Raw genomic sequence first — 72,089 nt, 5'->3', positions numbered from 1 at the left:
TCCCCTTCCCAGAACAAGTCATGTTGAATATAATCAACATAACCAAGAGAAATCCAACATTTAGTGGGAAAAAGAGAGTGATCAATGGATATTGAAGCACTCAGTGTTTGTGAAAATACCCCTCACACACCAAAAGGCCCCTTGGTGTCATGCTTCATCATCGGGGTCTTCGCATCCCTCTATCGGGATGCGGCGTGCTGCGACCGACGACTACGAGGGAGCACTTACAAAGTTGGCTATGTGTGGTGTACAGTGTGTGGGTTGTGTTACAAGTGAGTAGGGAGTGTTGTGAAAAGTTTTAAAAAGTACCTGGCACTAGAGCGGGAAAGAAAAAAGTTTTATTCTGTGCTCTGGCTGGTACCGTTAAAAAGAAAGTGCAGGGCGAGGTCAACCTGTTGTATTAATGAACAGGACCTCCGATGTGCTTATGTGTCGACATGTTTCGGAGACAAGCTCCTTCTTCAGGACAGGGGCACAAACTCCCTTCCCTACTCACGTCTTTTGCTACGTAAAACTGTGTATTTACAGAAAAGTGAATTTTACTTTGAATAGGCTAAGTGTGCCTACAGCGGTCTGCTACAAGCACAATGACCTGTAGAAAGACAAAAAAAGATTTACCTAATGGTTACCCATGTAACGGGTAGTTCATGCAGGTGCAGTCACCTGGAACCTCACCATTTGCTTAGCGATAAGCTTTCATAAAAAAGAAGACTCACTACACATACAACATAAAACATATAGAGCACTAGGATTGTTTCTGTAAACCTGAAATTCATACTTGTGAAGCTTGGTTGTGGGCTTCATGAGCAAAATAGGAACGTCGGGGTGCTGCTCCAATGGCAATCTGCAGTAGAGAATGGTGTGGCCATTACTAATCATTCTTTAACACTTACTTCTGTGGATGGTTAGAGATGATCGTGGCAGAATGGTACTCCTTTGGTGTCATACTCACATAGTAAGGACGCTCTGATCACCGCCTTACCCCGTCCGCTGCTCCGCTGGTTGTGGAGTAGGTAGCGGATTAGGCTATTTATAGGCCTTTTCGTTAATTGGGCGGAAGGGAAACTCATCCCATGTTTGGGTATTCCGCTGTGTGGCCATACAGGGTGTCTGTATGTTCCAGATGCGCTGACATAGGATAAACGTCTGCAGGCGCTGGAGGTTTGGTGCTGCGCATGCGCGTGGGCCTGGCACTGTTCAGCGGCGCATGCGCAGTTGGAAGTGTCTCGTTTGGTGCGCACGCGCACCTGACACACGCATCTCTTGTGCGCTGTCTCCAGTGCGCTTGTGTCCATGAGCCCGGTATCTAGTGTCTGTCAGATGTTCACTACGTTAAAGTTACAGACGTTCTCGTTGTCTGGGTATCGCAAAAAGGCAGAGATGGCAGATTTAAATAAATAAATAAATTAGGAGTCAGTCAGAGTGGAACAATGTCCATTCCTTCATTTTTAGTTCGGCGGACATAGTTGTGTAGACTGGGCACCAGTTGCAGTTCAGTTTTTGCGCTCGGTTCGCTCATTGGGTGGTCTTTTACGTTGATAATTGACTCCACGGGACATCGTCGTTGAGCCCGTTCAGATGGGTCCCCAGACGGAACACCCACCGCTGTTCTTTCTGAAAAAGGCCCACCTCAGAGGGTAATTGTTCGATGATAGTCCATTTTAAATCATTCACACAGTGTTGGGATGTCAAATAATGCGTGGCCATTTTCGTGGTACTTTTTTTACAGCGCACATTACTCTTGTGTTCGTTCATTCTTGTCTTCATGGCTCGTGTAGTCATGCCTACATACTCGAGGTTGCACGGGCACGTAATGAGGTAGATCACGTTTTTGGAGTTACAGTTTGTGAACCTTCTTTGTTCCCATGTCGTGCCGTTGCTGAAGCTGAGTCTAGTGCTTTTATCAGTCAAATGGCAGCTACTGCAGTTACCACACGGAAAGTGTCCCTTAACACTTATGGTTGGTTGTGTGGACGCAGTCACTGGTTTTGGTCGGGTGTGTACCAACATGTCTTTGAGGTTGCGCCCCCTTCGGTGTGCAAACATCGGTTTTTCTAAGTCCAGTCCTCCACATGTTAGTATTCGCCAGTGTTTATTAACCAGTTTCGACACCTCATTAGACACTGTGTTAAAAGTCGTAACACATATTGGTCGTTTATTTTCAGTGGGGTCCTTTGATCGGTCTTCCAACAGTGACTCTCTATTGTTGTTTCTTGCCCTTTTGAAAGCTTTGTTGATAATCCTATTTGGATATTCTCGTAGTTTGAGTTTCTCCTTGAGTTCACCCGCTTGTCTCTTGAATTCGGACAAGTCTGTACAGTTGCGCCTGAGGCGTAAAAACTGTCCATAAGGTAGGTTCTCGCGTAGGTGTCGAGGGTGGAAACTGTCATACCTTAGTAGACAGTTTCTCGAGGTGGGTTTAAAGTGAGTAGTAGTTTTTAACACCCCTGCTTCCGCGTAGATATTGAGATCCAAAAACACCAATGTTTGATTTGAAATGGTGATCGTGAATTTTAGGAAGGGGTTTTGATTGTTGAGCCATTCCAAAAAATTCTCAGCGGACAGGCAGTCGCCTTCCCAGACGACCAGGATGTCGTCGATGTACCTCTTCCAGCATTTTATTTTCGATCTGTATGGGTTTTGATCATGGAGAATCTTACTCGTCTCGAGGTGGTGCACATAGAGACCAGCCAGGCTTGGAGCAAATGTGCTTCCCATGCTGGTCCCATGGCACTGTTGGTAGATCGTATTTTTATACTGGAAAAAGTTTTTCTGCAGGGCCAGAGAAATGCACTCCAACACCAAACCACGTGGTGTTTGGTACCTCCATTGTGTTGAAAAAAGCACTTCTTCAATGATTATCAACGTTTCATCGTGGGGGAGGCTGGTGTAAAGGCTCTCCACATCCAATGATATCAGTAGTTGGGTTTTGGGGTCAAATGTAGTTTCTTGAAGTAGTTGCAACACGGCCTTGGTGTCCTTTAGGTAGGTGTTGGTAGATTGTACTAACGGTCTCAGGAAGGCGTCAGCGAATTTGGACAGTGGCTCTAGAATGGAACCAATACCCGAGACTATTGGGCGGCCTGGTGGTTGGTTAAGATTCTTGTGGATCTTGGGAATGCTGTAAAAGTACGGGATATGTGGTTTTTTCTGTTCCAGAAACTCTCCTTCCTTTTTGCTCAGCCAGTCATGCGCTAAACCTTCCTCGATCATTGCTCCAATTCTGATCCTGAGGTTCTCTGTTGGATCTTGGTGTAAGACCATATAGTTGCGTCTGTCTGACAAGAGTCGTAGACATTCGGTGTCATAGTATTCGGTGGATTGCAATACTATGGCACCTCCCTTGTCCGCTGGCTTGATGACGATACTGGTATCGTCCGATAGGGTTTTCAAGGCAAGTTGTTCTTCCTTGGTCGTATTGTGGAACGTGCGTGTGGCAGAAGCATCCAGTTGGTTGACCCCTGTCATAACTGCTTTTTCAAAAGCCAGCAGTTCAATAGGGAGTGCTGAGTCTGGAGGGGTAAAGGTAGACTTCGGTCTCAGACCTGTGTCCGTTGTTAATGCCTGAGTTGGTTTGTCTGCAAAAAATGCTTGTAGTTTTAATTTGCGGACAAACTCTTTCATCTCGAGGTTCATTTTAAACATATCCGGTCTCTGTGTTGGTACGAATCCCAAGCCTTTATTCAGTACCTGTCGCTGAATATCCGTTAGACGCTTAGATGATAGATTTACCACTAGGTCCCTCTCTGGTTGCTGGTTGATGCTTGGTTGGGCAGGGAGCCTGTCATGCTCCTGGTTTGCCGGGGGTTCCCCTGTTCTGCCGCTTCCCAGGTGACATTGTTGCCTTTCCGGTTCTTCCCCCGTGTCCCTGGGCGGGAGCCTAAAAAAGGTTGTGAACCAAAGAAGGCGCCGTTGAAGTCTTGGTTCCATTGTGGAAAACCTTGGGCATCAGTTGGATGGTTGAACTGGAAAGGTTGGAATGGCGGTGGTCCCATGTACTGTGGGTACTGGGGTGGGTAACCTCTCCACCCTCGTTGTCTCGGGAACTGCTGTCGCCTCTGCCTCCATCCTCCTCTGTTTTGCCGATTTCGTCTGCCTCCGCTGGAATTTGAACTGGCAGAACTGTTGTCTGACCCATCGCTGTCTGTATCGTTTCGTGTAGATACATAATCGGCTTTTGTGTACGGGTAGGTACCTTCAGGTGTAAATTTGTCTTTGTCCTTGCCCAATTTGTTTAGTTTGCTCTGTTTCAGGGTAAATTCAAAATCAGTCATTTGCTGGTTGAGTTCGTCTAGTCTGCTCTTTAGATCTTCGGTTGACATATACGAGTTAAGTTTCACCTCAATTTTGCCAATGTCAATTCTCAGCTCTTTGCTGATCCTGGTGGCTGTTTTAATAATAAGAACCAACCAGTCCCTGGTACAATGCCATGAAATTAATGACCACTCCTTTTTGAATTGCATGTCCGTCTGGAAAATGAAGGGTTCATTTTTCACGATTAAGCCTGGCGGGCCCATCTTGTTTCTTAAATATTCCGTCATTATTAGACCATGCATGGCTGCCTTTATCTGGTTGCGTCTCAATTTCACCAGTTCGTTCCAGTCATCAATATTTGGGCCAGTTTCCGGATTGCTAAGGCCTTCAAAGGGGTTTACTGCAGCCAGGATTCTGTCTATTTCGTCTTCGCCGAAGGTCAGGCCATGTTCATCCTCCATATTTAGTGACCGCTGTGGTTTACAGATACCTAGTGTATGTATTTATGTGTTGTGAAGAGAGTATGGGGTTAACTCCCGCAGCTGTACGCTGCCTAGACTATGTCAAAAACATGAAGGGGAGGTAGAGCCAATCGTTGGATTTATGCTCCACTGGGTATTCAAATAAACAAGAGAAATCCAACATTTAGTGGGAAAAAGAGTGTTGGATTTCTCTTGTTTATTTGAATACCCAGTGGAGCATAAATCCAACGATTGGCTCTACCTCCCCTTCATGTTTTTGACATAGTCTAGGCAGACAGAATCCTGGCTGCAGTAAACCCCTTTGAAGGCCTTAGCAATCCGGAAACTGGCCCAAATATTGATGACTGGAACGAACTGGTGAAATTGAGACGCAACCAGATAAAGGCAGCCATGCATGGTCTAATAATGACGGAATATTTAAGAAACAAGATGGGCCCGCCAGGCTTAATCGTGAAAAATGAACCCTTCATTTTCCAGACGGACATGCAATTCAAAAAGGAGTGGTCATTAATTTCATGGCATTGTACCAGGGACTGGTTGGTTCTTATTATTAAAACAGCCACCAGGATCAGCAAAGAGCTGAGAATTGACATTGGCAAAATTGAGGTGAAACTTAACTCGTATATGTCAACCGAAGATCTAAAGAGCAGACTAGACGAACTCAACCAGCAAATGACTGATTTTGAATTTACCCTGAAACAGAGCAAACTAAACAAATTGGGCAAGGACAAAGACAAATTTACACCTGAAGGTACCTACCCGTACACAAAAGCCGATTATGTATCTACACGAAACGATACAGACAGCGATGGGTCAGACAACAGTTCTGCCAGTTCAAATTCCAGCGGAGGCAGACGAAATCGGCAAAACAGAGGAGGATGGAGGCAGAGGCGACAGCAGTTCCCGAGACAACGAGGGTGGAGAGGTTACCCACCCCAGTACCCACAGTACATGGGACCACCGCCATTCCAACCTTTCCAGTTCAACCATCCAACTGATGCCCAAGGTTTTCCACAATGGAACCAAGACTTCAACGGCGCCTTCTTTGGTTCACAACCTTTTTTAGGCTCCCGCCCAGGGACACGGGGGAAGAACCGGAAAGGCAACAATGTCACCTGGGAAGCGGCAGAACAGGGGAACCCCCGGCAAACCAGGAGCATGACAGGCTCCCTGCCCAACCAAGCATCAACCAGCAACCAGAGAGGGACCTAGTGGTAAATCTATCATCTAAGCGTCTAACGGATATTCAGCGACAGGTACTGAATAAAGGCTTGGGATTCGTACCAACACAGAGACCGGATATGTTTAAAATGAACCTCGAGATGAAAGAGTTTGTCCGCAAATTAAAACTACAAGCATTTTTTGCAGACAAACCAACTCAGGCATTAACAACGGACACAGGTCTGAGACCGAAGTCTACCTTTACCCCTCCAGACTCAGCACTCCCTATTGAACTGCTGGCTTTTGAAAAAGCAGTTATGACAGGGGTCAACCAACTGGATGCTTCTGCCACACGCACGTTCCACAATACGACCAAGGAAGAACAACTTGCCTTGAAAACCCTATCGGACGATACCAGTATCGTCATCAAGCCAGCGGACAAGGGAGGTGCCATAGTATTGCAATCCACCGAATACTATGACACCGAATGTCTACGACTCTTGTCAGACAGACGCAACTATATGGTCTTACACCAAGATCCAACAGAGAACCTCAGGATCAGAATTGGAGCAATGATCGAGGAAGGTTTAGCGCATGACTGGCTGAGCAAAAAGGAAGGAGAGTTTCTGGAACAGAAAAAACCACGTATCCCGTACTTTTACAGCATTCCCAAGATCCACAAGAATCTTAACCAACCACCAGGCCGCCCAATAGTCTCGGGTATTGGTTCCATTCTAGAGCCACTGTCCAAATTCGCTGACGCCTTCCTGAGACCGTTAGTACAATCTACCAACACCTACCTAAAGGACACCAAGGCCGTGTTGCAACTACTTCAAGAAACTACATTTGACCCCAAAACCCAACTACTGATATCATTGGATGTGGAGAGCCTTTACACCAGCCTCCCCCACGATGAAACGTTGATAATCATTGAAGAAGTGCTTTTTTCAACACAATGGAGGTACCAAACACCACGTGGTTTGGTGTTGGAGTGCATTTCTCTGGCCCTGCAGAAAAACTTTTTCCAGTATAAAAATACGATCTACCAACAGTGCCATGGGACCAGCATGGGAAGCACATTTGCTCCAAGCCTGGCTGGTCTCTATGTGCACCACCTCGAGACGAGTAAGATTCTCCATGATCAAAACCCATACAGATCGAAAATAAAATGCTGGAAGAGGTACATCGACGACATCCTGGTCGTCTGGGAAGGCGACTGCCTGTCCGCTGAGAATTTTTTGGAATGGCTCAACAATCAAAACCCCTTCCTAAAATTCACGATCACCATTTCAAATCAAACATTGGTGTTTTTGGATCTCAATATCTACGCGGAAGCAGGGGTGTTAAAAACTACTACTCACTTTAAACCCACCTCGAGAAACTGTCTACTAAGGTATGACAGTTTCCACCCTCGACACCTACGCGAGAACCTACCTTATGGACAGTTTTTACGCCTCAGGCGCAACTGTACAGACTTGTCCGAATTCAAGAGACAAGCGGGTGAACTCAAGGAGAAACTCAAACTACGAGAATATCCAAATAGGATTATCAACAAAGCTTTCAAAAGGGCAAGAAACAACAATAGAGAGTCACTGTTGGAAGACCGATCAAAGGACCCCACTGAAAATAAACGACCAATATGTGTTACGACTTTTAACACAGTGTCTAATGAGGTGTCGAAACTGGTTAATAAACACTGGCGAATACTAACATGTGGAGGACTGGACTTAGAAAAACCGATGTTTGCACACCGAAGGGGGCGCAACCTCAAAGACATGTTGGTACACACCCGACCAAAACCAGTGACTGCGTCCACACAACCAACCATAAGTGTTAAGGGACACTTTCCGTGTGGTAACTGCAGTAGCTGCCATTTGACTGATAAAAGCACTAGACTCAGCTTCAGCAACGGCACGACATGGGAACAAAGAAGGTTCACAAACTGTAACTCCAAAAACGTGATCTACCTCATTACGTGCCCGTGCAACCTCGAGTATGTAGGCATGACTACACGAGCCATGAAGACAAGAATGAACGAACACAAGAGTAATGTGCGCTGTAAAAAAAGTACCACGAAAATGGCCACGCATTATTTGACATCCCAACACTGTGTGAATGATTTAAAATGGACTATCATCGAACAATTACCCTCTGAGGTGGGCCTTTTTCAGAAAGAACAGCGGTGGGTGTTCCGTCTGGGGACCCATCTGAACGGGCTCAACGACGATGTCCCGTGGAGTCAATTATCAACGTAAAAGACCACCCAATGAGCGAACCGAGCGCAAAAACTGAACTGCAACTGGTGCCCAGTCTACACAACTATGTCCGCCGAACTAAAAATGAAGGAATGGACATTGTTCCACTCTGACTGACTCCTAATTTATTTATTTATTTAAATCTGCCATCTCTGCCTTTTTGCGATACCCAGACAACGAGAACGTCTGTAACTTTAACGTAGTGAACATCTGACAGACACTAGATACCGGGCTCATGGACACAAGCGCACTGGAGACAGCGCACAAGAGATGCGTGTGTCAGGTGCGCGTGCGCACCAAACGAGACACTTCCAACTGCGCATGCGCCGCTGAACAGTGCCAGGCCCACGCGCATGCGCAGCACCAAACCTCCAGCGCCTGCAGACGCTTATCCTATGTCAGCGCATCTGGAACATACAGACGCCCTGTATGGCCACACAGCGGAATACCCAAACATGGGATGAGTTTCCCTTCCGCCCAATTAACGAAAAGGCCTATAAATAGCCTAATCCGCTACCTACTCCACAACCAGCGGAGCAGCGGACGGGGTAAGGCGGTGATCAGAGCGTCCTTACTATGTGAGTATGACACCAAAGGAGTACCATTCTGCCACGATCATCTCTAACCATCCACAGAAGTAAGTGTTAAAGAATGATTAGTAATGGCCACACCATTCTCTACTGCAGATTGCCATTGGAGCAGCACCCCGACGTTCCTATTTTGCTCATGAAGCCCACAACCAAGCTTCACAAGTATGAATTTCAGGTTTACAGAAAAAATCCTAGTGCTCTATATGTTTTATGTTGTATGTGTAGTGAGTCTTCTTTTTTATGAAAGCTTATCGCTAAGCAAATGGTGAGGTTCCAGGTGACTGCACCTGCATGAACTACCCGTTACATGGGTAACCATTAGGTAAATCTTTTTTTGTCTTTCTACAGGTCATTGTGCTTGTAGCAGACCGCTGTAGGCACACTTAGCCTATTCAAAGTAAAATTCACTTTTCTGTAAATACACAGTTTTACGTAGCAAAAGACGTGAGTAGGGAAGGGAGTTTGTGCCCCTGTCCTGAAGAAGGAGCTTGTCTCCGAAACATGTCGACACATAAGCACATCGGAGGTCCTGTTCATTAATACAACAGGTTGACCTCGCCCTGCACTTTCTTTTTAACGGTACCAGCCAGAGCACAGAATAAAACTTTTTTCTTTCCCGCTCTAGTGCCAGGTACTTTTTAAAACTTTTCACAACACTCCCTACTCACTTGTAACACAACCCACACACTGTACACCACACATAGCCAACTTTGTAAGTGCTCCCTCGTAGTCGTCGGTCGCAGCACGCCGCATCCCGATAGAGGGATGCGAAGACCCCGATGATGAAGCATGACACCAAGGGGCCTTTTGGTGTGTGAGGGGTATTTTCACAAACACTGAGTGCTTCAATATCCATTGATCACTCTCTTTTTCCCACTAAATGTTGGATTTCTCTTGTTTATTTGAATACCCAGTGGAGCATAAATCCAACGATTGGCTCTACCTCCCCTTCATGTTTTTGACAGAATATAATCAACAGACAGCTGACCCACAACCTCAAAGACAAAAACATCATAGAACCAACACAGTCTGGATCCTACATCAACCAGAGCACGGACCCCGGCCTCATAGCCAACACCAACAACATCTGCATCCTCATGGACAAAGGAGAAACAGACGCCCACATCCATCAGGACCTATCATCAGACTTCCACACGGTCACCCATGGCACCCTAGCAGTACACATCCATGACGCAGGAAGCTAAGCGAGTGCCCTGGCTGGCCCACATCCTTTCCCACTGGCACAACCTCGAGCATCTGCCTCCCACAGTACTGTTCCAATACCACTGACACCATCCACAGCGTCACACAGGGATCATCCCACAGCCCAACTGACTTAATTATCCACATGGCACAACTCACCCATGTGGCACAACAACCGAGCCTCAATATCATCTACTATGCCAATTACACCCATTTGATCATATCCCTCACCAAGGACCCACACACAGGCAACATCTACCTCCACAGAGGAATCACGGCTGTAGCAAAATGGAGTAAGGACAGCAGGTTGATGCAGAATCCTGAAAAATCTGAGGAAGACATCCTCGGCCCAACCAGCTCAGCCTGTGATGACTCCTGGTGGCCAACATCACTAGGAACAGCATCATAAGCCGCCAAACACGCACACTACCTGTGGGCCATCCGGGACTACTCACTCCCCATGACCAAGCAGGACTACGCCATCTCTGCTTTCAGCTTCAACACCCTCTGAATGGTCCGCAGGATATTATAATGGATCAGCTCTAATATACAAAATACTGTCACCCTGCCCCTCTCCAACAGCTGACTTGAGTAAGTGAACGCCATCTACGCAGCTACAGCAACCACACTCCTGAGCCTGCTGCAACCCATCTGGAACACATCGGCACGTCTGATCCTCATTTACCACAACCCGGCCACATCACACAACACCCCAGAGGCCTGCACTGGCTCCCTGTCAACAACAGAATAAGCTTCAAAATCCACATCCACGCACACAAATCTCTACACCACGCAGGACCACCATACCACAACCACAGACTCATCTTCTACACACCCACCCGCAGCCTCTGCTCTACCAACCATGCTCTTGCCACTGTCCCTCACATCCGGAATAACACGGACAGTGACAGATCAGTCTCCTACCTCGACTCCAAGACCTGGTACACCCTCCCTACAAGTCAACTACAGAACCAGGACCTGCTGCCCTTCACAATAATTCTCAAGGCCAGTGTGTTTAGATCAGTACCAGCACCCCCCAGCGCATTGAGACCGTCACGGGTAGGTAGTGCGTCAAACTAATAAATCAACTGATTGTAGATGGCTTTGGCTAAATCTGTGTGTAGTGTAGGAGAGCTGTAGATGATAGTTACGATTATGCTGGTCAGGATGCTGGTGTGAAACAGGCTGTGCAGATGTTTGACAATGCAGAGTGTGTCCAGGGTGTTGGATGTGACTCAGAGGGTGTAGGCCGTTAAGTCTGACCAATCATAATCCTGGATTGAGTGTGTGATCCCTGTGGGATTTGGAAAATTCGTCTGTGAACTCTCGGCATGAGTGGTGTTATCAGGTTGCGTACTACCACATTACAGCATTTGAGACGATGTGTGGTGGTGTTGTGTCAATGAGGTAATACACCGCAATGTGGTGCTGATGGAAGTAGTGTGTGTGCAGTACGAGGCACATGACCTGGTTGTACGTACACGCACTGTTAAGTGTGTCTGCGTCGAGTTGTCAGTATGAGTTGCAAACACAGCCTGAGAGCCTGTCATGGGTGTGTTCGTGGTAGCGTGTTACCAGGTGGATGATTGTCAGCTGTTCACTGTGTGGAGGTTGTCTGGGGCATGAGTCTGTTGTGTCACATCTGTAATTAAATACAAAGGAGTCTAAGTGGATACCATTGGCAAATGCCGCACCCCATTCAGACACTGTTCAACAACAAAAAGGCCAACCCCAACTCTCAAAAAATTCCCTACAACCAATAGCAGAGTTACATGGCCAATCAAAAATACTGCCTCAGAGGTGTACCTTTACACTAATCCATAGGCTCATGTCGTGTTTTACGTTTACATCTAATTGACACCAAGGTCTGATCCCACTCACTATATTAAAAATGAAGAGAGCTAAGAGAGAGTGCCTCACGGTAGCAACACCCGAGGGGGTTCCTGACAGACAATTGCCAATTTCCCCCACTTCTCATCATTGGCCACTCTGTCTTCGTCTGAGTAAAGAACAAAGAACAAAGAACAAAGAGGTAAATACAAACAGTCATTCACTAACTAATAATAATATGGTGATAAAATAATCAACCACTATGTCCCCTCATGTTAATTATGGTGAAATTCATGTGTGTGTGCACCTGTTACCCCTATGAGAGCCAAGGACAATCAACCACCACTATTGAAAAGGGGAGGGACTTGCTAGCTAAACAACTTCCTACTGATGCGGTCACATGTGTCATCAAATGAGCTGAGTGTCTAGCAGTGTGCATGTTGCAGATGCTGACGGACCTGCCTTTGTCATGGCGGTTGTGCAACAGTGGCACAGACAAGCTGCGGCATGCTCCAATGATGGATGTATGGATGTATGGATGAGTATCTCATAGGTGTGTGTGGCTTGATTGGGGCATGCGGTGCAGCGTTGTGGCTGGGGATGCTGCAGCCGGGAGGAGTGAACACATGACGGCAGAAGGGGCGATAGAACATGCCAAACAGCCACACAACCCAAGCATTCTTGCTAGGCAAAAATTGACATGTGTATGTGAGCCTGGAGTGGCTGGTTATCCATGGGTCAGTCCCAGCAAATGTGTGAACATTGAATAAACATCACGGCCACAGGACCAGTCACCATAATGCCAAGCACGGCACATGACACACTGCGTCAGCAGCAGTAGCCTGCACGTTGTGTGTATCAAGCAACAGAACACATACACAGCCATGTACATCATGCACAATATGGTCCATTAGCCATTACGAACAGCATGCTTGTTGTCAGTGTACACATAACCACATATGATCAATCACTGTAAAGAATGACATATTGAATGCATGCAGTCTGGAAAGATACTGGCGGTGACAGCAATGAGGCACAATGTGCAGTGCAAAACTCAGTTCCTACACAATAGTATGAACTTAGTTGCAAGGCCATGCTGCATCAGCCAATTTACATGGCCAGTGGCATTGCTCAGACAACTATAACACCCATGCAAGGATGTTACCTGTAATGCTGGTGAAACACTCTCCACAAGACTGCCGGGGACTGTCCGTACCTGTGACCATCAGAGTAGTGTGATGCTGGAAGGTTTCCATCTCCCAATATCCCCTTGGTCTGACTACTAATGACAGACACATTAGGGCAATCAGGCGAGGGAAGGTGAGGATGGGAACTGCAGGGAGGGGGATCTGAAAAAAGCAAAACAAGCATGAGGATTCCATACTTTCAGTTACAGTTTCTCAGATTATCTTGGCACCTACACTGTACCACTCACACCTCTGTAGTGTAACCACTGCCACTGTGTCTTATTAGTGATCACAGATCTTGCAATGAGCCAAGATCAGATCCTTTAACAGGGACACATGAGAGTTGATAGGGGTTGTCACCAAAATGGAGCATGTATGACGCTCACTAGGCTGTTGCAATTAGATCCATGCAGTCATGAACGACGTCACAGTGTATGAATGATACTCGCAATCTCAGTAATTGTGACGTATAGCAGTGCAAATGACACAAAGCCAACTATACGTACTCAGCCCTGTGAATAAGTGAGGGTCATAAAGGGAAAGTTGACATCACCTGCAAGAGCTGTAAGCAGCTCCTCAAATGAGGAAGGAAATAACCTAAACAACATGAAGCCCCATTGGGGCCACTCATTACCTCTTGCAACTGTGCCTTACTATGCTAGACAGGACAAGCATGTGTAAACAAACTAAACTGTGAGTACATAGGCACAATGCTAAAAGATACAAACCTACTGTGACCAGGATATGCTGCAGGGCAGGAGAGATTTCAGACATTTACCTCAACGGACTGTTGCCACGTAAGTGTGAACATTAGCTCCAGGCCAACGTTGTGATGTAATCTGCGCAACATACCTGGCATCATGAGAAAGGGAAGTTAACATCAACTTACTGAGAAGGCTAGCAAAGCAGTGTTGTCCACCGGCACTGAGGTAACGATGTGACAGTGACATGACATACTGGCACAAGGGGCAATGCATCCATGCAAACAGACTCACAGGACAATTGACAGAACATGTGGGACATACACTGGCCCACACGGCACAAAATGGTTCACAGGAAATCAAACTGTACTGGCCCACAGTGTTGAGTGGATGATTTGGATACATCCTGCTGCACACAGTGAGGCAGCAATTCTCCACAGTGCCTGTGTTTGTGATGTCACACACAATGGCAACACGTGCCATCGGTAATGTGTCAGGGTCAATGTTAAAACACATTAATGCATTCACCAAATTCAAAACTCAACTACAGATGACTGTCAAGTAAGGTGACTGTCTTGTCATCGGAGTGGCGCTACATGCAATTTGATACATGGCAATGGGACATCTATGTATGGGCCTACAACATGCGCACGAACAGTTTCTACACAATAACAAACCATTACAACAATGAAATGCCTGTTTGGAATCCTTACCCAAAATGACATTTCGACATGTCTGTGCAGGGTACGCTGATTCACCCGACGTTGCTATCATCCAGAGGAATTGCAGGAGGACCAAGATGACACAAACGGACAACAGCCCAGGCAACCTGGAAAGGACAGGCACACAAGGGGTCACGTACTGTATAGATTCATTTAGACATGGTCACGTACAATACACTAACAATGTAGTACACTTGTACATTCGAGCTGCAATCATTGTGCTCATGTGTGTGGCATGACATCTTCACTTGTGTGACACAGCACCACAAACATCAAAGTGATATTGTGTACAGGCAGCTGGACGCACATTATGCTACACATGTCACTCTATGGTGGTAGATTGCACACTATTATACAGGTACTCACCGTTATGAGAAGAAGTTGCGTATGAGTTAACTCTGGATATCAGCGTCCTCCTCCTCATCGCTAGCATCCTAGCCAAGGCCTTCGTCCTCAACGGGCGGATGGTCCTCATCATCAGGATCCAGGATGAGTGGCACGTTTTTCTCCACTGCCATATTGTGCAGCATGCCGCACACGGTGAAGATGTCACACACCTTGAGCGGGGAATATGGTAGTGATCCGCCTGTCTTGTCGAGACACCTGAACCGGCTCTTCAGGAGTCCAAACGTACGCTCTATCACACGCCGTGTCTGGCCATGTGCATTATTGTAATGCTGGTCTGCGGCAGTTCTGGGGTTGCGTAGAGGAGTCATGAGCCACGGCATGTTCGGATATTCGGCGTCTCCTACAACAATACATCATGTCAATGAGTGTGCAATGAGTAGCCATGAGAGAGATAATTTACATTGAGACATACATGAGTAACAGTGTATACCCATCAACAAGACATGCCCGATGGTTGCGCAGCTGCAGCATCATCTGTGGTACCCTGCTCCGCCTCATGATAAATGCATCGTGGCATGATCCTGGAAAACGTGCACAAACATGGGAAATCATCATGTTAGCAAGATACACCACCAGGCCATTTATGGAGTGGTAATGTTTCCGGTTGCGGAAGGCCTGCTCCTGAGCCTGTGGTGGCACCAGTCCAACATGTGTCCCATCAATTGACCCAATTGCATGTGGCATGTGTCCCAGAGCATAGAATGCACCCTGGAGGACAGGCTGAACATGCCCTGGGACATCCCCCCCACATCACCTATGGGGAATTGGAACGTACCTGGGGCAAAGAAATATAGGGCTGCCATCACCTTTTCCTTGGGTGTCAGCGCAGTTGGATACCTGTGTCACGGTTGTAGGTGTGGTTCCAGCCTGTCAGTCAAATTCTGAATCAACTCCTGTGGAAATCTGTAGCGGCGGACGCAATCCCGTTCCCTCATGGCATCCAAGTTAGGCAACGGCCTTGGCAGAGGGGATGCCCTGCACGACATGTGTGGGTAAAAATGTGTACCACTATCAGCCAAAACATTTTACAATGTACATAGCACAATCAACACTGATTACACACATGAATTCACTTATGAACCTGCCGTGGGCTATACATCATGGACAGTTATGCAAGCTACTTGGCACTCTTACCACATAACTGATTCCCCTGTTGTCTGTGAAATGTACATGACATGCACACTAAAGAGAATCTGTCCACGTCAGAGTCGGCAGACCAATGTATAGCGTCAGTGTCACATGTCACGTGACCTGCATGAGAAGGTGGTCAACACATCCAGACAGCTGACTGCACGGAACACACCCACATCACATGTGCTCTATATTCCGCATTTCAGTGATATTGTGCATGAGTTTAGCATTTTACAATACTACACCAAAGACATCCCCTGAGTGCAGATCTGTATGTCTGTGGCCAAATGCTCTATGATGCCATCACACACATGAGCTGCTGAAATGCCCCTGTGGCATGGTGTGCGTACAATACATGTGAGACACTTGCTATCATTACACAGACCCATCATAGATGCACCTATAGAGGATGACGTTTACCCAATACAAACAGCATGTCCAATCTATTACATGGCACACACATTACATTGTCACACAGGGTCATGCATAGCCTAAATTGGTACAGTGAGACAGTGCCCCTGTCCCTGGCATCATGTGACAGATGTCCGTAATAAAGTGTGTGCCATCACAGTGTTCATGTGAATGACTACATGTCCATTATGTTACTCATGTGACAAGTGTGAAGGTAATGTAAACCACATAGTGGCCCGTCACAAATGTCATGTCTCCACAGCCCATCACACATCAACAGTGCCACTAGTTCACATGCCCTCTGCTATATGACTGTGTGCCACACCGGGGGCCTGCTAATGTAGGTCTGCCATGCAAATACATACATGGACATCCTCATGATAAACTCACACCCACATCCCTGCCAATTGTTTTCCTGTTGTCACTATAGTAATGGTGCCATGCGTGAGCTTGTGGAACGCACTGTACACATGCATTCACTGGAGCATGTGATACGCACAGTACCCCACTGGTGCGTGCGGGTGTACGGGTCGTAACACCAATGCATTGGGGCCATACGCGTGTGGAGTGTACCCCACTGGTGTGTGCGGGTGTACGGGTCGTATCACCAATGCATTGTGGCCATACGCGTGTTGAGCATACCCCACTGGTGCGTGCGGGTGTACGGGTCGTATCACCAATGCATTGTGCCCATACGCGATACAAGTCTGGAGCGTACCCCACTGGTGCGTGCAGGTGTACGGGTCGTATCACCAATGCATTGTGCCTATACGCGATACAAGTCTGGAGCGTACCCCACTGGTGCGTGTGGGTGTATGGGTTGTATCACTATCGAAACATGGCGTTTGCAACAATTCACGCACTGTACTTGTGTGTGGATGCCAGGAAATACATAGGAAAAACCTAGGGGACGAGTTGGATGCACTGAATGCAGGCTGGTTATCAAGGAAACAGAGATTTGAGTGTGCTACAGGTGTCCTGCAAAATTCAGTTGGCCAAAAGTATACAATGTTACAATGTTTGTTGTGTAGCTAGAGCTAAAATTTCAAACCACGCAAATGTGTGTCAGGGCATTATGTGGAATGGGATTGGATGAAACATAGGATGCAAAGTGATGTGCCCTATCACACTGTCTTCCTGAGAATAACAGCCCCTCAGCAGCACAGATTTAAGGCTACATGTGGCTGTGAGAGGGCACTTGCCTGCACAACATTGAAGTAGACAACACTGCTGCTGTCTCTGCATTCCCTGGACCATGATTTTGCTGAACATGGAGAGGGCACCTGCATTCAGTGAGGAGGAGAACCAGGCACTGCTGGATGCCCTCCTACCCAACTACAGCAAGCTGTATGGGAAACCAGGGGATCAGGTGAGTGCTTAATGTGTGAGTGTCACTACAGCCATTGGGTATTTATGGGACAGAGAGATGGAATGTACTTCGGAGTGAGTGCCTGATGTGTACATTAAGATGTGTACCATGCAGTGAAAGGTGTAGTCAAATTGTGTTTCATGCTTACCGGCATTGTGCTAAGTGCATTCACTTAAGCATGTGTGGTCTGCTTAGAGTTATTAGGTGTAGTGGGATATGTGCCAGCATATCACGTGCTGTACACCACCCTGCTAAAGCATACCTTGTTCAGTGTTAGCCATGCTCAGTCAGTGGCTTTAAAGCCCTAGGGCATCTGTTGCTTTGCACAGGCATGTAGTGCATTGTTGTTTGCTCACAGGCCACATTCACCTGAAAAATGATACTAGTCCTGTCTGCATCCTCTGCCCTGTTGTAATCATCAATGTGGGGCAAGTGTGTGTCTTTGGGACATGGAGCAGGTGTACTGATGTACTTTCGCTTTTTATTACTGACAGGTTTTTGCCCATGAGAAGGGGGACATCTTGCTGGACATTGCCAGGGCTGTGAGGGATGTCAGGTCTGAGGGGGGACCTTACCGCAGTGTCCGGAACATCCGCAAGAGGTGGCAGGACATCCGGTGCTGGACCTGCCGTATCGCCCGGGTGCAGCTGAAGCTTGAGGCTCCACGCCGGCATGGAGGCACACGTCACCTCACCCCCAACCTGCTCCGGGTCCTGGGCATCGTTTTCCCTGACCTCCATAGGCAGATGTAGGAGGGACAGCAGCAAGGAGAGGGTAGGTACATGTCTGTTTGCTGTCATGTGTGTCACATGCTACCTGCAGTGTTTGGAAGCCTGGTGACATTCCCACAGTTGGGGTGTTGTGGTCAGACAGGCACTTTATGCATTGTCATTTCAATGCCCCTTTTAAAGCTAGTGCTCTTTTGCATCCCTTTCCCTCCTACACATTTGGCCCATGCTTTGTCTATTTCATATTAGTGCATGTCCTCCTAGGGAAGAAAGGTATTGGTGTGCAGATTGATTAGCACATCATCATGTTGGAGGGGGGTCTGTGACACTTGTTGGTACCTTGACTGTTCAAGAACCTGTGCACTGTGGTTGCCCTTCATGATACATTGTCACTGATCATGAGTCTTAACAAGGAGTTCTGCACGGGTCTGCATCAGTGGCCTTTGTCCTTGGTATGCTTTGTATTTATCATGTGTTAGCTACATGTGCACACTGTCCATGTATCCTAATTTTGCATTGTGCATACTAACACTGGGAAGTGCGTCTGTGCATATTCACAAGAAATGTAGCAGGTACTTTGGGACTAATAATGATGTGCAGTGAAACAATGTGACAGTGGCTTAGTTTATATAGGTTTCAAGTTATTGAGAGCCAGATTCATATTTTCTACTACTTTGGCAGTATTACTCACATTGACGGAGTGCTTGGGATGTTGTGCATGGGAGGTGTGATGGGACCAACTGTTTAGCCGTGTCAGTGGTGTGCTGAGGATGTAATATCTGATGTGGACTTGTCACTATGCACTTAGGCTGTGCTGCTGGAGAATGTAGTCATTGTAGGATTTACAGGAAATGTTATTGGCTCCCAGAGATGATTGCTTAACACCTCTCCTGTTGACAGCAGTGGCTCATCATTGTGACTGTAATCCAAGTTGTGGCCTGGTTTGTGACTTTGCTCTGTGGTTAAAATGAGCTTCGTGTCTCTTACAATTGAGCATTACGAGACTTAGATATGTGTTGAGTTATGTGGCATGTGACTCATGATGCATGCCATGATTAGGAATAGCACCACAAATTTTCGTGCTGATATGTATGATGTGGAGAGGTGACTGATATATTGTTCTTTTTCTCGTTGCCAACAGCATCATCACCACAACCTGGAGGAGACACAGACACAGAGTGGACAGAGGGACCCAGCAACAGTGCCACCAGCTTCGAGGAGTCGGAGGGAGGCAGTGACACAGAGGGTGAGGGGAGTCAGGCGGCCGGACCTCATGAGCACGACACCGCCTATCATGCAGACGGCTCGGATTCTGACTCCCAGGAGGAGGGGGAATATGCAACAATGGCATTGACTGCAACTTTGTCTGTCCCCTCCTCCAAACCCATCTCCACCCTTCCAGTTGTTAGGGGCCCTAGAGTCCGTTCTACCCCCGTGTCTCCTTTGTCCTCGGCACCGCAGCCCCTGCCCCTGTCTCCCCTGCTGCCCTCAGTGCTGAGTCTGTTGACCTACTCCGGCTCATTCAAGTTGGTCAGGCATCAATGCTGACTGTCCTCCATGGCCAAACAAAAATAATGACACAGTTGTTGTCATTCATGGAGGGCATGTCAGCTGACATGTCTGATCAACGTCGGAGTTTGGCGTCCATGGACTCAACACTTACGGCAGCACTTGCCATCCTGCAGCGTCAATCCACCCCACTCCTTCTGACCCATCCACATCCCCCTCTCCCATCCCTGTCCACCATACACGCAGGCGCACAAGATCACACACCCCAACAGAGACACCCAGCACACCCTCACGTAAGTCTAAGCGCAGACCTCCATTTACCCAATCTCAGGGGGATGTACGCACACTCACCGGGACAGGGGACACACATCACCCTCCCACCCACAGGCACTATACACCTGACTCACAGCCCTCTACCTCCACTCCCATTGTGTCCCCGGGTTCAGGTGGTAGCCTGTCTGTACTGGCAGCAGTGTGCAGCACTGAATATGTTGCAACCTTTTGCACTGACCCTGCCACTGTGGATGAATTCTCCCCACCTGCACCCATTACACATACCCTTCCCTCTCCTGTCCCCGCGGTGCCAGACCCAGACTCGGATGATGCCCCCATGGGTCCACGGACCTCTAAGTCCAACATGTGCAGGCAAGTTTTGGGGTGACAGCCTCCACAAAGTCACCACTGTAATGGACTTGGTTTTGGACTGGCCATTGGCCTTCAGTGTTCCTGGACTCATTTAATTTTATTTTCTACAGATTGGCGCTGAATAAAGCATTTTATTTTTCTGTCTGAACTATTGCTTTTCAGGGAATTTCTTTAGGTGCTGTGTGCCTACAAGTTTGTGTGATGTTAATGTTTTGGTATTGTGATAGATGTCTATGTTTCAGATGGGAATGAGGTGGACCATGTATCTCTGTGCTATCCCAATGTTTCTGATAATTATCTAGATTTGTGTGTGTGCACTTTGCATACAGACATTATCCAAAACAGTGTCCCTTCCTCTGTGACACATGAGATATTAACTGCAGACAGTTGCCCAATTGTTGTGGTGACTTCAGTATAGTTTCCCATTAATTAGTGCATTCACTTGCGCAATGGCCATGTCTGCTCACAAATGCTATCTGACAATTGGTCATTGCCATCCATGCTACTCACTGTGCTGGGGTTTGTGGTGTGTATTAATGCCTTCAGGGAGTCCATCATACTTTACCACACTATGCATGACGATGTTATCCGCCTTGACATCATGATTGTGATAGTCACATTTAAGATATGTGTTAACAACTGCTCATTTGGGTGCTTTGTATCTAGGGCTTTCCTACCCTGTTCCTTCCATGAGGGAGTACATGTTTCACCACATGGACAGTCACATCATGTCCGGGATGTACATGGGTCTTCCTATTTCCATTTGTGCTTCATTTTTTGAGTGGTGTGTTGCATGACTACACACTATTGAGTCATGCTGGAGGGAGGGGGGATGTGCAAGCAAACTACATGGGTGGATCTGGCTGTGGGATGTTTCAAAACAACCACATGTGGTGTGTCACTCAGTGTGTGACAGGAGACCATTCTCCGTGGAGTATGTCACTGCTGTGAGTGATGTGTTGATATGCAACTATCATGAGTGTCACAAGTTAGGGATCTACACATACAGGCAGGTCGTTGTTGTATGATGTTGGAAATGCACACCCCTATGTCTGGTCACTGCTTGGGATCCTCTGCACCCACCCCTCTACTGTTGGGCACTGCTGGGCACTGCTGGGGGTCCTCTGCACCCACCCCCTGTACTGTTGGGCACTGTTGGGCACTGCTGGGGGTCCTCTGCACCCACCCCTATACTGTTGGGCACTGCTGGGGGTCCTCTGCACCCACCCCCTCTATTGTTGGGCACTGCTGGGCACTGCTGGGGGTCCTCTGCACCCACCCCCTATACTGTTGGGCACTGCTGGGCACTGCTGGGGGTCCTCTGCACCCACCCCCTATACAGTTGGGCACTGCTGGGCACTGCTGGGGGTCCTCTGCACCCACCCCCTCTATTGTTGGGCACTGCTGGGGGTCCTCTGCACCCACCCCCTCTACTGTTGGGCACTTCTGGGCACTGCTGGGATCCTCTGCACCCACCCCCTCTACTGTTGGGCACTGCTGGGGATCCTCTGCATCCACCCCCTCTACTGTTGGGCACTGCTGGGGGTCCTCTGCACCCACCCCCTCTACTGTTGGGGACTGCTGGGGGTCCTGTGCACCCACCCCCTAAACTGTTGGGCACTGCTGGGGGTCCTCTGCACCCACCCCCTCTACTGTTGGGCACTGCTGGGCACTGCTGGGCACTGCTGGGGGTCCTCTGCACCCACACCCTATACTGTTGGGCACTGCTGGGGGTCCTCTGCACCCATCCCCTCTACTGTTGGGCACTGCTGGGCACTGCTGGGGGTCCTCTAGACCCACCCCCTATACTGTTGGGCACTGCTGGGCACTGCTGGGGGTCTTTTCCAACCAACACTCAGATGTGACGCACCGTACCCCGAGCTTTCTGACGTGTGTGCGGCGCGTATCACTATTGAAATGGTGATATGCGCAAGCGTGTGACGCACCATACCCTGAGCTTTCTGACGTGTGTGCGGCGCGTATCACTATTGAAATGGTGATATGCGCTAGCGTGTGACGGACCGTACCCCGAGATTAATGACATGTGTGCGGCGCGTATCACTATTGCAATGGTGATATGCGCTAGCGTGTGACGCACCGTACCCCGAGATTAATTACGTGTGTGCGACGCGTATCACTATTGCAATGGTGATATGCGCTAGCGTGTGACGCACCGTACCCCGAGATTAATGTCGTGTGTGCGGCGCGTATCACTATTGCAATGTTGATATGCGCTAGCGTGTGACGCACCGTACCCCGAGATTAATGACGTGTCTGCGGCGCGTATCCCTATTGGAATGGTGATATGCGCTGGCATGTGGCGCACCGTACAGGTATACTTCCGTTGTTGCGGTGGGTTGTACTCACCGTCTGCGCCGTCGTCGGTTTCTATGTACGAGGTCGTAGGCGTACAGGGCTCGGATGACACGGTCGATGGGGTTCATGTCGTGTATGTCGCGTACCGGGGTGCAGTTCGTGGCGGACTCTGGAATTACGGCAGTTTACAGCTCTCGTAGGAAAGTGTCGTCAACACGGATCTTACTTCCTGGTTCGTAAATGGCTGCCAATTTACGTACGGACGTGGCGTACAGCGTCGGACGGGGTGAATCCGTATGTAGTTTGTAGTTGTACCGTGTTTGGTACGACTCGTACGGAGTGGCGCTTTGGGTTAGAATTGTACTTGCTAGTTCGTACTGGGACATTGTAGGTGTACGATTTGTACGGGAAAAAGGCTCCGTACAGCTAATCGGAGCGATTTTTACCGGATCGGAATCGACCCCCAGGTGTCTACCTTCATAGGACACAACGCATTACTCCCACTATTTTCCCTATTTATTCATGATCACATTCAGGTGCCTAATTAACAAAGCATTCTGGGACTGGAAGTTAAAAATCCTCAACAATTGTGGGTTGTTGTCATCGCACAGTCAAAAGGTTCTTCACATAAAAGTACTCACCAATGAAGTCTTTTCCCAGTGCTCACAATCACCTCCTGTTCCACTTTGGCTGTCCCAATAAATCAGCAGTGAATCCGCTCCATCTCGCGGTGGTGTCATCACCCGGCCAGGCCAACAATATTAATGAGAAGAAAGAGTTTCCCCCAACCGTGATGCACTCCCTGGTAGGTATGTAATGATCAGGGAAGGTCTTCGGCAAATATAATTCCAGTAGTTCCTTGCCGAAGTGTTTCGGGCCTTGTGCCCTTTCTCATAGGCAAACTGTGAAATAGACGACAACCATTACTCCCAGTATTTTCCCTATTAATACATGCTCACATTCAGATGAGTAATTAACAAAGCATTCTGGGACTGCTAGTTCAAACACTCAACCCATGTGGGTCGTTGTCATAACACAATCAAAATGTTCTTCACATAAATGAATGTGATCATGAATAAATAGGGAAAATACGCAAGGCCTGTAACGCATCGGTAAGGAACTGCTGGAATTGTATTTGCCGAAGATTAAACCTTAGGAAAGCTTTATTTATTCTTTCTATACAAACTAAACTTAAAATCCACAAGCATTACAAATTCTAAACTTATGGTTATATCTTTACTTCATAATTTATGCCCACCTTTAAAGTAATATAACTTTATTTATTCCTTGACTACAAACCGAACTTAAAGTACAAAAATATTTAAAATTGTAAACCTATATCTTTAATTTATAATTTACGCAACATCTTCCAATTATTTAACTTGTAAGCATATATACACAGTGTATTCAACAGGTAACTATATTAACTATAGCGCATGCTTTTTTCATGCACTGATTATACTCTTTTATATTATATCACTTATATAATTTAAAATAATAGTATATACAATAACAGTTATGACCATGGAAATCACATCTATTGTGAGAACAGAGTGCATGTTGTAATGGCAATTTATAGTTAATGTAGTTTGGCTACCGAGGTGAATGCACTGAGTATGGTGGTGCGTGAGTTATAGTAATTGAAAGGTGCTACATAAATTATAAATTAAAGGTATAAGTATAATTTTAGAACTTTAAATGTAAAATGTTTGAGTTCTTAACATTTTTATTTAATTTTTAATGTTTAAGTATTGAGCAACATGCAAGGAAATAGCGTGGTACTTCATACATGGTTTTTAAAATCTATAAATAATTTTCCCTACCTATTATCACTTAAATAAAGTGGAAACATGCTACATATAAGTGCATAACACAGCACGCAGGCAAAGTGTAGTGAAAGAAACATGACTGCCTTTAAATGTTTGCAAAGGCAGTCATAAAACAATCACATAATGCCTTGTAATCACTATGTACCATAGTAGTTTTGTGAACTACCATACAATAGAGCCAAAATGCATTATATCTTAAAACATACTGACCCTACTTACCAGTAGTACCCAAAAGGTATAAATCTACCACATTTTATGGAAATTCATTCAGACATTTTCATTCTACGTCCAATATAAAAGTCTATGGAAAACTCATTGGTGGGAAATTGTGTTTTGGGATCCCCCCTTTGTACCCCATTGACCATCACCATGACATCTGTTAATGTAGAAAAATGTAGAAAAAGGTACTGTTCTGGAAAGGTTTGTGGAGATTCATCACAATTCTGATTCTGAGGAATTCCTATATCTGGGTATCCTAACTACAGCTACAGCTACAGACAGCTAAAATATCCTAAACTGGTTATCAAAGCTGGTCTCGAAAATGTAAAGTTTAATAACAGATTTCAAACATTAGAAGGAGTCAAATCTGACTAATACCCACATTTTTGGTTAAAAAGATAATTCTTGAATATATCAGTAGAACTTCTAAGAAAGATAGGTGTAACACTTTGGCCAATTATATGGAAAGGGACATCAAAGTGATTGGGAAAAATATAGATTCTATACAGTTGATCATATGGTATAGTCAGAAAGAGGTGAAAACAGAGAAAAGATCCGGCAACACAGAGAATCACAATACATAATGTTATCACCGAAAGGATTACACCAGGACCAAGAATTACATGGGCACCTCTAATACTGCAAAAGATGAAGGCAAATCTTAAGAAAATCATGAGAATAAAAGAATAATAAAAGCGGAGGATCTAGTAAACAGGATATAAAATATGAAAGTGATGAGGAGGGAAGATGAAGAAAATTAAGCCCAATAGAGGGAGAAATGCAAAACTGAAGTAAGAAACAACCAGCCCTTGAACACAGGAAGACATACAATTTGTGGGCATCTATAACAATCAAACTGTTAGTGATAAAATGAAGTAAGTTATGAGCACAGAAGTCCGAAGAGGAAGTAGCTCAAAAATTAAAGAAATTAAATCAACAATATGAAAGGATCAATAAAAAGTCGGAGTCAGCCCACGGGAGGGCGAGAATATGAGAACTTAATAACTCCAACATTATATCCCATTGGAATAATGAATTGTCACAGTGCATGACATCATCTAACTCCATTTAATTGACCAACAACAATTTTTCTAATCAAATATAATGATAAAATGAGCTACAGTACCTAAAATATATTGCACTAGCTTGTGGATGGTCGTAAAGGAGGAACTCTAATTTATTTTCAGCATTAAAAACTTGAATATATGTACACAAAGAATCTTGAATGCGAACATTCAGGAACAAACACATACGGAAAGCATAGATATGAGTTTTATGGTCAGGAACATTGGAAAGGATTGAAATTAAAAGTTGGATATACATGGAGAAATAAAATTGTGACAATTCATCATGATGAAGTTCCTGACACATATACTACATGGGAGTCTGAAACTGTATATCATTTACAAATGCCATTGTGGAGGATTGCAATCAGCACATTCAAATGATGGATTACTAATAAATAATAGTAGCTTTAAGAAAAAAAGTTGCTCCTTCCTATATGTTTTAAAATTATTAATACTGCACTTTAATCAGTTAAAAGCATGCCTTCACGGTTTTGAACACTTTTGTGCTTTACTTTTTCAGATATGGATTACAACTTCCATGTAGTAGAAGGCTAAAACCGGAAAAGTAGTGAATAAAGTACATAAACAGCAAAGATGGATTAAGCTCATAACCTGTGTTCAAAGTTGTTGCAGACCGATGCAACATCTCAGCACTGTATGAGCACAGAAGTCAAAGGCAAATTGCAGGAAAGGGAGAAGGGGCAGCAAAATCAGAGCTGCAGGGGCCACTCCCCCAAAATGCAGAACACACACATTACTTGCAGAGCACATCAACACTGACAACAATGTGGCACAAACCGCAACACATTCACAACAGAACACAGGACACAACTGGTGCAAACTGTGAGTAGATACTGGCCAATCACAAGTGGCATTGCAGGGAAATGTGAGTTGGTATTGTACAAGTACAAACACACACACATCTGTTGTCGAAACGTCCACTGTCACCCATCAAATAGGCAGCTCCTCCCAAACAGCCATGATGTACACAGTCATGCTGTCTGTACATAAACATGTACAATGCGACAACATACATGTGAACACATTGTTAAACTGCATCTCCACTTCACATTGTAGAGAGACAATCCACAGCTCCTGCAGAGCAGCCCGAACCTCTCTTCTCTGATGACGAAGAGGACCACCACAGCTTCGACTCGGATGCACTCCAAGAGTTCAATGATAGCCTCTGCAGCCCACCTCCAGGAGCAGGGCAGCCCAGCTGCAATGAGGATACCCCACCCCTTGCACAGACCACACAGCAGGCAGCTCCCACCACCACCTCGGCTGCTTCCCAGGACCCCACCAACGAATACATGGCCTTCCAACGGTGTGTGTTGGGTTGTCAGAAGCAGCTGGATGAACAGGTGCGGGTGGGCTTCTACAGCATGGGAAACAAACTAGATGCCATACGTGGGTGTCTAAGTCCCATCAGGGACCACTCACAGTTCCCAACGGACACCCACAGTCTGCTCCATGCTCTCTAACTGACATCACCGGAGCCCTGACTAGAGACTAGAACAACTGTCCAGTCAGACTGGCTCTAGTGATGTCACACAGGGGTTGGGAAACAAGCAGAGGTTAATGGAGACCATGGAGCGGGCCAATGCGGAAAGAGCGGCTGCCATGGCTGCACACCAGGGAGTGGTAGCTGGGTTCTTCAATGACCTCAAGACCACCCTTATGGCATTGCTGCCACAAGGCCCGGCGCTGATGCATGCTGCTGTTACCACTCCATCCACATCTCTGCCCCTGAAGTGTCAGTGCCACAAAGTGCAGCAGACATTCCACCTCCAGCCCCTGAGGTTTCACTGCCATACAGTGATTGAGAAAGCCAGCACCACCCACATGTGAGGCACATGGGACAGCAGAGGATGAAACCGCCATCGTGGTAATAAGGACACAGTTGCATTAATTTCCGCCATATGGCCGATTTCAGCTTGGTTCTGCCCTCTGCATCATCACCTCCCACTGTCCTCGGATGCACTCTGCGAGAATCACCTTCGACCTCGCAATGGACTGCCATTTATTTTTTTGATCACCAATGAATGAGCAATCAGACTGCGGACTGAATTCTTCCTCGTCCTTTGGATTTGTCATTCCCTGAAGGACTCTGGCTGGCCCTCCACAGGCCAACATAGTCATGTGAGGTTTGCATGGCTCTGTACTGCTCCAGATACAACACTCCACTGATTGTGCATTAAACATTCCGAATCACACAGATTTGTCGTGTCTATGGTCTTTCAATTGGGTAATATGGATGAATGTAGGGACAGTGAATTCCTCTTACGTCCACGTGACTCATGTCGTCGGACTTGGGTCACAGGGTCACACATTGCTGAATGTTGTCCGGGTGGCGACGACCCAACAACAGCGACAGACGCATTTGTTACATCCTTGTCCAGCCCTGTATTTAACAAAGCCCAGAGCTCCGGGCTCATCGTTCAAACTCTTACGCTGGTCTGGCATACGCCAGGCCAGCCCACTCTGCTTACGCACACAGGGGGGATGACAACACTACATGTGCAGGACTTCCCTGCAGTGAACTGCTGACCACAGGTCTAGTTGACAGCATGCCACAGCCACTCCCTCACGGCTGGTTTACACCCACACCACACCCATCCAGCACATGGGTCACAGGACATGTGACCCTGCCAATAAAAAGGGCTGGCGCACATTCTCGATGCCATTTCCAACCTCTTGCGGGCTGCATCCGTGTGATGTGCATGTGGGCATGGGGGCCCAGGGGCCTGCAACATCACATTCCGCTGGCCCGGAGGTGACATGATGGCCTCCAGACCACTATACCCAATCATAGAGGGTCCATGACTTGCGAAGCACAGACTTGGTGGCACCGGATGCACTGCGGCTGGCACAGGCACACCGCCACTTGACAGTGACTTTCGGTGCACTGAGGTAGGGGTACCTTAAGTGCTGAGCGGGTGTGCAGCCTGCGATGATGCCCTGTCCCGGCGATCCGGACTGCTCAGGTTGTGTGTGCCCTGCTGGACCGCAGTGTAGGCATGAGCCAGCAGACAGCGGGGGCTCACTGCCACGTGGCATGGCCTCGCTGGTCACAGAGTTAGTGGCACCTCAAGGGATGAGCGGGTGTGCAGCCTGCAATGATGCCCTGTGCACTGGTATGTCCTCTTGAAGACTTAACCACTGCCACATTTCGGTTTTTATTGTAAATAAAGATTTATTATGATTTGAATAAATATTGTCTTTCTACCAAATCGATATTTTTAAATAATGAATATGTTAATATGAATTTGATAATTGAAGATTAAATAATCTCATTTAAATATATTTGTGCAGTTTTGATCTGTTACACTGAGCCCAATAACATTGGTTTATACATTAAACTGTTAGGTTGCCTAGGAATTGATTTTCTACTGGTATGTCCTCTGCCATGGCGAAATTAAGGCCCAGCACCAAATGTGAGACCTGGTGGCCTGCGGAGTTGGGCTACATGATGTGGAGGGTGCTATGTCCATGGGCCCTAGGCTTGGGGCTTGTGGCACGTGCTGAGCCCTGTTTTCTACAGGCCAGTGGCGGAAGTTGAGCAGTGTGGTCTGGGTGCGCAGGGGGCATGCACCACTGGGCTGCGAAAGAGGCTGCGGTACAGCTTCCTGGGTGCACAGGGGTGGGCATGCACTGCTGGGTGGCAGGAGGTGCTGGGGTGCAGCAGCCTGAGGGTGCAGGGGCGGGCTTGCACCACTGGGTGGCGGGAGAGCTGCGGTGCAACTGCCTGGGTGCGCAGGGGCCAACAGGCGATGATGTTGTGTGCTATTGTGTGTACTTTGCCATTCATATATCTGGACTCTGTTTCAGATGACGGATCTGTTTCAGATTTGAGACCTGGTGAACTGCACTACATGCCGGCACGTGGTTGGAGACACACCGGTGGCAGCAGGTGAGCAGTGGGGCCTGGGTGCACAGTGTCAGCACTCTCTCTCCCTGTCCATCTCTTCTGTTATCTGTGTCTCTCTCCCCCTCTCTGTCTGTCTATCTCTATCTCCCCCTCTCTGGCTGTCTATCTCGCTCTACCCCTCTCTGTCCATCTATCTCTCTCTCCCCCTCTCTGTCCATCTGTCTCTCTCTCTCCCTCTCTTTCTCTCTCTCTCTCCTTGGCTCTCTCTCTGTCCATTGATGTGTGCAGGACACACCTTCTCATCGTAATTTATGTCTTGCAGGCTGGGACCTTCGGATTGTCCCGAGGGTAGCCACCATGTGTCTTCATTACTGTTCTGTGTTTACATACATTTTCATTTGTTGATTCGAAGGTGAATGTGCGATGCTCATTTTTGTGATGACACATGCATGTCACCAGATGTGATTGTGTGACATCAGGTGGATTATTTGGTACATGATTCTGTGAAGTTGATGTGGCATGTCTTTGGCCGGGGGGCCCGGGGTGCGGGGTTCCTGGGGGTGGTGGTGGTGGGTGTTGTGGCCCTCTTGTGTGTCCGGCCTGCATGATCAGTGGCTCCATGGCATCTGTTGCCGATCAGGTGTGGCTCTGGCCTTGGCTCCCGTTTGTGGTGCAGGCTGTGGTCTGACTTTACACCAGGTCAGAGCAGGTGTTAGTTTCCTGCTGCTAACGCGCCTTATTGCATGTTTTGTGATCATATCGCTGATCTGGCTGGTCGTTGAGAATGTTGTGGAGTGGTGTTGTCATGGTTTTTTGCACAGGAACGCCTAATCTGCATCTCATTAGCGATAGTTGTGGGGGTCATCTGTGGCAATGTTTTTGCAACTGCTATCCCAGGAGACTATGCCCCCTTGTCTTGTAGAGAGGTAGCCAATATATGCATTACAACATAGAAAAAACAGTAACTTTTGAAATCCTCTGGCTGGTGCTGAATTGGAAATGCTGTAACCTGTGTGACAGGAGTATTCTACAAACATGGGGGAGGTAGGCAAACGGGCTCTCCAGGAGGAGAAAGGGAGAGGGGTGAACCTCGAAGTAATCCTCCCTGGAAGACACTGGGTCCCCATTGGTGTTAGATGAGTGTGTGTTTGTGGGTGAGTGGATCGCCCAGGAGTTCAATTTAGTTAGCAACACGGTGCCCTGTGGTGAGTTCTACAATGTAAGGGGGCAGATTCAGGCTGTCTAACAATTTGAGAACATAAGTGTCCCACATCGCAGCTGCTCCACCCCCCACCCAAAACCTGCGATTATGTTGTCCACTTCTCCCAGAGCATGTTTTCTGAGTCACCTGGATCCAGAACTTGATCATGGACGAATGAGAGGTTTTCCAGGCCCTGGCAATTAAGTGCTTAAAGAGGACCAATGCCAGATCGATTAGCTTCTGTTAAAGTTTACTGCAATTAGTGCATTTTGTAACTCCTAGGAGACACAGGAATGGGTCCAGTGGCAGCGGGACATCAATCGTTGATGACACAAGTCCCATCATCTGGTTCCATGTGCGCATCAGCTGTGGGAATTCCCAGACCATGTGTATAAATGTGGCATCTGTGTGGCAACATCTCAGGCACGCCAAGTACACCACCAAAAATATTTTGTGGACGTGGTGCAATGTAAGGTGGGTGTGGTGCAAGTAACTTGAATTCTGTGCATTTTAGAAAATCGCTTTGATCACTCCAAAGCCATGGTCAATTGCTTGGTAGTCAAGTCCGTGCTGAGGCTGTCCTCCCATGTGGGCTTGCACCAGGTTTAAAATTCCTTGCATCTTCTGTGCAGTGCAGTGTAGAGTGCCAAATCTGCCCGACGGCCTAGACCACATGTGTCAAGAAGCAATCCCAAGTGTATTGGCAGCTCGGTTTACCCCGGTCAACATGTTTCCCCAATCAATACCATAATTGCATAGTGGAAAAGAAAAAGACCTGTTGCAAGTTCAAAGAGTTCTTGCAGGCCCTGGAAGGAGATCAAAGAACTGTTGTCATAAAGGTCACCCAATTGAGTGACCCCGGTTTCTCACCATGGATAAAATCATGGACTCCCAGCAAAGTTTTCATGGCACGCATGCTCCAAAGGGACAACTGTGGTGCATAAGGGGTTGGTAGAAGGGTAGAGGGAGAAGGAGGATAAACTAAACTAGGTCGGCCTCCAAGTCAACGTAGCAGACAACAGTAAGAGAACCCAGTCTACAGGATTCAGAGACCTAGTTTGTATGATGGTCACTGATCAAATGTTCTCAGTACAGACCAAAAAAGAAAGAAAAATGTCTTTCTAGTGTCCCCTCACTCACCGGGGTTTCCCCACGGTGACATGCTTCATCATTGGGGCCATCCCAGTTCTCTAGGAAAAGGGGCGTGCTGCGGCTAGCGAACTACGCAGGAGCAATTTTATTGTGAAAGACTATGTGTGGTGTGAAGTGAGATAGTGGCAGAGTGGGTGTGAGTGAGTATTAAAAATACCGTGCTAGTGGGCCTCAACAGATTTATTTAGCTCCTAGATTGGTATATTAAAAGGGGTGACACTGCTATTTAACCTTTAGTCAGGGCTAAATCAGTGTGTGGTCAACATGTTTCAAGCTCCCCAGGCTTTTCATCAGGACCATACAGGGACCAGCCCTGTATTTACCACTCCTATGAGTCCCTAATAAGGTGTGTAAAATTTGTTGAAAAACATTCAACGCTGTTAACTATAAAACATGCGTGTTATACATACGATTGTACTGTTTCGTTATTTCTGTAAAAAGGTAACCCCTCCTTAGAGGAAGGGTATCACACATTTAATTCACGCCTCATATTCGGGTATTAAGTGTCCCGTTTGCACCTTACTGGTGTGTGCAGGCTTTCCAGTCCAGTGCATGCATGAATAAATAGTGTACATTGGTGGTTGTGAATTCACACATATAAACAACACAGGTCTTAATGTGACTATAGACAAGACACACAAAACATAAATGTCATCATGGCAAAAAAGGGCATATTTACATACAGTGGTGCCTATTAGCACTTCATGGTCTTTGGTGGGGGGCAGGATCACCCCATGGAAACATTGCTGTCGATTTAAAGGTGAGAGACACCGTACTTCAATTAAAGTTTGTTCGCTATGTTTCGAAACTGACAAAAAAGTTTCTAAAAATCGGAACCTTTTCACCATCTAGTTGGACAATTTACTTACTTCTTTATTAGTGAAACCGCACTGTGTTACCTACTCGTGTCCCCTCCCGACCGCATCTTGGAGCTTGTTCGGCGAGGGTTGTTTTTTAAGGTTACCGCATTTCCGGGTCCGTTGTTTAGAAACTAGACCGTATGTCGATTGCGGCCATCTTGGGCGGATACCAGAACTGTGGACAATAAAGATGTTGACAAAGTCGGAGTGGTTATCGAACGTTGTTCGTTAGAATCTCAGTGCTACTTTTCACCATTACTCAGGAGAAATAATTAATATTTTGTCATAGTTTGCTTTCTTGTTCCTGTTTCACGATTAAAATGTAAGACCATGCTTGATTGTTTTCGAGCTAAAAGACATTTTGAAATGCTCTACGTTCGTACGTGAAGGACCTATTGTGTTAGAACTTTTCTTTTCAAAAAATGTTTCATTGGGTTTTAGATATTTCGCAAACCATGGAGTTGAGGTATGTCTGGCATAGACCCATGAGCAAATTATGTTGAAAGTCCTTCATTCTATCTCGATGGTCTTGGGCAGATGTAAACTGATTGCAGGTCATTTTTGATCTTGCAAAAGCTGGATACGATGTTGGCTCATAAGACAGGTGCCTATAGGGACATCAAAAATTTACCTTTGTTCCTAGTTGCAGTTAGTCACCAAAAGCACCCCAGGGAATGTCATCGTTTAATCCAAGGGTGTCTGTGTGTAATTTGAAAACCCATCTTTGTTCTCGCTCATGTAATATCTTTTCGAGGTTCTCTTTGTTTTTTACACTTTCCAGCACTACCCATGTCAGATCATTGGTGTGTGGTTCTGCTCGATAAAGTGACTTGTCATCCTGGTGGTGGCTCGTTTGCAGCAGATATTACTTCTGTGTTCTACAATGCGCGTGCTCACCTTCCTGGTTGTCATACCCACATAGTGTAAATTGCAGGTGTAGGTAATTAAGTAGATCACCCCACAGGTATTGCAATTTGAAAAATTCCGTAGTTCCCATTTCGTATTATTGTTGAAGATGACAGATTTTGATACTGATGTCAAATGACAAACACTGCAATTATTGCAGGGATAATGCCCACTGGGTAGTGGTTGTGATCTCACAGTGGAGATGACAGGTGCAGGTCGAGTGTGTACCAAATAGTCTTTAGGGTTTTTTCCCCGGCGATGGCTGAACATAGGGGTTGGTATGCTTAATCCACCACTATTGATCATAGGCCAATGCTTCTTGACTATCTTAGATACCTTGTCTGATACTTGGTTGAAAGTCGTGATGCAGATTGGTCTTTTGTTTTCTGTTTGGGTTTTTTCTTTTGGTTCCAGCAAGGCATCTCTATCATTATAACTTGCTAGTTTTTTTGCATCCTTTACCAGTTTCTTAGGATACTTTCTGGATTGCAATTTTTTGCTCAGATATTCTGCCTGTACCAAGTAGTCCTGTTTGTTGCTACAATTTCTCCACAATCTTAAAAATTGACCAAAAGGAAGGTTTTGTCTTAGGTGTCGTGGATGGAAACTGTCATAGGTCAATAGACAGTTCTAAGCTGTTTCCTTAAAGTGTGTAGTTGTGGTCAGGGCCCCTGAATCGGCCCAAATGTTCAGGTCTAAGAACACTAAGGGCCAGATGTAGGTCGCCATATACCGGTCGGTAACGGCCAAATTCGGCTGTTACCGACCGGTATTTGGTGATTGAGATGTAGGGGCCATAATTACACAGATTCAGTAAATTTACCGAATCTGTAAAATTACCGATTCTGTAAAATACTGATTCGGTAATTTTACCGATTCAGTAAATCCCAGATGTAGGTAGCACTGTTCACAGTGCTACAGGCCTTCAGAATTCGGTATTTTACCACCCAATCCTATTGGGTGGTAAAATACCGTATTCAGGTGTGCATGCACATCTGTGCATGCACACCTGTGCCATGTGACACACAGACATGCCCTTAGGGCATGTATGTGTGCCACATGGCACACATTCCTGTACTTGGGGTGCTAGAGGGTGTCAAAGTGACACCCCCTGCACCCTTGCAGGATTCGGTATTTACCGAATCTGTAAATACCGAATCGGTATTTCACATTGATTCCTATGGGCATCAAGGCCCATAGGAATCAATGTGAAATACCGAATTGGTATTTACAGATTCGGTAAATACCGACTCTTACAGAATCGGTAATTTTTCACCTACATCTGCCTCCTTCCTATTTAGCGACTCTTAAATACCGATTCGGTATGAGTCGGTATTTTGGAGTCGGTAAATAGGAATTACCTACATCTGGCCCTAAATGTGATCTGCTCATGGAACTGGTGAACGTCAAGAATCTGTCTTGTTCGTTGAGCCGGGTTAAGAAAGATTCTGCTTCCTCTTCTGTTCCCTGCCAAATTAGAAAGACATCGTCTATGTAACGCTTCCATGTTAGTATATGATGTCTGTATGGATTGATGTTGTTTAGGATCTTGTTGTTCTCCAAATGATGGACTTACAGCACGGCTACGCTCGGCGCAAATGTACTGCCCATGCTGGTCCCGTTTTGTTGCTTATATAGTGTGTCCTCAAACCTAAAAAAATTCTCAGAGAGTGCCAATTGACAGCACTCCATCACCACATGTTGAGGAGTATGATATTTCCAAACGTTCTCAAAGAGGACCTCCAGTATTTGTAGAGTCTCCCTATGTGGATGACTCGTGTATAAACTTTCCACGTCCAGACTGATGAGAATGCTGGATGTGGGGTCAAAATTTAATTCCTTAAGGAAGCAGAGAACGTCCTTGGTATCTTTGAGGTACGTATCGGTGCCTTGTACTAGCGGTCTCAGAAAAGCATCCGCAAATTTTGATAGCGGTTCCAGAATCGATCCAATCCCTGAGACTATCGGTCTACCTGGAGGGTTCTCAAGTCTTTTATGAATTTTAGGGATTGCATAGAAATAGGGGGTTGTTGGTTTCTTGTTAACCAGAAAATCTGCTTCCTTTTTGCTTAGCCAGTCGTTGGCAAGAGATTCCTCGATGAGGTATGCAATGGAAATTCTTAGACGTTCTGTTGGGTCTTCCTTCAGGATAATGTAGTTTCTTGTGTCCGCCAGGAGGCGTAAGCATTCTTTCCTGTAATCTGTAGTGTTTTGTAGAACGATCGCTCCGCCCTTGTCGGCTGGTTTGATTATGATCTTATCATTTTTAGAAAGTTCCTGTATTGCTGTTAATTCCACCTTACTTGTGTTATGAAAAACTTTCACAGTGCGAGGATCCAGATCTTGCACCTCCTTCATTACTGCTTTTTCAAAGGCCAGTAATTCAACTGGTAAGTTGTTTGATGGTGGTACAAAAGTTGATTTCTTCTTTAGTCCAGTGTCACTCCTAGTAGGTTCCTTGGATTGTTTGTCTTGAAAAAAGATCTGAAGTTTCAGTTTTCTGAGGAATTCCTTCAACTCACAGCAGAGTTTAAATTTGTCTGTAAGGGGGGTTGGTACGAAGCCAAAACCCTTGTTGAGAACTTGTGTCTGTATTTCTGAAAGGTTTAAAGAGGATAAATTGACCACTAGATTGGATTGCTGCTCATTGCTTGTTCCGGTGGGCCTTTGCTGCGTGTGTGGCGTCCTGTTGTCACCACTGGTTCGGCCCATTGTACACTCTGGTTGGATTTGCTTCTTGCCCGTTGTGTGGGTCGACCTCTGCCTAAAAAAGGCCTCCCTTGATTTCCTTGGTTACCACCCCAATTTTGATAGTTTTGTTGATGGTGCATAGGAGGGCCATAGAAAAAGGGTGGTGGCGGTGGGCCATAAGTATGGGATCCTGATATATTGCCACATGGAGGCTGGATTTCCTTGATAATTCCCCGTATTTCCCCTTCCTCTTCTCGGTCTTCTATTAAGGGTGGGGTTGTAATTACCTGAGGTTCCTGAGCTATAAGATCCTGAATCTGAGCTATCACTATCAGTGTTGTATCCCAGGTTCCTGTTGCTGAGTTTATAGTCGTCCCTAGTATACGGATACACCTTCTCATGGGAAAAGGATTTTTTATCCTTCGCAAGTTTGATATATTTCGAATCTTTTAGACTTATTTCAAAATCCGTCATACTTTTGTTCAACTCGTCCAATCTTTTTTTAAGTTCAGTAGGATTCTGAAAGGATTTTAGGCGAACCCCCATAGAGTGAATTTCTTCTTTAAGAGAATCAACTAGGCGTGACACTGTTTTTATTATTAAAACTAACCAATCCCGGGTACAATGCCACGAGATTAGGGACCAGTCTTTCTTAAATTGTTTGTCATGTTGGAATATGAAAGGTTCATTTCTGACTATCAAACGCCTTGGTGCTGTATTTGCTTGTAGGTATTCTGCCATCATAACTCCATGTATCAATGTCTTGATCTGCGTTCTCTTAAGCTCCGTTAGTTCGTCCCAACATTGGCTTGCATCGCTATTGTCTCTGCTGGGTGCCCCTGCATGAGGTAACATCGAGGCGATTACTCTATCCACTTCCTCTTCTGAGAATGATAGACCAGTAATTTCTGCCATAATTTGTGTCTGCAATGTGTGTGCCTATAGTCATAAGGTTACCCAAGATCAGCCGATCCGATAACCTTTGTAAATTATTATCAAATCTCCCGCAGCCGTGCAGCTGCTAAATACAAAAATAGAAGGGTAGAGGGAGAAGGAGGATAAACTAAACTAGGTCGGCCTCCAAGTCAACGTAGTAGAAAACAGTAAGAACCCAGTGTACAGGATTCAGAGACCTAGTTTGTATGATGGTCACTGATCACATTTTCTCAGTATTTATTTATAGACCTGGGCTGCATTCAGAGTAGTGGGAGGAGTTTTCACTAGCACCTGAATAGGCCTGGTCTGCATTCATAGTAGTGGGAGGAGTTTTCACTAGCATCTGAATAGGCCTGGTCTGCATTTGGAGTGGTGGGTGGAGATTTCCCTTGCACATGAATAGGCCCTGTCTGCCTTGACAATGCTGTCATCACCTCCTGCCAGAAGCAGCACCAGTGAGGACAGAACTGGTTTTGGCTGGGCAAAGAGCTTCTCTGCCACCAGAGAACAAAGGAATTTGTGCTATAAAAAGTAGGGTCCAGACCACAGAACTTTAGATTACTGCTGAACTAAGGAACCTGCCAGGAAGAGCTGTCAGGAGGAATGCAACTTTGCTGTGTGCTCTGCGGTGTTGGCCTGCTGCTTGCTGCTTTTGACTTGGGCAGGGAAAGTACTGGATTGTACTTTCATCATCCTACTGTTAGAGTTTTCTTCAAGGGCATGAAGTAGAGCTTGCCTCCTTTTGGAAATCTCAGGGAGATAAAATACTTCAGAGAACTTGCTGGAATCATGGAACCTGCCAAGAAGAAGTGATGAAAGAGCTGCTGGGAGGATCACTGCCCCTTTGCTGTGTTGTTGCTTTGTTGTGTCGGCCTGCATCTGCTGCTTCTGCCTTGGGCAGTGAAAGGACAGGACTGAACTTTCTTTAATTGTGCTGATTATCTCCAATGGCTTGAAGTAGACCTTCGCTCCTGTTCTGAAGTCTCGGGGACTGCAAAGACTTCACCAACCTCTGGGTACTGCTTCTGGAACCGCTGTTTCAGTTGCCACAGAGAAGGGATAAGCAATTGACTCCATCACCGACAAGTCGGTGGCTCTGTGTTCTGAAGACACCGCAGAGGGCACCACCGCATCATGCACTGCAACCCTGGTCTCACCGACGATGACGACTGCTGCTGCCACCACCACCGAGCTGCTGCTTGCACCGTGACCTGTGGACACCATACTCCGCACGCCTCACTTCACTTTGATGCCCAGGTCTTACCGATGCTGCCAAACGACCGTCACCGATCCGCTGCCTGCACCGCAACCTGAGGGCACCGCACGCCATTCTGCTGCACTTTGCACAGCTGCCATGATGCCTGCCGACGCTCCCGACTTTAGCCATGAGAAGTTCGATCTGCAAACACGTGTGACTTCAAGGGCCCGACGACTCCTGCACTGACCTCTGGAACCGATGCCTTCGAACCCCGGCTCTCCGAGGCTCAACGAGTGCCCACTGACGGCCTGCATTTCTAAAATGTACGGTTTTGTGGGTCTTTCTGAAACCGTACCTGGCCGGCGACACTGTGGTCAGCTAGAACTGATTGTATTTTTTTTTACGCATGATAACCGGGAATGGAGCAATCAACTTCGAGGAACTGTATTTTAAGTCTACTTTTGATTATTGAGAATTCTGGGAACTGTATGGTGGATTTGTAACATTTTTGGTCTTGCTTCCACAGATACACTATTGGGTAAAACTGGTGTGGTGTCCTTTTGTAGTGTTTTCACTGTATTACAGTTGGTTACGTGCAAATTCTTTGCACACTGTCTCTGAGATAAGCCTGGCTGCTTGTGCCAAGCTATGTAGGAGGTGAGCAGGGGTTATCTTAGAAGTGTATCCCCCTTACCCTGACAAGGAAGAAGGGTCCCTAATTTGACAAAGGTGGAAACCATTGCCAACTAGAAACCCCCATTTCTAACAGCTCCGAATTTTGGAGTATGTCACCCTTTGAGGCACAAACCCACATTAGTCTGAATAACCAAGGGAGCTAAGCATCAGGAGCAATCTATTAGCAAGGACAATACTCAAGATGTTGTAGTTAATGTTCAGCATTGACAACGAGTGATAAGAGCCCCCTTAAGAAGGTCCCAGTACGGTTTTGAAGCACCACTAAGTGGGCCTCACGTAAATATCTTGGTATAATGCCCTGGTGATGCACTTCCCACTAGACCTCTAGCAGATGAGGAGCAAGGGTGGCCCTGAAGGCTGCATAATACTCTTGGGGTAACCATCTGGGCCTTGAGTCTCGCCATGCTCCATCTGGGGAATTGCCAGGTTTATCTCCTCTATCTGAAGAGGTTGCTCCAAGTCCAGAAGGACCAAGCGGGGAAGTGCCACTGGTCGCAAGTAGTCCTGCATTTGCCTTGATTAGGGTTCCTGGGGAGATGAATATAGCTGCTCATAATGCTAAGCGAACACTTCATTAAAGCCCGCCTGAGTGTTTCTCACGTGACATGCGGTATCAAGCATTGTGCCTATCAGTGTCATGAGGGTCTCCAATCACAGCAACCATGCAAATGTGCATCCCAGCTTATTGCCATCAGCATGCTGGCGAGCTAGGGAGGATATATATTCTAGATCACAGAGTCACTTTAGGTTGTTCAAGGCCATTCGATGGGGGTGTGCAACAGGTGGTGACACCACCTTGAGCTTCGCGTAAGAATACTAAGAGCAAGAGATGACTTAACTCCCCATGTTGTGGTGATGTAGTGCCCCCTCTTGTCCACCTTCATAGTATCAAACTTCAACCCACGGAAGCCCACTGACACTGTGTTAACCTCAAAATACCAGGAAAGGTGTATGGCTATGGTGTCTCTGTAAACCATGTCCTCTAAGGCTTCTGTCTGAAGCTGCCAGGTCATGATAAGAACCCTTGTCCCCCCCCCACTGGAACTGGATCCGGTGTGGATTATGATCTGAGAGGGTTCTGCCTAGGTAGGCAGAACTGTATACGAGAGGCCAGCAGTCCACATTACAGAAGAGGTAATCCAGACTAGTGTTGACCTGATGTCCTTGATCTTCCTGTGCATAGTAAGAGTACTCGGCCTACCCTTGGTGCCCCAGGAACCAGACATCATGCAAATTGGACAGCCTTGACCATCAATGGAAATGATTAGTTGCCTGTATGCCCAGTGTGCACAGGAGTGGGGGTACCGAATGATTCAAGTCAGTATTGTGTATGTAATTAACGTCTCCTGCCCACAACCCCGGGCCTTGGGATCCAGAAACATGGTTGGGGAAAGAGTAACTAAAAAAGCCCCTTGAGAGGTATTGGGCACAAAAAGAGACACAATGGAGAAAGGGCACACATCCAAGGTACGTCCAAGACCATATAACCGCCCTCCCTATCAGCAAGGAATCTCAACTCAATGAAGGGTACCTCTGGAGCGACTCACATAAAAGTTAGTTCTAAGAAGACACTAGCCCAAAAAATCTATGTTGTGTAAATAAAATCAATAAGGAGTACTATAATTAGAGAGGTTGAAATAATATAGACCGGTTTGGCTCCTTTTTCATTCTTTTTGGTAGATCTTGTTTTGTAGGAATGCTCGGCTTTACGTTAATTAAGCATCCTTTTTTCAAAAATCTGGGCTAGAATATATGAAAAAGATAAAAAACGTCAATGTATTAATGTGCATATATATTGTGAATATATGTGTGTGAAAAGTGATGTACATAGATGTGTTTGTTTGGTTTTTGTACATAAGTATGGGTTTGAGAACCAAAAAAATCTTTCTCTAATTGATGAGAAAATAAAAGAGCACTTAGAAAATTGTGTTATATTATTTAGTTTAGTTTTGGAAGTTTAGAAATGAGATAGAATTTATTTACGGATGTGATATATTTCACGCAGGAAGGGATAATTCATTTCTCTCTTCCTTTCCAAATAGATTGTTGTTAATTATTTCCTAGGCATCATGTTTTTATATACTATATACCTTGAGAGGTATTGGGCACAAAAAGGGACACAATGGAGAAAGGGCACACATCCAAGGTACGTCCAAGACCACATAACCGCCCTCCCTATCAGCAAGGAATCTCAACTTTATGAATGGTACCTCTGGAGCGACTCAAATAAAAGTTAGTCCTGTGAAGTGAAGCCTCCGACACCACTTGGGCCTGCTCTGCCACCACCTGAACCTTGGTTGGCTTCACTTTGAGGGGGTCTGCATTTACGCCGTCCAGATTTGGGCACCAGCCAGTCTCCAGCACTCAAGTCCTCGGTTGGAGTATACATCAGATCCTTAGGATGGAGCCAGGTCCACATCTTCTGGTAAGTGGATTATGTGGGTTGCATCGCCATCGAACACCTTGAGCAATGCTAGAAACAAAAGTGCATATTTAAATTGTAACTCACAGAGATGCTGCTTGCCTTTGGAATAGGAACCCCTGCAGCACTGTACCTTCATTGTAAAGTCAGGCCATACTGTGATTGTCATGTTTTCATAATGCCAAGGGCCCTTGGTGCGAAACTGTTGCAGCAACAGGGGGACCGACTTGGTGCTCGATGTGCTCACTTAATGGAGAAGAATTGTGGCACCCTATTTTCGAGAATTGTATTGGTCAGTCACTCTTCAAGGAAGAATTCCAGGTTATGACCCACTGAACATTCAAGGAAACCAAGAAGACGGATATTGTTGCTTCAGGACTGTCCCTCTGCATTTCCGCTCTGTGATGTAGGTTAGCAACCTCCTCCTCTATGTGTTTTAGTCACTTCTGCATGTTATGACTGTTGACCTCTACGTAGCAAGGGACTCCATTTCCTCGACTCTGTCCGCTAACTTGTAGGGATCAGTTTGACGCAAGTTCACATTGTGCACGACAGTGTGACTGCAGGCTTCCAGGGAGGTTTTAGTGTCCATGATCACCTAAAGCATCTTGTTGAACTGAGTAGTATGAGTTTAAAAGGTCACTTCAAGGTGTTGGAGGCTGTCAAGGGACCTGTCAGCAGGTGCAGAGATTGTCGTTGTGTCATCGGCGCCAATGTACAGTGGTTTAGTGGTCTTGGGCTTCCCCATGATTTTAAGCCAGTCTGAGTAATTCTGGGGGTGGCTGAGAAGCAATATGTGCGGTAGATGTCCTGCGGTCACAACAAGGATATACGGTCTGTAGCACAGTGGAAAGGGCATATACTGGTGCACCACCGGCCAAAGCATGCATACTCCTTCTGAGGAGCTCAAGGTCAAAGAGGGGAGAAAAAGTCCACCTTTCACAGGCAGGGCAAGGAGCATTCAAGGAGAGTTCACTTAACAATGGTGCAGGCATGAGGCAGCACAGAGGAAATGGGGCAACAGATGGTATGCAAATGGCCCCAGCAGTACCACAGTGAGTGCCGCTCCCACTGCCACTGCTGGGTAAATGGCAGCTTCAAGAGGGGGGCATGCTGGTAGCAGGTGCAAAATGATGAGGCCTCCGGGTCCGACAGCAGGGCCAGGACGGACCACAACAGGCGCTGTCTGGAGATAAAACAGGCTCAGTCCAGCGTGGGGCAAGGTAGGAGTGTGATGGGGAGATGAGGGACCTTCAGGGGGCCCTGAAGCAGCACTGGTCATCACACCCTTACCCAGAGCGCCGGATGGCCCCAACGTTCATTGCAGCCAAAAAATGTCCCTTGAAGTCTTGAGCATATGCTGTCTCCGGGGGTAGGCACAAACACTGCAGTAGCGAGGGGAGCTCTCTACCTACCTCCAGCTTTCACGGCTGATGCGTGGTTCCAGACACTTCCCAAAATGCCTCGTGGTAGGTCCTGCTGTCAGTCAATTCAGCAGGTACTAAAATGTAAAAACAAAATTTAAATCCGTATTTGTAAAGCGCAAACTACTCACCCTTACGGGTCTCAAGGTGCTGGGGGCCGTCATGGAAATTAAGTGAGCTATTGCCCAGAGTCTCATGGTGCTGAGCTGAGCTGAGCTTCCGCCGGTGCTGGGGATCAAACTGTGAACCCTGTCCTTCGAAGGCAGCTGCCCTGGCGGCTGCGTCCCAACTCTCCACTCTCACTGAAAAAAACATAGGTTTCAGGGACTTTATAGTTAGAAATTAGCATTTAAAAAACCTTAGAATTTTAATGAAAAAAACACAGGTTTCAGGTACGTTATAGTTAGTTGGACAATTCACTCGTACAAAACCAGAGAAATTTAGCTGTTATAGTTAGTTCAGCTAACTATAACTCACGCCCCCGCAATGCACTGCTGATGATGTCACATATTACATCATTCATGACATGGTAAGTGACATCACTGATGACATCTCAAATGACATCACTGATGACATCATCCAGTGACTGTGTGTTTCTGTAAAGTTTAAATATGTTTTATACATATATAGGTCAAGGTGTCCTGAATAATGAGTGGGTGCATAAGTGTCTGAATGGATGATTTAGTAGGTGCGGGACTGATTGTATAAGTGAGTGATTAAATGTGTCTTACTGAATGCATGGGTTAATGACTGATGCAGACATTCACACAGTTTAGTTTGTCAGTTGGTATGTAAGCAGTTGCATGGGTTGGTGAGTAGCAAAATGAAGGTCTATATGGGTTATTGATTGGGTGAGGATCTGTATGGGAGCCTGAGTGTCCGTGTATGTGGGTGGGGGGGTGACTCTGTGCATAGATGTGTGAGTGGGTAATTCACTGAGTGTATGGGTTCAAGAGTGCATCTGTGAAGGGCTGTATGGGTGGATGAGTTTTTGTATGGGTGTGTTGGTGACTGACTGGATGACACAGTAGTACATGTGTGAGTAACTGCATATGTAAAAGGCAGTATATGTGTGTGTTGGAGTATATAAATGACTATATGTGAGAGTGAGTGATGGTGAGAGTGGCTGTATGGATGAGTGTGTGCTTGTATTAGTTATTGTATAAGAGTGTAAGTATGTGTTAGTATATGTTTCAATAATTGAGGAGGAGTGTGTATAACTGCATAAGTGAGTACATGGGAGTGTGATTGATTCTTTGCATGACTGACTAGGTGTGTGAGTAACTCTATGGATGAATGGCGGTGTGTCAGTGTCTGTATAGATATGTGAGTGCATATGATAGTGCCTTATTGATGGTTGACTGCATGTATGAGTGACTGTATGGGTGAATGATGTGTGTGTAGACCTAGGAATTAGTGAGTGGGAATTTACTAACTGGTATTGGTGTGTCTATGGTTTCAAGAATAGTAGTATGTATTTTAGAGTGGGTGAATCAAAGGTTATATTAGGGTATGAGGAGGTGCATCAGATTATCACGTGGATGATAATTGCTGAAAGAAGCAACAGAGGTGTAGAAAGAAGCAAGAAAAGTTAAGAAAGAGGCAAGTGAGATGCAAAAACAGGCAGGAAAAGTACAGAAAAAGGGAAGACGAGTGCAAAAAGAGACAAGAGGAATGCAGAAAGACGCAAATGGGTTGCAGAAAGAGGCAACATACGTGCAGAAAGAGGGAAGAGAGGCAGAACAAATGCAAGAAAAGTGAAGAAAGAGGCAAACGCCGTACAAAAAGAGACAACAGGGGAGCAGAAAGAAGCAAGACAGGTGCAAAAAGATGCATGTAAAGTACAGAATGAAGCAACAGGGGTGCAGAAAGAGGCAAGAGAAGTGTAGAAAGGAGCAAGTGAAGTACAGAAAGAGCCCAACAGAGGTACAAAAAGAGGCAAGAGAGGTGCAGAAACAGGCAAGAGAAGTGCACAACGAGGCAAGAGAATTCTTGAAAGAAGCAACAGAGGTGTAGAAAGAAGCAAGAAAAATGAAGAAAGAGGCAAGTGAGATGCAAAAACAGACAGGAAAGGTACAGAACGAGGGAAGACTAGTGCAGAAAGAGACAACAGAGGTGCAGAAAGAAGCAGATGAGGTGCAGAAAGATTCAACAGATGTGAAGAAAGAGGGGAGAGAGGTATAGAAAGTAGAAGAAATTGTCAGAATGAGGTCAAGAGAAGTGCAGAAAACAAAAGTAACGTTCAGAAAGAAGCAATGCGCCGGGGGGGGGCGTTTTGCACACTTGTTATATGAGGCCCCGCCCCCTCCCTGCACAACTGTGCAAACGCGCCCCCTGGCATGTTGTCACTTGGGGGATTTAGTCCCCTTTAAACTTGAGGGTCCCTGGGGTCCAACTAGCCCACCAGGTACCTCCAGTAAGCCCCACAGAGCGGCATTGCAGAGAGGTGAAAAAAGGGCCATGGCCTCGAACCACCTCTCTGCAACGCAGCTCTGTGGCACTTACTGGAGGTACCTGGTGAGCTAGTTGGCCTCCAGGGACCCTGAGGATTAAAGGCAAATTAATCCCCCAACTTAAAACCCGCCACGGGGAGCATTTGCACAGTGCTGCAGGGAGGCGGTGGAGCCTCCGGTGCGATGCTGGCTTTTTTGTTTGTTTTGTTTTTAGAAGGGGGGCTGTATGGCCCCCCCTTCTTTTCCCCTTTTTGGGACCCTGGGGACCCCATCCCCCTGGTCCTGACCCCTATTTTAAAAATGAATAAATAAATAAACAGGAAGGGGGCCAATGGCCCCGGTGACCCCATCCCCCGGGGCATGGCCACATATTTATTTATTTTAAAAATAATAATTTTTAAGGGGGGACTGCGTGGCCCCATCCTGAGGCCTCTATTAGCCCCGGGGACCCCCCCCCCCCATTGGCTGTACCTCTTTTTTATATTTTATTGAGGGAGGGGGGCCCCTTCTCACAGGCCCCTTCTGGCCTCGGAACCCCATCCCCGGGGCCAGGCCGCTCCATTGGGGTTGCCACAATGCTCCCACGGTCCCACCGGCTCCCCGCCTCCTGTGGAAGCCAGCATTGTTTTCCACAAGGGGAGCTGCTGACATGCAGCTCCCCTTCTGGAAAAGCAATCCTGCTTTGCTTCATTGAAGCAAGAGCAGGTTTCCCTACTCTCACTTTTAATGAAGCAAAGCAGAGTACGCTACGGCAGGACGGGAGCCGCATGGCTCCCGCCCTGCCATAGCAAACAGAGGTGTCCCGGAGGTGGGCACCCCAGAACACTGCAGGAGCCGGCCCTGGGGGTGGCGGTCCCCAGGGTCATCAAGGGCTCCAGGAGGGGGGGCACGGCACCCTCCCTATGTTTAAAGCCCCGGGGAGGTGGTGGCTCCTGGGGCATGTGAGGGGGCTCGAGCCCCCCATACGAATTATTTATTACAGCCCCTGGGGGGTACCAGTCCCAGGGGCTTGGGGGGCCCGTGAGGCCCCCTGCCCTTATTTAATGAAGCCCCTGGGAGGTGGCAGTCCCCGGGGCAGCGGGGGGGTTGGGACCCCCCAAGCATTTATTTTGAAAGCCCAGATGACGTGGCAGTCCCCCAGGGCTGCGGGGGCCACGTGCCCACGCATATAATTATGATAGCCCCAGGGAGGTAGTGGTCCCAGGGGCTGCAGGGGCCCCCGCTACACAATTTGGCATTGCCCCAGGACCTCGCCCACCCGGGGGCTTAAACATAACGAAGCACGGGCTCATTTTTTAAAAATGTTTTCGGCCGGATTGGAAACACCAGCACGAATTTAGCTGATTATAAAAAAAACACTTTTTTTGGCCCTGGGGTTCCTTGAGGGTCTCCTGAGCAGGACTAGGGGGTCAGGATGTTTCTACCCTGCCCCCTTTTGTTGTTTTTCAATCTTTTTTCCCCTTTTTCTTGTGACTGGGTCACAAGATGTCTGCCAACACTTTCTGATTTGTAATGTTAGCAGCCAATCAGAATTGAGCTTGTGCTTGGGAGGGTTCGCGATCACTCCTCGGTGCTATATCGATATCTGTTCTTTTTTAAATTTCTCAGGAACTACTGAACGGATTTACACCATTTAACAAAGGGGGCGCAGTCTAAACCAAGACCTACCTTTTTGCCAAATTAGGTGTAATTCCGTTCAGCTGTTCAGGCTGTAGCCTGTAATAAAGATTCCTATGGGGAAAACGTGTTTTGGGACCCCCCTTTTTTCTTGATCCCCGCTTGACTAATCACCCGAAATGCACAACACACAAACTGAGCGGTCCAACCCGGTCTGCTTTTTTATAAATTAGCCCCCGGGGGGACCAAATCCCGGTGGCAAAATGACTCAAAAAGTGTGGGGTGGGTCCTAATCCCCCCCACACTGCCCTGGGGACCTCCACCTCCGGGGCAAAGTAGTTGTGATTGCGGGGGGGGGGGGCATAGAGCCCCCCGTAGCCCCAGGGCTTCATTTTTGTAATTTAAAAAAAAAATGTGTAGGGGGGACCCCCGAGCCCCGGGGACCACCACCCCCTGGGGTTTTGTTGATGTTGAGAGGGGGCCGTGCAGCCCCCCTCCTGAAGCCCTCGATTGCCCTGGGGACCGCAACCACCCAGGGCCGGCTCCTGCAGTGTCCCGGGGTGCCCACCCCGGGACACTGCTGTTTGCTGTGATAGGGCGAGAGCCTCACGGCTCCCACCCTACCACAGCAAACTGCTTTGATTTTTGAAAGAGAGAACAGGAAACATGCTCTCTCTTTCAAAAATCAAATCCGATTGCTTTTCTGTATGGGGAGCAGCATGTTAGCTGCTCCCCATACAGAATAGGGCTTGGAGACCCCCCCACGGCCCCCAACGAGGAAGGCCAGGCCCCGGGGGATGCTGATGGGCCCCCGGGGCCTCCAGGGGGGCATAGGAGGGGGCCCCCTCCACAAAAATAAAAAAAAGAAAGTTGGCCATGCCCCTGGGGATGGGGTCACCGGGGCCAGAATTGGCTACGGGAGGGGGGCCACGCGGCCCCCTTCCCGATTTAAATTGGAGTCAGGCCCTAGGGGATGGGGTTCCCACGGCCCAAAAAAAAAGAAAAAGAAGGGGGCTACACAGCCCCCCTTCTTAAAAGTTTTTTTTTTAAATGGGATCGGGAGGAGGCCACGCCCCCCCTCTGCACCTCTCTGCAAACGCGCCCCCTGGCGCGTTTGCAGAGGTGGAAGTACTTCCACTTGCATACTGGGGGTTCCTGGGGGCCAACTAGCCCACCAGGAACCTTCTACATCAAGCAGCACACATGTAAGTTACAAAATGGCATTTAAGGTTTGTTTATGTGCAGGAAGGAACTCCTTCCTGAACATAAACAAACCTCCCTGCTCGCAGACACCCTTGCACTCTGGTGCAAGGGTGCCTGCGCTGGTGATAAGTTGTAAAACCCTCCGCCATCTCAGAGGGAAACGCTAGGCTGCACCATATCCTGGTAATATGGTGCAGCCTAGCGTTTCCGAAGTGGCGAAGAGAGGCGTTAAACCAAGATGGCTAACGCCTCTCTTCGCCACTTTGTTGATAATATGCCCCTAAGTCTTTACAAATTCATCCATTTCTTCATTGCAATCATACAGTTGCTAAAGAAACTCTTTACTTCATTCATGGTCGTATTGTATTACAAGATCATTTGAGAATCATCGCATAGGAGATGATACTGAACCTAAACCTTTTGACAGCTTCTGTTCAGGTTTGCATGTAAATACGAAAAATAAATGACAGCAAAGTCAAGTACTGTGGTGAAGCACATCGCGCTGATCAGAAGTCGGGGATACGTGATGGCATATTTTCCATGAAATGACTATTCTTCAGAAAGGAACCCAATGCTTGCCCTGTGATGCCTAACTTCCCTATCCTACTAATTAAGATAACACGATCAACAGTATCAAAAGAATTAGAGATGTCAAGCATTACAAGGCAGCTTTATTTAATTTTATTTATTTTATATAAGATTTGTAATACACATGGCTGCCTCAGCAACGAGGCGTTGCAGCGCAACCAGAAACCAAGGAAGGAGCAGAAAGACCCATGAGTGCCTAAACATCAGATGGAGGGAAACAGAGGTTTTTAAAGACTTACGAAATTTCAAGAGATTAGGGATGTCTCGAATATGCGCTTGGAGAGAGTTCCAGAGTTTGGCCGCCAAGAGGCCAAACAAACGACCCCCAGCCCTTGCTCTTAAGACTCGAGGGACACAGACAAGCCCATGATTAGCAGATCTTAAAGCACACCTGGGCATATAGGCAGAGCCAGATAGCCCAATAGGGGCTTGGTGCATCAGGATTTTATGAGAGATGCACAGCACCTTGAACTGAATGCATTCTTCAATAGGTAGCCAGTGCAGCTTGGGAAGCACATGTGCCACCGACTGAGATCTAGGTAGAGGCACTAACATACGTGCTGCCGCATTCTGAACTCTCTGCAGGCGTTTGATACTGGCTTTGTTGGCGCCCAGATATAAAGACTTAACGTAATCAAGCCTTGCAAGAATGGAAGCCTGCACGATTGTTTGGCACACTCTGGGAGGAAAAAAACAAACAAGGGCCTCAGTCCTCTCAAGAGCCCAAAGCAAACAGCGGCAACAACTCTTGTCTGTTTCTCAAATGTCAGTCCATTATCGAGCCAGACACCCAAGTCCTTTACAGCCTCCTTGGGTGACGGGGTGGGTTTAAGATGGTCAGGCCACCACTGTTCGGACCTGAGCTCCTGGTTCTTCCCGAACAGTAGGATCTCGGATTTTCTTCATCCAGTTCTAATCGTATAAGGTAGAAAACAGAGACAAGTACCAATTCAATCCTTTGTCTAGGTATAAGTCTCATTTCAAGTTCATTTGGTAAAAGGTAATTTTCTAGAAAATGTGTGAGCTATTGAGAAACAAATGTTTCACCGATGTTGCCAGTACTAGCAGCAGCGAAATAGGCCAGTAGTTACAAACCTCAGTAAATCCAGATTTGTTTTTTAACAAGAACTTTGTCACAAAGGTCTTCCACCTATCCATCTCTATTTCCCCAGGGAAAAAGCATTCAAAAGAAAAGTGATCATTGGTATTCTGATGTTAGACAACCGTTTCAAAATATTTGTAGGACATGTCTCAGTGGTGAACCGGGCCTCTATTCCTTTAATAGACTCTCTACCTTGAATTAAGAAACCCAAGGGAATGTCTCTGTTAAAATTTGGTCCAAAACATTTTGATCTAAATTAATAGTAAACTCAAGATCCGCATTGCTCTTATATTTTTCAATTTCTTCATTTATGTCAACAATTTAATGTATAAATGAACATGCAATCTTCTCACAGAAATCAGGAGAGTCCCTTATCCAGGTAATCAGACATTCTGAGCTGGGTAATTTGTCAGATCTTATCAGCTTGCAAAAATAATTTGCCTTAACTTCAGGTAAGGTATGTATACACTATCTGAGTGCTTCTTTACACACTGTCCTTGCTCTCTCATCATATTCTTTCTAGCAGAGTATGTCTATGTGTCTTCCTTTAAGTCTGTTATTCTTTTTTTATACATAAGAATTGAGAAAACCAGATATCTGTATAGGCATATTTCAGCCCTGAATTTAAAGGAGATTACAAACTTTCCCTGGCAGTTCATATTCCCACTCCAAAGGGTGCAACAGTAGGGAAAGCGTTGGATAGCGTAGGGGTAAAATTTACTATTCCCACTCCAGAGAGTACAACAGTAGGGAAAGCGTTGGATAGCGTAGAGTTTAAATTACTATTCCCACTCCAGAGGGTGCAACAGTAGGGAAAGCGTTGGATAGCATCGGGGTACAAATTACTTCCCACACTACTCCCCCTTTAACACACAACACACTACACATACAATTATTATAAATTTCTATTAATCAATTAACAATAAATACCAACAAATAAATACAATCTCTTTAATTAATTACATTTAATTATATCACACCCTATCCCCCTATAAACACACAACCCACTACACATAAATAAATCACATCATTTAATCACTTAATAATTATTAATTACCAATTAATTATTAATTAACAATAACAAAAACATTAAATATATTAGCACATTAACTCTAATTAATGTAATTAAATAATTTATATTATTTAATTACCAATTAATTATTAATTAACAATAACAATTTTTTTTATATATTAGCACATTAACTCTAATTAAGTTAATTTACTAATTAATATTATTTAATTACCAATTAATTAATTAACAATAAAAAAATTATATATATTAAAACATTAACTCTAATTAATGTAATTAACTAATTAATATTAATTAATTACCAATTAATTATTAATTAAAAATATTTACAAAAATATATTAATTCATTAATTATTATTAAATTACTTCCCACCCTATTCCCCTATAAACCCACAACCCGCTCTGATACTAAAACGCAAAATGTAAACAAATTTACTAATTTTCAAACATACATTACAAAACATATTTAACAAACATATAAACAACATAATAAAATACATAACACTAAACAAAATTTCGATATTAGTAAATTTCGATATTAGTAACATACATACCTTAAAAAAACGATATTCTGTCTGTCGATATTTTGTACATCGATATTCTATACCATCGAAATTAAAACATCGATATTATTGTATATCGATATTTTAATTTCGATATTTTGTCTCACTACCGTCCGTTAGGATAATGACCCCTCCTGCATCATTGCTAGGTTCGTGGGTTTCCTGCTTTTTGACTTTCTGCCTTTTAACTCTGCTCCCACTCCTAAGAAGGAACCATATTCATTCCTTTTGGCTGTTTATTTTTTATTGTTAACAAATTCAGGTTTGCACAGAGTAACGCTAAAATGTGAGCTAATGTGCACATGGACTGCAGCTGTCGTGCTTTCATAAAAACTAAGGGGCTTATTTACAAGCCCCTTGCACCGCTGGTACATCATGTTTTCCCTTATTTAAAGCAGCAGTGACTGCTGCCAATAAAAAAGAGAGGGGCAGCAGTGGGGGGGGGGGTAATAATAATAAAAAACATATCTGATTCTGCCGGCTGCCTCATGCCTCGGTGCTCCTCTGCTTCCTACTCCCATCAGTCCCTGGAACACCATCAGAGACTCTCCTTCCAACCCTCGTGCTGCTCTCATGCTGCATGACAGCAGTGCAGTGATTGGCCTGACCGTGCTGGTTAATGCTCACTCAGCACAGGGAGTCTGTGGTGTTTCTCCACCCAACTGTGGAATAAAGCTGGGTTGGAGAAACCTAACTGTGCATGTCTGTGTGGCTGGCCTAAGACAGCCGACCAAACTGACATGCGCACTTATAAGGGCACTCCACTCTGCTCCCCTTCCCTCCCATGGCCAGGCCCCGTCTCTCCCTGCACATGCTTGGCTCAGCCAGCAGCTGGAAAATAAAACGGTAATAAAATATAATTTTATTTTTCAGCTTCTGGTTCTGAGGCAATGGGGTATCGTTCCACCGCCATTGCAGAGGAGCCACTGCTGAATAAAAATGATGCACTCGTTGTGCAAGGGACTTGTAAATAATCCCCTAAATTCTTGATAAGAGCATACACGCATTGTTTAAACGAACATGCTGTAAAGCGGTACTTAAGGAACTGCTGAGCAGACTGACGCTTCGGTCTAGTATTAATAAAATGAATGATTGCATCGTTTACTGACAAGAAATGATGGTTTGTGTATCTTCCTGACATTGTAATTTCCTAATCAAGCGTACAATGGGAAAGTAGTAATGCAAAAGTAATAATATATATTTATTACTTTTATTTCCTAATTTTATTTATTGTGTCAGACTGTCAAAGACTGGTCATACAATATAGAATACAAAATATACACAATTTAATATTTGATTACCCAATGATCATAAAATAATGACACTCGTAAAAAGGCAAGAACAGTCGACAATACTGCTAATGCCATCCTAGGTAATAAACAACCAGGAAAATCCAAGTGCTTAGCCATCGGTTGGCTCTAAAGTGCTAGTACCTAAGAAAATGCATTGCTTGCAGTTGTCCAGAATGACATCTAATTAAATGACCGCAGTAAGAATTTAAAAATCTAAGACAAATTCAGTCACTAATAAAGTGCATTTCAATTATAATGCATACAATAGGTGTACATAGATAAAAACTAGTAAGTTGAAAACAACATTAAGAGACCTTGAGTAACTTAGTCAATTAATTTGTCTACTTGCTCTCCAAGTCACATATACGTACGAAGAAACCTGGTTAAAAATTCGGATTCGATTGTGTGCATACACAAAGCCATAGCATCCTTGAAGTTTCTTATTGTATGAACATTATAAAGGGGATGGAGGGAGACTCTTCTATCTTTCCGAGTAAAATTGCAAAACAACATATAGTGCATTGCAGATTCTAACCTCTGTTACGGCGGGATTTCTGATCTATTGCTATAGGTCTAGATCCCAACTCAGGTCGACTGAACCGTTGATACCTGTCATAGAGTAAAAGGCAATCCACTACTAGGTCAATCAGTTAAGGACTTACACCACTCTAAAGAACCACTTACCACAAATAAGTTTTAAAAGTTTATTATAAAGCCAAAGTTAACTGGAGATACAAACATCTCAAATAAGGTTCAAAAGATATACTGGTATCAATACAAACATAAATTTTCTAAATGCTCTTAGTCGGCAAAAGAATATCACCAAAACCAATTCAAAAATCATCAGAGTTGCAAGAATAGACACAAGCTGTAACTTGTGAGTCATTTACAGAAAGGAAGAAAATCCAGATTAGACTGTCCCTACACTAGACTAAGTGACATCCCTACTTAGTAAAATCTTAACCTAAAAAGGTGTCAGCCGTGGTGACTTCCAAAGAAGATCACTCACTTCCCTTAGTCTTCGTTGTGAATTGGTGTCTCGCAGTTACCCTATCTGCCTACCCATCCGCTCTCTTAGGTTCCACAGACCATCTGCCCTAACTCCACCCAGGGGTGCTGTCCCTAATACAAAAATCACATTTACAATAGAAACGCCCTTTAGAGACGCCCCTCACGTGGTGTTGATTCTGGAATTTTCCATGCTGATACTCCTCTGGGCCCATCGTTAGCATTGACCTTGCTTCTCAGGCTCTTCTCCGGCAGGACGGTACCCCCCAGGAAATTCCTGAAGCCTCCTCCAGGCCTGTGCCTGACTCCCTGAACAAAACTCTATTCATCACTCTCTTGATTGGAACCTCCTCGCACCTGCAAACAGACACTTGTACAGTGGGCCCCAAATTCCGGCCTCCACCGTATCTTCTAAGTCGTAAACCTTCGAGCAGGCTCCGCAATTTATGCTGAACATGACATTCCTCTAACTAACACATGCAGATCAAAAGAAATGACCTTATCTATTCAGGCCTATTAGAATTACATGAAACAGGCCTGTGCACTCTGTAAACCTTTAATTTCTTAGTCTAAACAGTATTCTAACTTATTACACACAATGGTTATATGAAACACTTCTATAAAACATATATTTCAGTTCTATGATCAATAATACTTTGAACTACAACAACATTAAAAACCATATCATGTGAGAGTGTAACAGCACCTTTCATTCTCTGTGAACTGCCATGTGGCCTACACATTTCTACGTTTAGCAGTATTACATTCTCCTCTACATCAGCCACATAACATGGGATTTCAACATCATTCTAACATCTCTACACACTTCTACATTAGCTTTTCACACTGATATATGCATTCTATTTTAATTAAACACTCTTATGTATTTTCTCTCTATAAATTCGACACTCTTATGTAATCTTTACTAAACTGATGCAACGTGCTTGTAAATATGGTGCACTTCTATTTTTTCTCAATTTGCGCTCTCTCAGTTCCCCCCTTTGATGACTTTTAGTAGTCATCACCATCACAACACCATCCCTGAGGTATGAACTGAATCAAACTGAACTTGTTGCAGTACTCTCTCGTTTCATCATCTCTAGAGCCCTCAGACTCCTGTACTGATTATCCTGCATCGCAGCTAATCTCCTCTCCGGCTCTCTCATGGATCTCTGCAACCTATTTGATCTATACCATTGGTACAGCCGCACCAATCCCCACAAGGTGATTATACAAATCACTATTATGATGATAGGTTTCAGTATGTACCAAATGAAACCCTTTCCTAGGTTTGCAAACCAACCTCCAACTTTACCCATTCCATGACCTACTTTTTCCCACACATTTACCTGTGTCAAATCCTCAATCTCATGCTGAATTTCAGTGATGTTCCGTATATACTTTTCTAGAGGTTTTGAATTGTCTGGAATGTAAGTACAACATTCCTGAACCTTCAAAGCCTTACAGACTACTCCTTCTTTGGCTAACAGAATGTCTAGAGCAAGTCGGTTCTGAAGAACCATTGCCCTTATCGATTGCATCTCTCCCTCCACCAGCATTAATGATCTAGCAGTACTGGCGGACAACCTATCTACAACTGTTGCCAATCTTCTGATCTTGACATCATTCAGTACTATCCCTAAAAGAGGAAACATAGCACCAAATACGTCTCCAACTACCTCCTCATTGCTTACATCCCTTCTTCCTCTAGCTTGAGTTCCTCCCTCTATAATTTCTAGATCCTTAGCATGGTATATTTTGGGGAAGACAATTGCTAAATAACATGATCCATACCAATTATCCGGTAGTTTCACGTATGCATTTCTTCCACAAACAAAATATACATTCGGGATCACCTGCATTCCCTTCAAGAAATCCTTTGTATAATATTCTAATTGGAAAGCATGTTCACAATTTACTTCTCCCACAAACACATTCTCATAATAGGTATTACCCCTCTATATATACACAGTTTCCCTTTTTGCTCTCGATCTAAAGCTATTGGACCATTACTACCCTTTCTTTTGTGTGACCTTTCTTCTTCGGTCCAATCTGTTTTCCATTGGCCTGAAGCCTTTAAGATCTTCTGTCTCCTATACCGATCATCCACCTGTCCTATAAACCTTTTCTCAATTTCTGACACTTTACAAGTCAAATTATTTCTTCGGGCATGTGAAGTATCCAACGTTTTCCAAGGAATGAAAAATTTCTTTAATCTATCTTCACTCTTATAATAATCCCACTTGTTCATGTGCTTGTAGTTTGGAACTTCTGGTAAAACAGCATCAACATTTGAAAAATAATACTCAAAACCATCACGTTCATAAAATACACTAAGCAACAAACTACATGTGATTCCATAAGTCAATGGAAGATGATGATATCTAATACCTTCGTCTACAGAGGCTGGCAATTGCATGCACACATAGCAATCTTTTGCCTCCATGGCATCAATATATTCATAAAGCAATTTAGCATATGCATTTGATTTGAAATTTCCCTGTGATTCATCCACATGCAACCTACGAGTCTCTGCTGCAAGTAAAGCTTTATCTTTCTCTGTATTGTCCCCCCTTTGACCAGCAGTAGTAGGTTTCTGTATCGATACAATTTTTGCTTCCTTTGTTGCCTTCTCTTCATTTTCATGTCCCACTACATATGATATAGTAACTACTAAAACTATAAGAAAAATTACTCCCACTAAAAGTGTGCCTACTATGCATTTTGTCTTGCGGTTTGGATTGCCGGCCTCCATGATCTCAAGGCAGTGTAGTTCTGATTTTCTTTCACAACTCAAAGTCTCTTTTCTTTGCTTATTCAGCCTTTCCGAACCACACCTGGAAGCTGATAATCCCTTCTGCAAGATCAGTCTTTGTGTTCTATAGCAACGGACAACCCTAGCCCTTCTCCGTCCACTAAATGGGAAGTCCCTAAATTTCTTCTTCTTCCACTTGGCGCTAGGTTATTTTTCAATCTGTTTATTTACAAAGTCTTTAGCAATCTGGAATCATACGTGTTCCAGCGGCTCTAATCACGTATTCTAATATTTCTAAACGAAGAATGATCTCCTCGAGTATTGGCATCGTTGAACAAAAAGTCGGAAATTCTATTCTGTTTAAAACCAGTTCTCTTATCCTGCTCAGATAAGGAGGATTGGGGATAGTGAGTGTCAGCAACCCTTCGACCTCCACTCCTGGTACCAACAACAGTACTTCCAATGTTATGATTGGGTCAGTACTGGTCACTGTCACTTCCCTCACCCTCCCGGATCTCCGTGCACTGGACATCTGCTGCTAGGTAGGTCCACTCAGGAGTAGCGTATCTTCTGCAGGGCACTCGCACCCTCCCCGATCTTCTCCGACCTTCTTGTTCCTGTCTTTGTGCACCTTCGACCAAATCCGAGTCTTCAGATATAGGAGCAAGAGTTCTCTCTGGAGTTGGCTTCAAGCTCGGCCTCTTCTTTCTTTCAGGTCAACTAGCTTCTCCACGCCTTGTTCTCCTATTTCTTGTCCTCACACTCGGTTCTTGATCACTTTTATCTTGATCCGTGTCTGAGCCGTATTCACAGCAACTTTCTCCTTCGGTGGCAACTTCAGTTTCACTGTCGTCCTGTCTTTCTTCTGCTGAATCTGTAGCACTTCCAACTTCTTTCGACACCCCCACAGCTTGACTGATCCCCTCTAGTGGTTCGCCGTCCACAGCTGGATTTTCATCTGTGAGAGGAGCTGTTTCTTCTAAGGGTGCTGGAACTCTTCGAGTATGGGAAGCATGAATCCAGTTTGGCAGCCCTCCACACTTTACAGCAGTATTCGTTGTCAGGATTATTTGGTAGGGCCCCTTCCAACGCACGTCTAGGCAGTTCTTCCGGACGTGTTTTTTCACAAGCAGCCAATCACCAGGGCACAAGTCGTGACATAGGTCTCTTGAAGATGGAACTTCAGCAGCCTGCACCTGAAGAGACACAGAATGAATGACATCAGAAAGTCCCTTGCAGTAATCCAGGATCAGCTCATCTGTAATATTCAACAAAGCTGTAGTTGGAACAGACGGAAGTCTCATTGCCCTCCCCATTAAAACCTCATGTGGAGAGAGACCTGTCCTCCTGTCTGGTGTGCTACGCATACTCATGAGTACCAAGGGCAGAGCATCAGGCCAGCTTAAGGACGTCGATGAACATACTTTGGCTATTCGGGACTTTAGAGTTCCGTTTATCTGCTCCACGATACCTGAAGCCTCTGGTCGATAGCTACAGTGCAACTTCTGATCAATGTTTAATGCAGAGCAAAGCATCTTCACAACTTCACTTTTGAAATGAGTTCCTCTGTCTGATTCCAAGGAGGTCGGCACCCCAAAGCGCGGGATCAACTCTCTAAGCAACAACTTTGCTACTGTGAGTGTATCGCACCTGCGTGTAGGGTATGCTTCGAACCATCTGGAAAATATGCATACAACCACCAGAACATACCTGAGGCGGTTGATTTTTGGCATCTCAATGAAATCTAATTGCATTCGGTTGAAAGGCCCCCCAGACCTCCCAATGTGACTCATTGTAACTGGTGTTCTTTTCCCTACGTTCAATTGCTGACATGTGACACATCTCTGACACACTGCTTCTGCTGCAATCCTAAACTTTGGGTTATACCAAGTCTGCCTAAATAACCTCAGCATGGCATCTCTTCCTAAGTGTACTGGACCATGTATCTGTCGCACCATTGGACTCACTAACTCATCAGGTAATACTGCCCTTCCATCTGCTGAAACCCACAAATCCATTTCACTTTTCACACAACCTGGTGTTTCCCATGCCTTTTTCTCAGAATCAGGTGCGTTCTCTTGCATGTCTTTTAAATCCTCCCAAGTATCAATTGTTTCTAGCATCATGTTTAACTCTGTCTTTTCCTGAGTCCCACCTACTTCCACTTCCGTGAAAGAATATCCTTGCTCCGCGCAATATCGAGCACCTTCGTCTGCATATCGATTACCTTGCGACACAAAATCTGTATTTTTGGTGTGGGCTACACATTTAACGACCGCAATTGCTGCTGGACCTTGTAATGCTTCTAACAACAGTCGCACAAATTCCCCATTTCAAATAGGCGAACCAGAGGAGGTCATGTAACCTCTCTGAGACCACAATTGCCCAAAATCATGAACTACACCGAAACCATATTGGCTATCGGTATAAATGGTGACTCTAATTTTGCTACCTGCTAAACAGGCATGTGTCAATGCAATGATTTCTGCTACCTGAGCGGAGTGTACTCCTTCCAGGCAAGCGGCTTCCACAACTCCAGTAATGGTGCAAACAGCATAAGCTGCTCTCAACCGACCAGTATCGTCTCTTAAACATGAGCCATCAACAAAGAAAATTTCATCAGGGTCAGTCAACGGCTCATCCACAATATCTGGTCTTGGCTTGGTGCATAGTTCAGTCACATCAAGACAATCGTGATCTTCACATTCTTCGCCTTCTATATCATTAGGAAGTGGCATCAATGTAGCAGGATTCAAAACAGAGCACCTCTTAAGGGTCACGTTCTCGGCAGCAAGAATAACTTGCTCGTAGCGCGTGAGCCTATTATTGGTTAAGTGCTGTGTCTTGGTCCTGGTCATTAACAGTTCTACAGAATGAGGTACATACACCACTAATTGGTGTCCCATTACTATATTTTCACACATTTCAATGCTGACACCTGTTGCAGCAACGGATTTGAGACATCCGGGCAACGCTGCGGCTACCGGATCTAAAGTAGCCGAAAAGTATGCAACTGGTCTACGGGCATTTCCATGAGTTTGTACTAAAACTGACAAAGCACAACCCTCTCTTTCGCAGCAGTAAAGTGAAAATGGTTTTTCGTAATCAGGCATCCCCAAAGCTGGAGCACGGCACAAGTCCTCTCTCAGCTGTAGGAACGACATCAAACAATCCTTGTCCCATGGTACCGGATCACTAGCCTCCTTGTGCGTCAGTTTTTGTAAGGGTTTTGCCTTCAGGGAAAAGTTAGCTATCCACTGTCGGCAATAACCGACCATTCCTAAGAACATCCTGACTTCTCTCTGTGTCGTAGGCGAGTTCATCTTCATTATCGCCTCTATCCTATCTGGTGACACCTTGCGCTTTCCTTTTTATATCCGGTGACCCAAGTACTGTACTTCTGTCAGACAGTACTGCAATTTGCTCGGAGATACCTTATGCCCATTTTCAGCTAAATGGTTCAGCAAGGCGATGGTATCTATCTTACAAGCTTCTTCCGTTCCTGACGCAACAAGTAGGTCGTCTATGTACTGGACCAGAACCGAGTTCTGTGGCAGTACTAGACTTTCAAGGTTTTTCTTCAATAGCTGGTTGAAAATTGATGGGCTTTCTGTATACCCCTCTGGGATACGACACCATGTTAGGACACGATTTTCCAGCTTAAAAGCGAAAAGAAACTGGCTCTCCTCATCTAATGGAATTGAGAAGAAAGCCTGACAAAGATCTATCACTGTGAACCACTCAGCTTGGAATGGTATCTGAAACAATATCACTGATGGATTCGGTACCACTGGACAACATGTTATTAATCCTTCGAAGATCTTGTACTATTCTAAATTTCCCACTATGTTTCTGCAAACCCATAATCGGGGAGTTGCATGGACTACCCACGATTTCCTTCAGTATTCCCTGTTGAATCATAGAGTCGATTACGGGTTTTATTCCTGCAATCGTGTCCGGGGTCAATTTGTATTGAGGCGTTCTTGGATATTCAACATTTGGTTTTACCATGATCTTCACTGGTTCTACTCCTTTGATCAATCCTATCTCTTCTCCAGTATAATCCCATACCTCTGATGACACTGTATCTCGTAAGTCCCAAGGAAGCTCCTCCACAGTCAGGGTAGGATACAGTTCTACGCATACTCTCGAATTTGCAACTTTAAAGGTAGCATCATCGTCTGTAGTCTGTACCTCCACTCCCTGAGGTGTGCAGTATATTGTGCAGTTCAGTTTGCACAATAAGTCTCTTCCTAACAGACACACAGGACTAGAATCATATACTACAAACTGATGTTCATCGGTGTAGTTTCCTATTCTCACTGGCACTGGTTCCGTCAAAGGGTTAGTCATTCTCCTATTTGCGACTCCTACCACTTGAATTGTTTCCCCCGACATTGGTAGATCTGGAACCACTGCCGATCTCAAAGTTGATCGAGTAGCTCCGGTATCTACTAAGAATGTTGTAGGACACCCTGCCACTTCAGCCTCAACAAAGGGTCCTCTTTGATCCACCTCTAGAACTGCCCCGAGGGTACAGTCCTCCTCTCTTCTTAAACGTCTTCCCGTCAATGGATCAACGTAGTAACACTCTTCTTCGTCTATAAAAAGAGGCATTTGTCTATAGATCTTTCCCCCTGTCGTAATCTTTGGTGGCTGCGGGAACTGAGCTTGTGGAGCCGAAGTCCCCCCTTTGGCCACCTTACTCTTTGGCACTGTCACCCCTTGAACTGGAACTTCTTGAACTTCCTCCTCCCCTACTTCTAGTTCTCCGTTTTCAGGGTTATAGGGACACTCGCGTTTCCAATGTCCCAGCTGGTGACACTGGTGACACTTTGTCGTTTTTTTCAATGTAGCAACATCTATTCTAGGTCTCGGGTTTTCCTCGTTGTCCTTATTCTGACTATTTGGTTTCCGTCCCATCGTCCCTGTTCCCTGTTGCTGCTGTCCACCCTTTCCAGCCGACTGCATCTGCACCATCATCAGTTTCTCCTTTAGTTTCTTTGCTTTGGAATCTATTTCATCACTGCAATACCTTGCGTATCTCAAAATTTCATCCAATGGTTTGTTTTGCCAACAAATTAAATGTTGCTGAATCATCAAACAAATATCAGGCCTCAACCCCAAAACGAACTTCGATACAAACTGTCCTATATCTTTGGGATCCATTACATCTAATCCACTGTATTGTTTGAACGTTTTCAGCAATCGCTCATAAAACTCATGTACTGTCTCCTTGGGTTCCTGTCTTGTTCGGTCTATTTTTACCCAATCTATATCTTGTGGTGGCACCTTCTCCTTCAGCCATGTCATCACCTTTTCATATTTTAACATTACTCTTTCTGACGGTCCATTAGTACGAGCATCCCTTTCTGGTTCTGCAGTTGGCCATTCGACACTAACCTTGCATGCTATCCACAAGTCTCCTGGGACCACAATGTCGAATAAGGTGTTCAAATCAATCCACAATACTTTTGAAATCTTGACAAACCTCTCTACCTGCTTGTACCACTCTACGGGACTTTCCCTTAATTTCGGAAATGAGTTGGTAAATGCAGCCAAATCTCCCCTACTCCAGGACACGTGTACATAACTCCCATTTGCTATTTCTCGCAAAGGGAATGCCTCCATCTGCAGTAGCCTTCCCTCCGGAGACATCACATTCGCGCTCCGCCTAACAGTTCCCTTTTTGGACCACCTCTCTTCCCATTTGTCCAGATCTCTCCATGCTCTTATTCCTGTGATCAGTTCCCTTATGTGTGTTTTTAATCCAGTTGTCCTCCTCTCTTCTAAGTCCTGATCTGAATAATGCAACCTATGGTTACCCTGCAATGCCTTTGTTCTGGACAAATCTACCATATACTTGTCTGCCAGTTCAGACAGTTTCTCATGAGTTGCTCTTGCCTTTCGAGTAATATCCTTTGTTATAAACAGCAGCTCATCTTGTTCGTACATGTCAATCCTTTCTAAAGGCAACGCACCATCTATTATCTCGTCCAGGTCAGATTTTAAGCTGGTCACATCGAGTCTTTTGGCTTTTATCACAGCTTTCAGTATGCTATCTCTAGAGAGTCCATTTACATCTCTCCCATCACAGCTCAGAGTCCTACGTCTGGGCTCAGGCGTGTTATGGGTAGTCCTCCCATGCTCCCATCTCTCCAGGTCCCATGCAGTTCCATCCTCTCTGGGTGTATAGTGAAACACTTCTCTATTTCCCATAGTCCCACATTTCCCGTTCTGCCTGGTTTCTCCAGGTGCATGGTAAGACATTCCATTATTCCCCATGCCTTCGCAATTTGCCTGTGATTTCTGATCACTCGACGCATGGCAAGATCCTTCGCGGTTCCCCATGTTCCCACGATTCCAGTGCTGTACGTTATCATCAGGTGCGTGGAGAGTGCACTTAAACCTATCTCTGTACTCTTGTGTCCTTTGGTCTCCCTCACTTTGAATGAGACGAGACGTCTCTCCACACTCCGTACTTCTACCTTTTCGCTCCTGCCCATTTCCACCGTCAATATGACGTGTAACTCCTCTACTCTCCTGACTTTTACCGTCCCACTCCTGACTGCTTTCGCTAGCCCCGCAGTGAGATAATGTCCCGTTGCCTCGACTTCCCCATTCAGCTTCTGCTCTTGACCTGTTGCTCGGTGCTTCTGTGGACCTATCCCATTCCTTCAAGTCAGCCCTCAACTCTTTATAGGATTTCGGCCGTGGTCCCCTCAGGTCCATCGGTCCTCTCTGACTCCCCTGTTCTGTTACGGGATCCACTGCTGAATCCAATGGGGTGCTCCACGTTATCGATCCTGGCAATTGCCTCCAGGCATTTGTCGTGTTATTCCTTCTTTCCATCTCAACTCTTTCTCTGTCTAGCCGTACCTGTTCTTCCTCTCTCCCTTTCTCTGGGTGATAAACCGACACTATACGACCTATGGTAACGGGTACTTGAAGAGCATCTGTCAATCCATAAGACTCAACCCTCTCTGTCGCTGGCATCTTCTGCACCACAACCCTTCCGACTACTCTCTGTACAGGACTATGTTGAGGTGTCTCCTCACCTTTGGTAGGTACCCAATTCGTTATAGGGAGTGGCCTATTCCCTTCTATGTCAACCCTATCTTCCCATGGGAGCTCAGTACCTTCTATCTCCCTATTGTCCGAAGGCGGTCTATCTATCAACAACCTATTTATTAGGCCATCCTCCGACTCGCTCTCGGCATCCTCTTCTATGGGTCTCTTTTCTCCTGTAACCTCTCTCACTGGGTACAACTTATCCACTTCAATCGTCTGTACCCTCCATTTCTTGGCTTCCTCATCCCATTTGGCATCTTGCACTGCCCTTACTGATCTCCTTACCCTTTCTTGGCACCTGTTCTGATTCCTGTCGTGCGCCGCCCTAATCCACGCATTAAGGGCCTCAAACTGTGTTGGTCTAGGCAAAGGTCTCAATGAGGACATAACTGCTTTCAGCTGATGCAACACTTCTAGTCTAAACGTTCCGTATTTCGGAAAAGTCAGTTCCTCATTCCCTTCTGTAATCTTACTCCAAGTATCAAGCCACAGTATAGTATGCAACCCAACATTCGTTGCCATATAGTGAGCTGGTGTACCCTCTGGCGGTGCCTCTTCCCCGTAATAAGATTCTCTTCTTTTTCTCTTAAAGATCGCTCTCAAACATGTAAAACACTTCATGTTCAAAATCTACAAAATTTCTATTTTCTCCGCGTTCGTTTACTTCCTGATGACAATCCACCAATCCCAGCGCGGTTCTCGCTAACCGGCCTATCACAGCGCGGCTTCACACCAACCGGCCTATCACAGCGCGGCTCTCGCTGACGTCACACCAACCGGCCTATCAGAGCGCGGCTTCACTGACGTCACTCGTCTCCCCTTCGCAGCAGTTCCCCTCCTTTCTCAGCTCGTCTCCCGGTCATGCCTGCGTCCCATTCATACTCTGAAAAATGATTACTTCCGACCAAGCGATCACTTTCCTTGACCGTACGCCCACAGTCTAACTGTAATTGTCACCTTAACTGACGAAATGTCTTTCCGTGTACGTCCAGACAATCGCCTTAACTGATAGGTTACTTACACACGGTAACTTTCAACCTGCGTCCGTTACCCACACACTCACTCTTGCGTTCCCCCTATCTCGGTCCTGCGGGCGATCAATGGTACCTCATGACCCCCTTTACTCCGGTCGACAACTACTCTGGATGTTCGATACACACGAACCACTTAAGCTCTTCTCCGAACTTAAGATTTTCACCCAGGTTGCGCGCGCTCACAACCCTCTCACATTCACACTGCAGTCCTTCAACTCCGCATGACATTACAATACAGATACAACACAAAACACCGCAATCTGTCAACGCATGACCCTTGTTATACTCACTCTCGTCCGACCCTGCTGCTTTTCTCTCGCACCGTCAGCACCTTCTTCGGCAGGCGATTCTTCCGCTGCTCATCTCTCGATCTCTAGGGACCTTGGGGTAATCTTAACCTAGTCTAGATCACCTTCCTCTAGAAGGTAACCATCCTCTGCTACCAACTGTTACGGCGGGATTTCTGATCTATTGCTATAGGTCTAGATCCCAACTCAGGTCGACTGAACCGTTGATACCTGTCATAGAGTAAAAGGCAATCCACTACTAGGTCAATCAGTTAAGGGCTTACACCACTCTAAAGAACCACTTACTACAAATAAGTTTTAAAAGTTTATTATAAAGCCAAAGTTAACTGGAGATACAAACATCTCAAAATAAGGTTCAAAAGATATACTGGTATCAATACAAAGATAAATTTTCTAAATGCTCTTAGTCGGCAAAAGAATATCACCAAAACCAATTCAAAAATCATCAGAGTTGCAAGAATAGACACAAGCTGTAACTTGTGAGTCATTTACAGAAAGGAAGAAAATCCAGATTAGACTGTCCCTACACTAGACTAAGTGACATCCCTACTTAGTAAAATCTTAACCTAAAAAGGTGTCAGCCGTGGTGACTTCCAAAGAAGATCACTCACTTCCCTTAGTCTTCGTTGTGAATTGGTGTCTCGCAGTTACCCTATCTGCCTACCCATCTGCTCTCTTAGGTTCCTCAGACCATCTGCCCTAACTCCACCCAGGGGTGCTGTCCCTAATACAAAATTATTTACAACAAGGGGTGGTGATGGACAGAGTCTCTGAATTAAGCAGAGTACTCTCACCCAGTCAAGAGATCAGGGCTAGATCCAACACCGTTTTTAGCTCATTGCACCATCCCAGTTTCAGAACCTGGCTGTATGCAAATTAGTCTGTCCCTGGCCCAGTGCATCATGGGAACAGGGCAGACCAGACTACAAAAGCCAATTCTTACACTGGGAAGGATACAAAAATCACATTTACAATAGAAACGCCCTTTAGAGACGCCCCTCACGTGGTGTCGATTCTGGCATTTTCTATGCTGATACTCCTCTGGGCCCATTGTTGGCGTTGACCTTGCTTCTCAGGCTCTTCTCCGGCAGGACGGTACCCCCCAGGAAATTCCTGAAGCCTCCTCCAGGCCTGTGCCTGACTCCCTGAACAAAACTCTATTCATCACTCTCTTGATTGGAACCTCCTCGCACCTGCAAACAGACACTTGTACAGTGGGCCCCAAATTCCGGCCTCCACCGTATCTTCTAAGTCGTAAACCTTCGAGCAGGCTCCGCAATTTATGCTTAACATGACATTCCTCTAACTAACACATGCAGATCAAAAGAAATGACCTTATCTATTCAGGCCTATTAGAATTACATGAAACAGGCCTGTGCACTCTGTAAACCTTTAATTTCTTAGTCTAAACAGTATTCTAACTTATTACACACAATGGTTATATGAAACACTTCTATAAAACATATATTTCAGTTCTATGATCAATAATACTTTGAACTACAACAACATTAAAAACCATATCATGTGAGAGTGTAACAGCACCTTTCATTCTCTGTGAACTGCCATGTGGCCTACACATTTCTACGTTTAGCAGTATTACATTCTCCTCTACATCAGCCACATAACATGGGATTTCAACATCATTCTAACATGTCTACGAACTTCTACATTAGCTTTTCACACTGATATATGTATTCTATTTTAATTAAACACTCTTATGTATTTACTCTCTATAAATTTGACACTCTTATGTAATCTTTACTAAACTGATGCAACATGCTTGTAAATATGGTGCACTTCTATTTTTTTCTCAATTTGCGCTCTCTCACCTCCCAAACTCACACCTGCAAATGGGTGAGCAACTTCTGCCCTTTTCCATGAACTAGTATATTTTTTACCGGCGGAGTGCTTAGTCTGAAATTAATGTACAGGGATCTTTTAAGGAGTGGCTAGAGTATATCCAAGTGTGGATCAAAGGTAGGGATGGCCTTGAAAGTCTGAATTTGGTTTATCTTCTTCCCTGACTGATTGTTGGAAATATATTGCCAAAACCTCTCCTTTATAACCTTTCTGGTGTCCAAAGTCATCCTTTCTGATTCATGCCAACACTCCACACAGCCAACACTCCACACACGCTATGGTTTGCAAGGTCATGGCCATGTGATTGAATCAGGGTAGTTTTGCTTGCTTAGCATACAGCCCGACCTCTTGTATTGTGTCCAGGTAAGATCCATGCTCAGGTTTTGTTCATAATCCTATGCAATATATTATGGGACGTAGTGTTGCATACTGCTCGACAGATTTAACACACACCATTGGAGTCTGGGCCCAGATGGAGTAGGCAGCGTAGCAAGCGGTTTTCTGCCCTGACCAACCCTTTGGCCTTTTTATAACACCACAACTCTACTCTATAAAGGCATGCCAGTAGGGCTTGAGCTCTACACATCTCAAGGGCATGACCATTCAATCTGCTCCCCTGGCTTTTAGCAAAACTAAGAATGACACCGTATTGCCTCTCCTTTTGGTAGTTGCGCAGTCCAAGTCAACTTGTAGTCAAACCTTACTCCTAGGTAATCATATTGTTGAATGCGATCCAATGAGATTCCATAAATTTTGAAGGAGCTCCTCAGTTTGAAACTGCCTTTTAGTCTTAGGATCATAGATATTGTTTTTGCGGTGTTGTTCTGTAATTTTTTCATTTTGCAATAGCTTTCAAATGCCTTCAGGAGCTTGTGTATGGCTAATTCTGTGCGTGCCAGGAGCACTGCGTCATCAGCCAATAGCAAACATTGCAGTTTATTGACCCCCACAGATGAGCACACAGAAACTTAAGGCCTTCAGATAACTGGCTACATCATTGATAAAGATATTAAACAAGCCTGGGGCCAGGACGCTTCCCTGTCTGACCCCAATATTGATGTTGAAACTTTCCGTAATTTTCCCTCTTGGGCCATATCTAACCGCATGTTTGGTATTAATGTATAGAAGCTTAATTTCTGAAATTAACTGTATTGGAAAGCCCTGGGATGTATTGTTTGCCACAATAGCTCACAGTTTACAGTGACAAAGGCCTTTTTAAAATCTATAAATTTCAAATACATTTGATTGCTTGATGCTGGTATATTTCAGACTAATGTTAAATAACTCTGTAGCCTGATAAATTGTTCCTTGGCCTGTCTTAAAACCTGCCTGGAATGCGCTGATGAGGCCATTATCACACAACCAATCATCTAGGCGAGTGTACATAAGCTTTGTGTATATTTTCTCATCTCTATCAAATAGGTTGATTGGTAGATAGTTAGTGGGATCTTCCTGAGACCTTTTCCTGTGGAGCTGGACTAATACGGCAGATTTTCACAATGCTGGTACCATCTACTGTTTTCTTATTGAATTGTAGGCTAAAGATAGAATCAGTACCTATGTAGTAAGGTCTGATCTGGATCTATCTACGGGTTTCCAATTGGGGCCTGAAGCCTTATTTTGTTTCTGGCTGAGGATAGCTAAGCATACTTCACTTTCAGAGAAATCATTACTCAGTGCATTACTTCCTAGATTGTTTGGTGGTATAACTCTTTAACTCTCCTCCTCAATACATTCCTTGTCTGCTGATCTTCCACTCCCTAATATGCTTAGCACAGTAGTTGGGTTACTTTAGCTGGCAGAACTGTATAGCAAAGGAAAGTAGTTAAACCTGGAAGCAGGTATGATCCTACTCTCCACATCTCCTTGGTTACCTTACGATCTCTTTCTTACTATCTCCCAGAAGCACCTGATGTTCTTACTTCTAAGAGCTTTTGGCTGTCAGGTCTTTACTCGCACCTGACTTTTTTGTATTTAACTATAAGTTAATACTTTAACATGATGTTTATACTTCTGCCTTAAAACATTTAGGGGGATATTCTCAAGAACGTGTGATAATCATCACCAAAATCGGTTATCGCAATATTTCATATCGTTGTCTATCGTGGGAAAATAACTCTGTGTTAATGTCCTATTCACAACATGGCGATAACGTGCGATATGGTCCCGATAACGCATCAGGGGCCAGATGTAGGTAAATTTTATTTTACCACCTCTTAAATACCGCATCATACCGACTCGGTATTTAAGAAGTGGTAAAATAAAAGTACCGAGATGTAGGTAAATGCAGATGTGCATTTACCGATTCGGAAACAATCGGTATTTACCGATGCGGTAAATACCGACCGGTAAATGCCCATGCATTCCTATGGGCTTTGAAGCCCATAGGAATGATTGGGCATTTACCGGTCGGTATTTACCGCATCGGTAAATACCGATTGACACAAGGGTGCAGGGGGTGTCACTTTGACACCCTCTAGCACCCCCAAAAGAGGCTCGGGTGCCATGTGGCAGGCATACCTGCCCTAAGGGCAGGTCTGCCTGTCATATGGCATAGGTGTGCATGCACACATGTGCAAGCACACCAGAATCGGTATTTTACCATCATATTGTATTTGATGGTAAAATACCGATTTTTTAATGCTTGTGGGACTCAGAAGAGTCCCACCTACATATCAATTTTCCCTATTCCGTAAAAATACCGACTCGGTATTTTACATAATCGGTAAATTTACCTATCGGTAAATTTACCGAGTCTGTAAAATACAGGGCCCTACATCCCAAATTGCATTTACCGGTCGGTAACGGCCGAATTCGGCCGTTACCGACCGGTAAATGCCTACCTACATCTGGCCCCAAATGTCCACAATAAAGTCACCGGGACAGTGATAAAAATGTAAACACCAATGCGCAAAAAGTTGCAATGGGCCAAACTGCGATAAAAAAATCTGCGATAATCTTCGCCAGGCCTGCAAGTCACATAGGTCAGGTGGGAAAAATCATTACAAAAGTAGAAAAAAACCATACAAACAAAAGTAAAACAACAGCAAAGCACAGTGGAGGTAGCTGGAGCAAGTACAGAGGACAACCAGAGCCCCACAAGCCCCCCAGAAGACCAGCCTGGGACTTCAGGGTCAGGGAAGGGCAAGGACAAGAAGAAGAGGAAGACGCGGTTCAGTCCTTAGGAAAACAGGATCCTGATAACGGAGGTGGTAGAACACCATCAACTACTGTTCGTCACCTCCACAGTGTCATCGGCAACAAAAAATGGAATATGGCAGTTCATCGTGGACAAGGTGAATGAAGTCGGAGTGCTGAGGAGGACAATGAAAGAGGTCAAGAGGCGCTGGAATGATGTGAAGCACAAAACCATGCAGAAACTCACCAACAATCGAAAGGTAGCAATGTAGACTGGAGATGGGAGTCCAGCGCCACAGCAGGAGCTGGATGAGATGGAGGAAGTGGTGTCCACAGTCATCAGTGTGAAGACAGTGGCAGGAGTTGGAGGACTGGACACTGCTCAACATGACCTGACACAACAGCACCAGGGTGAGTAAAGACCAGGGACTGGGGGGATGGGGGAGATGGGCGCAACAGCACACATGCACAATTAAGATAGCACATCTGCGGACAAACTATGCCCCAGACCCCCAACTCCCACCAAGAGACCAATGTACCCAAATATGCAACACCTCAGCACTGTATAAGCACAGAAGTCAAAGGCACAACGCATGAAAGGGATAAGGGGCAGCAAAATCAGAGATGCAGGGGTGACTCTCCCAAAATGCAGCACACGCACATAACAAGCAGAGCACATCAACATTGACAACAATTTGGTATCAAACGCACCACGTCCATAAGAGAACAGAGGACACAACTGGTTCCGCTTGTGTGTAGAAACCGGCCAATCACATTTGGCATTGCAGTGAAATGTGAGTTGACAATGTACAAGTAAAAACACACATCTGTGATGTTTTCGAAATGTCCACTGTCCTGCATCAAATAGGCAGCTCCTCCCAAACAGTCACAATGTACACTGTCATGCAGTCTGCATGTAAACATGTACAATGCGTCAACATACATGTGAACACAATGTTAAACTGCATCTCCCCTTCACATTGCAGAGGAAAAACCAATACTTCCTGCAGAGCAGGCCGAACATCTATTCTCTGATGATGAAGAGGACCACCACACCTTCGACCCTGATGCCCTCCAACCGCTCATGGCCAGCCTCAGCACCCCACCTCCAGGAGCAGGGCAACCCAGCTGCATAGAGGAGACCCCACCACCTGCACAGACCACACAGCAGGTAGCACCCACCACCACAGCTGCCTCCCAGGGCACCCACGAAGAACACATGGCCTTCCAATGCCATGTGTAGGGGTGCCAGGACAAGTTGACTGAACAGGTGTGGGTGGGGTTCGACTGCATGGCAGCCCAACTAGGTGCCATACGTGGGTGTCTAAGTCCCATCAGGGACAACTCACAGTCCCTAACGGACACTCACAGTCTGTTCCATGCTCTCCAAAGCTCCATGGCTGACATCGCTGGAGTCCTGACTCAGAGACAAGAACAACGGTCTAGTCAGAGTGCTCCAGCGATGTCACCCGGGAGTTGGTACACGTGCGGAGGATCATGGAGAACATGGAGCGGACGCAGGGGGAAAGAGCGGCTGCCACGGCTGTACACCAGTGAGAGGTAGCTGGGTTCCTCAATGCTCTAAAGACTCTCTTCATGGCATTGCTGCCACATGGCCTGGCACTAATGAATGCTGCTGCTACCACTCCATCCACCTCTCCGCCCCTGCAGTGTCAGTGCCACACAGTGCGGC

The sequence above is a fragment of the Lissotriton helveticus genome, chromosome 6 (assembly GCF_964261635.1).
Source record: "Lissotriton helveticus chromosome 6, aLisHel1.1, whole genome shotgun sequence".
Taxonomy (NCBI): Eukaryota; Metazoa; Chordata; class Amphibia; order Caudata; family Salamandridae; genus Lissotriton; species Lissotriton helveticus.
Note: the sequence above shows the minus strand (reverse complement) of the source record.